The 66,241-nt window shown below is 31.2% G+C and overlaps 1 protein-coding gene across 1 annotated transcript; it reads left to right on the forward strand.

Annotated features, from left to right (window-relative positions):
* Window positions 1-48,025: 48,025 nt before the first annotated feature.
* On the forward strand, window positions 48,026-60,277 carry LOC132715265 (pyrokinin-1 receptor-like). The gene is made up of 4 exons (XM_060698254.1): window positions 48,026-48,684; window positions 55,892-56,461; window positions 57,228-57,353; window positions 57,922-60,277. Exons 1-4 carry the CDS (start codon window positions 48,396-48,398, stop codon window positions 58,695-58,697), a joined length of 1,761 nt encoding a protein of 586 aa, XP_060554237.1. The 5' UTR covers window positions 48,026-48,395; the 3' UTR covers window positions 58,698-60,277.
* The last annotated feature ends 5,964 nt before the right edge of the window (window positions 60,278-66,241 follow it).

Raw genomic sequence — 66,241 nt, forward strand, 5'->3', positions numbered from 1 at the left:
ACAAAGCAGTACAGACGTTACAGATCTTACACTGTTATATATAAATTATAACTTGATACCAAAGGCGTAACTCTCTGGAATTAACGTTTGACATTCATTTATGCACACATCTCGATTTGAGAAATAATTTCAAAATAAATTCATAGTTATCTTTTACAAAATAAATACAACTCATTTATAACTCAATAATGGAAATATTTGTAATTAAAATTGTACAATACAAAAATGACACTTGATATATCACGTGTTGTGTAATCTATTTATCGTCTATCCAGTTTAAAGTCTTATAGTCCATGTTCCCATCACTGTATTTTAAGATAATTGAAATGTATATTGTTTAATCTTTAATGACTTATTTATCTTTCAATTATCTTAAGGAATATATAAAGCTAAATGGAGAATATCGTCGTGCGCTCAATCTGTCATTTATTCAAAATATAAACTTCACTTCTTTTCATCCGAGTTATTGATAAAACAATCATTTATGCGTACGAAAATAGCCCTGCGACAAGTCTTAAGGTTCAATGACCGATACCCAAAGAAAATAATCAGCTACGCTAATTGGCGTATTCATTGCTTAAAGCAATTTTGATATTTCTTGCCATATTGTAAGGAAGCAGCCGCTGTGGGTCGCTATTCGTTTGGAAACAGTATTACCCTTTATAGTTGAATTTCTCGAAACATGGTAAGAAGCATTCGGTTGGACATAATAATACATATTACAATGATAATGTAAGGACTTGTTTTTTATTGTTATGTCAAGGCATGAATCAAGGAGACATACAAATGTACTTCATGAAGTCGTACGAGCTATGTTTATGATACTACCTTGATCTGTTTAACTAATATTTTTAAAAATCCACTTTTTATATACATGTACCAGATATATCAAACGAAATATCCAGTTATCTCAATTATTTTAGTAAAATATGCATACGTTAGAAACATGTTGTGTGTTTAAAATATAAAGTTATTGCTTTTTGTCCACTTATTGCTTTTTATGCCAATGACGCCATTGCAACGAATCTATTAAAGTCAACTACTAAAAATGTTTATATAAATATAACTTGTTCAAGAGAAAGTTAAAAGATGCGGCTAATTTGACGCTGTTTTACTCGAACGAGACTTGCTAGACTGATACTGCGGTGTCATATACAAGTACCCATTTATAGTAGCACAATCATGCTAATAATTCATTAACACATTTGATAAACACACGTGTTATGAATAAAATAGCTTCAAGCTAACTTACCAAACAACTTAAATAATAAATGCTCGCTGATTGTCAACATTCCCGCGGTCCAATATACCAAAACAAAATTATATCCAGCAAACATTACATAAAATATAGTTTAGTAGTTGCTAAACATCTAAATGTCACAACTGACATTGACATGGTTTTTTATCATTATTGTAAAATATAACAGAAATATAATAAACACATAATTTAAACAGGTGTTTAATTGGATATTCAATAATTTACAAACCTCAAAAGTTTTAATAATAGCCTTTCTCGATAAGCATCGAATTGGCATTCACATATATTTTTTATTGAGGTTTAGTAATTTAAGTTGTGATCATTTCAAGTATATGTGTATAGACACACTGTTGACCAGTTAAATCAATGAACTGTTTAGCAACTACTACGCGGATAATTTTTCATACCTTAGGTTGTTCGGTCTACCGACATTAAATAAATCTTTCATCTTATTTCAGGTTTCCAGACAATTACTAGTGCTGATATGTGGTTAAATCTGAATGATTTACGAAGTAAGATTTTAAAACGTAATCAACACAAAAGATGTAGAATGGTTCACCAGTTTATGTCTCTAATTTCGTGTCAGAGTGAGAATTAAATTGTCCGCCTATTACATGTATTTCAACGTTCTGTTTGACGAGCGCTCGGTTAATGTGATGTCCCTCAGTGTCGTGATCACATTTTTTGTTTTGACTTTGAGTACATTGTCTTTCAGTCTTTAGTCTATTTGATATTGTGTTCACATTTAATGTAAGTTCACACCAAAATATACACAAATATATCTTTCAAATGACCGGATTTTGAACCAAAACTAAAAGATCTATTCGTCATTACCATTACCAAGAAAACTCTTTCTTGCATATCGGACTGGCGTTTCCGTGAGTTTTACCCATGCCGGAAATTTCATCTGGCATGGGGTGCCAGACGAGTCGCGTGCCAAACAACAACGTCATTTTAGCGCACTTTTTGAATGAACCGCGTTAAAATGACGTCGTTTTAGAAGGGAAATATGTGCTTATGATGACGTCATTTCACTGTTGTTATTTAAGTTGTAAGTTCATACGCTATTGTAAGAAAATAGTTAGGGATAAAATGACCTTAATTTCCATGAACATATATCATATTGAGGTAAACCATTTTAAATATGAAATAATATGGCAGAATATGCAAGACAAATTATCTAACATATGTTTGCGGTTCGGATCGGAATATCCGTTCCTCGGGAACGCGCCTATGGGCGGGTCCCCTCAGGACGGATATTCCGGTCCGCACCGCAACATATGACAGATATTATTAATCTTACACCCCCCCCCCCAATGTAAGACAAGTCGCGTGCATTAAACGACGTCATCGCGGCGCGCCTTTTATGAATGAATTGCGTTTTTAGGATGACATCATTTCACAGTTATGAATGAAGTTGTAAGTTCATACGCTACTGTAAGAAAAAAGTACGTAATAAGAATATCAGTTCTCGTAATTTCTGTTGTAAAAGTAATTGATATGAAATATGCAAGAAAAAGAATCAAACACTGGCTGTCGGTACAGACAGAAATATCTAGCTCTCGGGTAACTGTTTAGCGGTAACTCAGCAGAGCCTCGTTACCGCCGTAAAAGGTCTGTACCGACTGCCAGTGTAAGATTCTTAGAGTCTAAATGCATGTCCAATGATATGGAAAAGCAAGTACAACACTCGATGCAACATTAATGTGTTTTTTATGATGCATACACCTCTGTTTAAAAATAATTAACAACAAGTTTATTGAGTTCAATGACCACAGAACGATCATCATAAAAGTATTTCCAAATGAAAGCAATTATGTGGAAAACATCAATTTTCATCGAGTCATTAGCTTAGCTAATGGGCTTAGGAATCGCTTAAGGCTTATCAATAGATATTGTCTAATTTGTATCTCAAGTAAGCAGACGTTGTTGCCATTCCTTTAGAATCTAAATAGTTGTTAAATATTAAATATAGCTTAAGACAAGAAACATGGCACCTTGCGTTTAATGGAAACAATACAAAGGCATGTTAGATCGAGTATGCAAGATCAATCCTTTTTCAATATAAGATTCTACATTACACATATGTGTACTTGCTTTTTAACCTTTTATGTCGAGTTGGTGTTTCAGTGAAGTTTGCCCTCCATGGTTAGTCTATTCACTTTTTTTTTAATTTCCCTTTTTTAGAACATATAATTAGAGATTTTAGCTGATTAGCATTTAATTTTCCACTTTTACAGTGCACATAACGCAGGTGTTTTAAGGCTCATTATATCACCCAAAACATGCTTTTATTTTTACTCCCGAAAACGAATTTTTTGTTTGTTTTTGTTGTCCATTTATAGTTTCCAAAAGGTAACTCATTGGCCTATTACCTGAATAATAGTTTCGTCTGTTGATTTTTCAGTTCAGTGATACTGATGTAGTATCATAATGGAAGACAAAACTTTGTTGATGAATGTTACCTCTATGAGAACTAATTTCATATTCAGTGCTACTTTCTCCCGTCATAGGCATTTATCATGCTATAAAACATGTTAAAATCCAGTTTTGCCATAAGGCTTTCTTAATCAGTAAAACATATTCGTTTCTGACACATAATGTGCGTTTAAAAAGTGAATAAATTATGTTTATGTTGAAACATATTGATGATATTTTAATTGATTTATTTAATGAGCAGAATAGCAATTTAAAAAAACCTCTTGTAATAAACAACAATACAAAACAGATTACCACACCTAATGTCGTTCTTCAAGCTGCAAGCTGTCTTGTATCTAACAACATGTTCCAGGACGATTACTACAGCTGGTACGTGTTTAATAACCGTGGGTTAAGCAAAAAAATTTCAACAAATAATCAACCAAGATAATCAACAAGTGTTAAACACTGTTCCTCAAGTATAAATGTAGGTCGCATTTATCTCAAGAGAATCTGACGTTTAAACACATGATTTATCTTTTTCCTTGTTTGAAACTGATTTTCCTTGTTTGTATTTCTGAATTGTATTCTTACTTGTAATATTTAGTAAAAAATACTGCCCTGTCACCAAGACGTGATTTTGCATGTCTAAATTTGATAAAACTTAACAGAAAATCATTCTATCTTTGTACATTCTATTCCCAATGTTTTTGTTTTCTATCAAGATTTATAACCACTCCCTTTGGATTAAGATTGGATCTTAGAACGGAAAGCGTTCAAGTAGCCTTGTTGCCCTTTAACTGAATGTATTGACTTGTACGTTGCGCGATTTAAAATCGTCTGAAAAATCTTAACTTTTTCTTGACTCATTTACTTCTATGTACTTAAGTGGATACAACTCAAGAATGTGTTATTGTTGACCAATAAAAAATTAACACTGACAAGAGAACTAGACTTGTAATTGTTACGGTAAAGCAAACCAAAAGTACATAGAAGTAAATGCCCTTTTAAACGTCACACGTCTGGGAGAATAAATCGTACTATGCAAGTACAATTTCAACCGGAGTAGTACATTAACCCAGATAGGTGTGTCGTATTTGAAAGTTTATATTGCTCTGGTTATTACGTCACGTAATATGAATAAATACACAATAGCATTCATATTTTCAAGCATTTTACATAATATATATATTAATGAGAGTGCTGTTTTTAAGACGGGGGTATATAACTCTGAATTATTGATACCTTGAAAATACTTTTTACCCTAGCAAAATAGAATCGTGAGACAAATATGCCCAACAGAAAGTCAAAATATGTTGCATGTCTCACAAAACCTAGGTGAAAAGTTGGAGCTAAATTCAGCAACATGTGCGAGCATTTATGTTTATGCAATAGATAAATCCTAACAATTAAATAAAAATGAAAATGAAAGAAAATAAAGCCGTTGAGTGGTAATCGTAGGATTGTTTACACATAACATCAGATTGCCTGTAACTGTTCCGTAAATTTTAATTTTTCTAAAGTTAACAAACAACACAATATTTTTGTTAAATGAAATGAAGTTTTAAATTTCACAATCATTTTTTTTATTTCATGAACAAGTTTTGTTAATTTGTTTCTTGAGGTGACTTATTCGAAAGTACTTTACATGAAATATTTTGGGTTTAGCATTACATTGTATAAAACTCGAATCTCTATAAATATTGAAATAGATGTATTAAATATTGTTACTCAGATTGTATCATTGATAAAACTGGTTCTTACTACTGAACATATGCACTGCACCAACAACTAAACTACCTAAGATGGTTTGCTTGGAAGTGCAATAACACATTTGTATTTACATTACACAAGGTTCCGCTTTGTGGTATCCTCTGACACATTATGATAAATATCTTTTATTGCTTATCCTATAATATTAATATATACGTATGGCAAATAAATAAAAATATTTTCTATTCTTATCTGAAGAATTCTATTATACATAACTCTGTATGATCATTAATCAACATCTTATATTATATACGCCACGGGCTTGGTTTGATTGACATTTAATTAACCTGAACCAAACGAAGATCATGGAAAGGCGCGTCCTATTGAAAGCAAAGCTGTGGAGAATAACAATATTATTTATGCCAACTCATCACGCAATAAAAGGTGATTTAACACTATACAGGGCTTGTGAATGAAGCTATGCCTTACATATTCAGAGGCAGGCCGTATGATCAACACGGTGTATTTAATGAATAATATTTGATGAATAATATTTTACTTTTCATAGCATGCAAATGTACTAGTGAGTATATTTTAATATATATATACAGTCGAACTTCGTTCGCTCGAACTCGGAGGGCCTGTGCAAATTTGTTCGAGAGATCGGTAGTTCGAGCCAACCGTGGTTGAACTATTATTACGTTGATCATATGCCTAAAGGTTTTCCTAGCTTACATCGGCCGAATGATAAATGCGTCAATATAATTGTTTGTAAGTATATCTGTTCGTCGAATATTTCATATGTAGAATTATTCTCCCAGTGTTTAAATTAAGTATTTACGGTACGCTGTGTTAATATATATAAAATTCATGCATATTGTTATTGGATGAGTTCGATTGGGCAATTACACCAATCTTGTTGAACAATGTATGAAATATATTTATATGTTTATAATGGGATGAATTTAATTTTAAAAAATAAATTAATAAAATATTTATTAAAAACATTTACAGCAGCATCTATTTGTAGTCATTTACTAAAATAAACACACATACAAGTATCATTCTATGGAAAGGCGCGTTCTATTGAAAGCAAAGCTGTGGAGAATAAAAATATTATTTATGCCAACTCATCGCTTTAACACTATACAGGGCTTGTGGATGAAGTTATGCCTTACATATTCAGAGGCCGTATGATCAACACGGTCAATTTAATGAATAATATTTGATTAAGAATATTTTGCTTTTTCATAGCATGCAAATGTACTAGTGAGTATATTTTAATATATATATATACAACATAAGACGAGGAGTTTGTGAAGTCCTGTCTTATTTGATGAAAGGTACCTGAAGTCCGTTTTAGCGCAAATGCGGCCGTAAATTATCTGTTCAGTGGAGAAAATTGAAACAGTAGATGAGTCGTATTAAGATATCAACAACGTGTCACGGAAATCTTAGTTATCTATTCATGTTGTTACTCATAATAACTTTATATGTTTTTGCTCAAAGAAAATATCAAACATAAATTGAATTTATTCATAATTGAATAGGAAATTCATTAAACAGATCACTTAATGTTTACAATGTTAGAGAGAAAGCAAAAAAAGAAAATTGTAGTTAAAGCAGTGTACCTCCAGATTGATGCTTATTTTCACAAAGATTTGAAATGTATTTATAAGTAACATATTATCAAGATAGACAAGTAATTTACACCTTGCATACGGCACTAACAATCAAAGTAATTACTTATAAGATGTCAAAATATGAAAAAATGCCCTTACGTTAGTCATGCAGTAGGAATATAATTATAAATACTGCAAAATTAGTCACAAATCGCACATAACATGCAAGTTTTTAATATTTAGAATATTTTACCTTTCCTTTTAGTATAGTTTGCAAAAGTTTGATTTTCTTGAAATATTTGGCTCATCTGGAGGCATGGCTCCAGCTTTAAAATATATTTAAAGTGGGGTGGGGATGGGTCTTCGAAGCATTAAGCTATTAATATCTACAACTGATGCTAATACGAGTAACTTCATTACATTCACTGTTGTTCACTACAACAAGATTGTTATTTTTATGTGCTATAGTACGTTACACGCAATAGCGTCATAAGGACAGGTTTCTTTCAAGATTGTAACTAGTGTATGTGTTACAGTACATAGCTTGCAATTACGTTTGTAGGACGTGTTTTCGTTCATAAAATGATTTATGAAGCAGCAATTTCTCGGGATTAAACATATCAATCATGTAGAAGGTGAAACGTTCAATGTCACTGTGACATTTTAAGACATTTTCATGAATAAATATTGTATTCAATTACATTTGCTTTGGTATTATTTTTGCCTTACGGAAAATTGTCGGCATCGAAGATGGGCATTTAAGAATAAAGCATGTTGTGCTGTTGATTTTGTAAATAACAATAGAAACTTATAAAAAAAAAATGAAACCTGTGTAGTATTGCTATGTAAAAAGTGTGGACATTACAATCGTTAAATGTGAGCTTTGAATGTTTGAATTGAAGTGAAAGTGCATTTTGAAATGTTACGATCTTTTGAACAGTATCATCTCGCAATTCTAATAACATCCTCTTGATGCTAGACATCTAAAGAGATTTGTAGCAGCAAAGGAAATCAATCATAAAGCATATAATGTTGTACATGGTAACAGATTTTACAATCTTATAAATCATAATTTGACATCAAAGGCGTAAATCTCTGACATTCATTTATGCACCCATCTCGGTTTGAGAAATAATTTCATTGTTATCTTTTACTAAATAAATACAACTCATTTATAACTCAATATTGAAAATATTTGTAATATAAGTTGTATAACACGAACATGACACTAGTAATGTCTTGTTATCTATTCATGGTTCATCCACTTTCAGCTGAATTCTTAAACACGACCCATAACTGTAGCTAACAAAAATTGAAATATATACTATTTTATCTTTAATGACTTTTATTTGTATTTCCCATTTTACATTTTTTTTATAATTGATTTGCATTATCAAAGTAAATTTGTGCTGGATCTGTGTGTTTTATTTTTAGATAAAAAGTAAATGTGGTTTATCGAATTTTCAACGGTACTTATTATAATGTAGAAAAAATAGTTCAATAAGAACATGTATTTTGACCCTTTTTAAAACCTTGGCTATAAACGACTCTGTTAAATAAGATAAATCTGTTTTAGATGTAATTTATTGTTTATGACCGTTATTTATAGTTCAGCTATTTAATTTTTGGAAATATGGTCCCGTTAAATGAATCAATTCTATAAAATAAATTAATACATCGACAAAACACGGTTAATGCCCATGGCAACTCGTAGGCTGTCTGGTGGCGGACGACGTTCGGTTCCTTAATATAAACAAATACTTCGCTTAATAATTAATTACAAAATCTGGTTAATATTTAACGCAGCCTTTTTAAAATCTATAACATGGTAAAGATTTGTTTGTTCGTTAAATTCCTGATTTTGTACAAAGATTATGTTAAACGAAGGAAAAGTAAATGTTTTTAAGCCAAGGCTTCACAATATATGTATAGTCATTACAGCTTCAAAACTTGGTGTTTGGCGTAAGGTCTTTATTTATTGTTCACTTCGCCTGTTTTAAGAAATCACTCATTTCCTTGACTTTATCTAACATAATGACACTTAAGTTCATGCATACCTTAGTTGAAACAATCTCTTGATGGACAAACGTTTACAAACACCAACTCGTTATATGTAAAGTTTAATTAAAAATCGACAAAATGTCCTAGGATATGTGACTGTTCTGAACTTTTAGATCCGCCAGAAGACAAACGCATTTAGAGAAAGCAATAAATCTAACGTGTAATTGCATGTTTCCGGAACAATTATAGGCGGTGACAAGCCGTAAGGAGCTGTGATTTATCAAAACGTGTTTTCAAACAATGATAAACATGATGTTGTTTCTATGTCCTTGTATTTGATGTTAGATCTTACTGATAAAAGAATGGAAACCAAGTAAACATCGAATATAGGGATATAATTGTTTATGGAAAGCGAATTTCCACGACAAAGGCCAGATATAACATGTTTATGAAAATCATAATAAAATCAAACTTGTTTTGCATATGACATGCCTGTTGTTGGAAAACATTGGGATGTCCCTGCGATTACGAAGATGATAACTCATGCCATGTAACGACTTCATGAGTTTGTATGGTGTAACGTTGTTAGAAAGAATAAAATTACATTTTTATACGTTTTCAGTGTCCTATTTAATATTTTAAAGATTTCAAAAGATATCCGTGATTTTTCTCTTTTTAAACTGATTTTTTAACAGTGAAAGGTATTAAACAGTAAAAGATATTATACAGTAAAAACGTATGTATCTGTATGCTCAGAATCAACTAAACTAAGTTTTTCCTAAGTTTAAACTGAATTAAATGGTAGTCATCTTTCTAACATTTAAGTGTTCTGTCTCTGAAAGTTCACTACTTATTTAGGAAAGGTAAGAAATGTATACCGGTAATTGATTTCATTTTAGATTTCTTCAGTCAACTGACATATATTAAGTATATTACAGCATAACTTCATGTGAATGCTTTATGGTGCGTCAGCAAAAGTTTAATGTCCTTATTATCACGATCTATGTGTTTGATCAATTCTAATTAAATCCCGATTCATCAAAATTAACGTTTCAACAGACACTCATGCATATGTTGCATGATAGAGTTTGATGTATACAAATTGTGTACCAATTGTGTCTATATTTCTGTTTCAGCCATTTCAAATTAGCTACATCTTTCCATTTTAGACAACAAATGTGAAACTAGGATAGGTTTCTCGACGCGCTTTAATTAAACGGATGCATCCTTCTCAATTATATTACACTACAGTAATTATTCAACGTAACACGAAACTGTAAATAGACAGGGATGTTCTCCCTCTCGAAATAGTTTTATACTCACTTACCCTGATGAGTCTAGTTCATCCATTTCCTGCATTAAATAAATAGTGTTTGTTTGATACAAGTAGTTAATATATAAAGAAATGAAAAAAGTATATGCTTGGCTAAAGAATTATGAAATACACAACCAATATTCCTATTGTTACAATTAGTTTTCCGAAGGATTTCAGTATTTTATTTTGTTTGGCATGTATGTTATGTAAAATAAATCGGGTCAATGTTTGTTTCGGCAGAACAACTTTTGAAATATCATGTCATGCAAGTATATAATATCAAAACACAGGTCAAATTTGATTTTTCTCGGCAATCAGATGATTACATACTTGATTATAGCAATGTTACTGAACAGTATCTTTTTTCAACTTGACCAATTGAAATGTCAAACCAACAACTCAGTGAACATAATCAGTTAAATGAGCGCATGTGTTGCACTTATTATGATAAATCATTTAACTGAACTAATTATAAAGCATGTAAAGCAGTACTACTGAAGTAATACGTATGAATGAAAGTTCAGTGTGACATTAAACAACATTCAGAACAAAAAGCATAGGTACGAAACGTAATGAGATAAAATAAAACAATAGGTAGACATTCAATTACCTAAATTGCTCGGCCTTAACTTTCTTCTTAAACTTTATGATATCATTGAGTTACTTGGCACACGTAAACAGAAAAATATAGAAAATAGAATCCTTTAAGAACGACAAAAAATAGATACTTAGTATTCAAGGGCTTGTTTATTTGAGTCCGTAGTAATAAGTGAAACGTAAGTTCATGACACTTTTAACCAGTTAAAATAGCAACATTTACATGAAAACACTGATATTTATGTTTTATTTATTTAAAGATTCATTTTTCTTCTGAACCTCAATGTCGAAAACACTCAAATAAGTGCATTAACATTGATTTAAATTAATACGAAAATGTTTTGTTTCTGGTAACTCCAACAAAAATATTTAGTTTACCGAAAGTCTTGCACGTTCTACGGTAAAAATACTTAAAGAACATACTAGTTTAATTATTTATACAAACTGATGCAAAACGGAAAGGAAGAGTTTAATGGAATCCCTAAAGGACGGCCAAAGCGTCAACACTTAAGATTCTGCTCGTTTGATTAAGCAATAAAATCTCTACTGTCCATAGCACTGGCTTAAGCGGACTTTTCATTTCTGCAATTTCTTTTTGTTTCATCAATGATATCGATGCTTTTTAGTGATTCCAAATGAAGTTATTGACGATCATTAAAAAAGAATTTTTTTGAAATCTATAAATATTCAAACCTTAAGGATCATTTCTAATTGTATTCAAGCCGATTTCTATTAAGGTTTCAACTCGATAGATCCGCTTTGAGATTTTTGAAACAACAATAAAAACAACAACTTGCTACTGGGTATATAAGGCATGAGTTGAGCTTATCACTATATTTTGGACAGAGGAAGTCCAAAACTATGACGTGATTATAAGGATGTTGACCATTACAAAACAAATTCTAAAACATTGCATACGATAACTTACATTTACTCAAAGTGTGTACAAGAAGTTGACATAGTCTGATTGACGTTCCATTAACTTGGGCTCATCGGAGATCAAACAATCTATAGATAAGATACTTTCATTCATAGTGAATGGAAAACTCTTAACGTGGATATTTTTGCGCATCAAAACGTTTGCGAAATTACATTTTTAGAATCTTTAAAATTCGTGTTTAAATGTTCACAAGTCCTGATTCGCAAGAAGTAATAATAGATGAAAAACTTCATTTTAATATGCGTTCCCAAACTAACTGTATGAACAGTTGTTTGGAATTGCTAGTATGATGAAGTGATTAACATGTAATAATAAAACATCTAACATCGATTGTCAAAGAAATTAAGTATTTTATTCTTCAATCGCAAAACATATAAGACTGGGTTTGGAGGGATAATTTAATATCTCTGCCACGTTCCGACGAGAAAGTTAACGAAAATAGAGCTCAAACAAAAATAAAATATAATTATAATGAAACACTCCGTTATTTAGGCAAAGCCTGTAATGTGAAAACAAGTCATATATCGTGATATAAAGATAGCAACCCATGATATAAATTGCGATCATCGAAAGCGTTTCCTTAAATAGTCTGAAGTACATAACCATAAATTTTCATGATACAAACCAAATTAGAAAACGTTTTCCCCATTTATAACGCTAACATAAATAGTTTTTGTTATACCACTATTTATTTCATATTTTTGTATCCAAATTTCTTAATAAATATCAAGAAAAGTACGGTTTCTGCATGATTTATATGTATGCGTTTATTGAGTTTTAATGTTTCTGCGTGACAAATAAAGGTAAATTAAGGCATATGTTGCGTTTGCCTATCAGCTAAGAAAATTAATGATGTGGATAAGTTGCTCTGTAAAATTAAATGTACGGCAACAGACCTTTTAACAAAAAAGCAGTCAGAAATAAGAACAGACGGTTCCCAGAAATAGTGCAGCCATTTTGTCCAAATATGAAACAACAGGAAAACGGACAGGGCTTATAAATCGAACATGTAGGGTAAAAAAAAATGTAAGATCAATAAGGCAATGCGACATTCATAGAACTGAGTACCAACCCCAACACATGCCAGCTACACTAGCAGGGTACTCAGAAAGTACCAAACCAAAAAAGGGAGAGGGCACAAGGGCGTTGTCAGTAAATATTTTAAGTATCCCGCATATCTTGCTATGTTTAGTAATCATTAAAATAAACCATATATTCTGCTCTGCACGTCAAACTTTTACATAGAGCAAATTCAGCGGGAGCCGATAACAATGTCAACAAGAACCTTGTTTTTATTTATTTTAGGAGCTCGAGTTTAAGAAACCTAAAAAAAACGTAGACACGTAATGAATTTCAACAATACAGCCGTGTTCCTTAATTTCATTCAGACAATTGAAATGAAATTAGTCTTGTATTTCAATGAAATTTCAACTTAATGACTTTTATGCATTTTAAACAATAAAAAATCATTTGCTGGATCAAAAGCGTAAACTTGTTTATGTGTGTATTTGATAATCATTTCTCTAGCCTAAAATGACATTTTTCTTTACTTACATGGCATTAGAAACCATAGTCTGTGTAATTCTTAATTCTATTAACTGTCGTATAATTTATGCTTGTTGAATCAAATTATCCCGAATCCAATTTTCAAGTCCGTTATTTAAACATTAATCATGTTCAATGACGGAACAATAATCGTCAAAAGCAACACAGAATCTATACATCGTATAGTTTCAAAACGCGACTTATCTCAGTTCTATTCATATACTGTCGATTAGTTAATGTTATGCAGTATACCTCAACTCGTAACAAATAGGGCAATCCCGTGAATAACGTGCGTGACATTCCAAAACTATTTACATTTTTTAACGGTTTCAATGTTCTATATCTGAACTGCACTATAGACAATTGTGTATATGTATCTGTATGTTTATATTTATATTGATGACCTACTAAATAAACTATCATTGCTTTTTAACATTAAAGTTTTGTAACAAAAGTAAAAAAAAATGTCATTTAAACACATCATTGTCATATTAAAATATACATGAAGCCTGTTAGTAAAATTGCTTTTATCGTATGAAAGAAATTGCAGTTGTTATTGTTAAGAGTTAGTATATCATATTAAGGTTTTTACTCGATTTGTCAGGTTCTTACTTTTTACCACGTTTCTTCGCTGTACTTTTTTCTCTCATTTAAAATAAGACTGAAAATAAATTGCGATGAGATATACCATCTTAAATTCTATAACAGATTCGTAATGTTTGAGATTATATTTATCTTCTTGGAAATAAGATCGAATTTAAGTAAATGAGCAATTTATAACCCATTAGAAATACTTATAAATGATTTTCACGAGTAAGGTAAAGATAAACTCATATATGTATGTATATATTTGTATTTGTACATGTGTGTACGCATATGCAAATGTGTGCTAACATGTACGCTGCATGTATGTGTGCATATGCGTGCGTGCTTGGGTTCATGCGTGCGTGTGTGCGTGCGTGTGTGTGTATGTGTGTGCGTGCGTGCCTGTATGCACATAATTTTGTATGATTTTGTGCATTGTTTAAGTATTCCTGCTGGTAAAAAATAAATGTAAATTGAAATATAATTGAGATAACGCCAACAATACAATAAAAAAAAAAGTTTAGATAACTCAATCAATATACAACCCATATATTTGAGAATAGCTTATATGTTATTATAAATATATGTTTATGTCTGGTAATTTTCCTTTGATATGTCAATATTTTTGTGACTTTATTCAAGAAATAATTTCGTTGAAATAATTTTAATAACAAATAAGTACATTTTGAAATTGTCCCTATTTACTGTTCCTCTTGTGTTAGGGATGATATTTAACAAGAATGTAAACATGTTTTTATCTTTTATTATATATTTGTAACAAAGCATTGAAGTACAATATTTGTCCAATAATTGTAAGTAACTTTTTAATAAGGTAATGTAACTGTTTAGTTGTTTTTTTTTAAAAATAATATTTAAAGTACAATATTATATATTATTGAAGTTATCATTAATTAAAATGATATTTTTTATAAATAACGAGCTACGCATATAGTACGCACATTCTTCAACTAAGCTTATGATTTAAATGCTCCTTTTGGTCCTTTTATATTGTTTACTTATCTTTAAATTGTCATTATTCAGCCATGTTTTCTTTATTTTCTGTTTTCTTCTCACACTTTTTCTCCCTTTATGTTCACTTTAATTTTTCTCCTAGGAAATCTATTCGGAATATTGTAAATGGAATGCATTGGATTTCAATAATTAATATCTTCGGCATGATAGTGATAGCGCGTTTTTTGTTGTTTATAACGTCAATCACATAATGAATAAATTTTCAGGCACCACTATCATGCACTCTTACTCTTGTACATGGAAATTTTCCCTTTTACTGAATATGCTGGCTCTTGTACACATTGCTCCAAACATTATACAAACATTCTCGCTGTCTCTCCACTTATGGAATCAAGTTAAAAACAACATTAAATATCCATTCAGACGAATCAATCCATGTTATGAGTGCTACATTCAAAACGTATTTTTCACTCATGTACTCATCGCTATTCTCACCAAAATGGTGTGCATTCAATGGCTGCATATTATTCTTAATTTATCTGGAGATATTCATCCGAATCCTGGTCCATCATCAACAAATTCATCAACTGCATCATTGTCCACTACGTCGTCTATGTCTTTGGATCTAGAAAGTCTAATGTCGTCAACTTCATGTTTATCTGTACTACAATATAATGTCCAAAGCCTGCTTGGCAAAATAGAAATTCTAACCACTGAATTTAGTATGTTCGATGTTCTTGCGTTTTCAGAAACGTGGCTTAATCCCAGTGTTTCCAATTCTGATATATCTATACCATGTTTTCATTCTCCAGAAAGAAATGACAGGATTGATGACAGTCATGGTGGGGTTTCTGTATACATTAAGAATTCACTAATTTACAAACGGCGGTGGGATCTCGAACCTAGAAATATAGAATGTGTATGGGTTGAAATTTTATTATCTCAATCTAAACGTATTCTGTTTGGTACTTTTTATCGACCTCCCAATGCAGATGCACATTATACAACTCTTATCGAACACTCTCTTAACTTGGCAGAAGAAACAAATATAACAGATATAATTGTAACTGGAGACTTTAACTTTAATCCATCTAATCCGACATTATCACGCAAACTTCTTTCAATTTGTGAACAATTTCACCTTGAACAACTCATAAACGAACCTACACATTTTACCGAGTCGTCAGCATCTGTTTTAGATCTCTTTCTTGTTTCTTGCAGTCACCGAGTAATAACATCAGGTGTTGGGGAATCAGTTTTGGACCAAAACATTCGCTTCCACTGCCCTATTTTTGCTCTTTTTTCCTTCTCTAAACCTAAATCAGGATCTTTCAAGCGTTTTATATGGTTATATGATCGCGGCAACTACCACGCTCTGAAACAAAGTATTATGCAAACTGACTGGGATCAATATACAAACACCGACATAGATGAACACGCAACTTTAGTAAGCAACAAAATTCTCGAACTTTCAAAGCAGTGCATACCTACAAGAACAATAATAGTAAAACCGACTGATGCAGTATGGATAACGACACAAATCAAACAGCTTATTCGTAAACGCAAAAAAACTTTATCACAGAGCCAAACAAACCCAAAATCCTTTGCACTGGCACTCATTCAAAAAATTACGTAATAAAGTCATCTCACTTATTCACACGGCCAAACGTAACCACATCCAGAAACTATCAGACTCTCTTACATCAGACAACACATCGCAGAGAGACTGGTGGAGGCTCATTAAATCATTCATATCACCGACTGAAAAGCAAACAATTCCGGCACTCTCTCACCCAGTTACTCAAACACTTTCATATGATAACAGATCAAAATCTGACTTATTAAACAACTATTTTAGCAACCAGTCCTCTCTTGAAAACTGTAATAAAGAAGTTCCTGGCGATTTTTTCGAACAGTCTGTGAACACTCTCACTTCAATTAGTATTACAACTCAAGATGTTGAAGATGCTATCAAAACTTTAAATACCAATAAAGCTTCTGGGCCCGATGAAATAAGTAATCGTATCTTGTTCGAAACCTCGTCCGTAATCAAATATCCACTCTGCTCTCTTTTTAATCATTCACTCCTAACTTGTAAGATTCCCCAAACTTGGAAAGATGCCAACATTTGCCCAATTTTTAAGAAAGGAGATCCATCGTTACCCAGCAATTATCGTCCTATATCACTATTGTGTTGTATGGAAAAAGTTTTTGAACGCATTTTGTTTAAGTATATCTTTAACTTTCTTCATGACTTTATATCGCCCCTTCAATCTGGTTTCAAACCTGGCGACTCAACTGTGAATCAACTAACCTTTCTTTACAACTCTTTCTGTAAGGCTCTTTAAGAAGGTCTTGAGATCCGGATTGTCTTTTTCGACATCAGCAAGGCCTTTGATAAAGTGTGGCACAAGGGTCTCCTGCTTAAACTAAAATGTGCCGGTATTCAGGGACCCCTCCTCGACTGTTTTTCGGATTATCTTTCAAATAGACGCCAATCTGTTGTCCTTCCTGGAGTCAAATCTGATTGGTCTGTAATAAACGCAGGAGTTCCTCAAGGCTCGATTCTGGGTCCGCTCCTTTTTTTAGTTTATATCAATGATATTGTTGTTGACTTAAGGTCCTCTGTAAATCTTTTTGCCGACGATACCAGTTTGTATTTGATCGTTGATCATCCAGTTACTACGGCTGACATTCTTCAATCTGACATAAACAAGATTTCTTCATGGGCTGACAAATGGCTAGTCAAGTTTAATCCTTCCAAATCTGAAACCATGTTAATCACACGTAAAACATCACAACAGTTCCATCCACCCCTCCTAATGCAAAACCAGACCATATCTTCAGTGACATCTCACAAACACTTAGGCTTACACTTTTCTGACGATGGTTCCTGGCATATTCACATTAATCATGTTAAGGAGAGGGCGTGGAAACGTATACATATAATGCGCAAATTAAAATTTCAACTTGATCGAAAATCTTTAGAAATAATCTACTTATCCTACATCAGGCCAATTCTAGAATATGCCGATGTTGTTTACATCAATTGTACTCAATATGAAAAAGCTGAACTAGATAAAATCCAACATGAAGCTTCTAGAATTGTATCTGGTGCTACTAAACTTGTGTCTCTTCATGAGCTTCAACGAGAGGTCCCGTGGGAACCTCTGGACAGCAGAAGAAGGAAACATAAATTGATTCTTCTTTATAAGATGAAAAATGGACTCTCACCTGTATATCTATCAACTATTGTCCCTCCGTCTGTAGGTGAAACCACACGTTATAATTTAAGAAATTCGAACGATATACAAGGCATTCACACAAGAACATCTTTATACTATAACGCTTTTCTTCCTTCAGCTCTCAGAGAATGGAATGAACTACCAATTGATGTACAAAATGCACCTACATTATCTGCTTTTAAGTGTCTTTTGAATAGAAACATAATAAAATGTCCAAAATATTTCTATACAGGTGTTCGAAAATGGCAAATATATCATGCACGCCTACGAACAGAGTGCAGTTCTTTAAACTACCATTTATACAGAAAAATATTGTTAACTCACCTTTATGTCAATGTGGATTGGTAGAAACTAACCATCATTTTTTCTTTGAATGCAAACAATACAGTACTATCAGACACAGCCTTTTCCAAACTCTTTCAGCCTACTGTAATGTCACTCTTCACACACTACTTAACGGCGATACAAACTTAAGTGACGATATCAATATCAGCATATTTCAGGCAGTTCAAATGTTTATCCGAGACAGCAAACGATTTTCATAGTCTATGATACATTGCTCCTCCAATTTACTCACCGAATAGATCCTCCTCTTTTCTTCTACTTATTAAATTAAGTTTCTTTGTGTATCTTAAATTATGAAATTCTAAACTTTATACATTTATAAACAGACAATTATTGCGTCTAATCTATTAAGTTCCTATTCATACATCTTTCAGATAGAAACTTCTACTCAACGCCCCTTTTTGTTTCTAGGTCGCTAATTTGACTTAGTGACGACAGTAACGAATCTTCTTCATTTTTGTAATCAATTACTTTTTACCTAAACTTCAATATTTCAAACATTTTCAAAACCCGTCATATTTATTGTAACTAATCTTATGTCAGGAAAAGGCCTTTATAAGCATTTTATGCTTTCGGATCTGATCCTTTTTCAGCATTGTATAGTATTATTTCACCATTGTATGTAAATCTTGTATGTGTAAAATGTTCGAAATAAAATATGTTTAAACTTAACATTAATCATGCATCTATTAAAGTTTTCTCGCATCACTGTCACTTCATTGACAAATGATGAACTACAGCACTAAGTAAATTCTGCTTGTGGAATCAAATTTTCCCGAATCCAATCTTCAAGTCCGTTTTTTAAACATTTATCATGCATCTATTAAAGTTTTCTCTCATCACTGTCATTTCATTGACAAATGATGAACTACAGCACTAAGTAAACTCTATTAAGATCTAGTCTCGTGTACAATACAATTTGAATGGCATTTCATTAATTTGAACGAAAATATATATGTAATCAGGTGTTTCATTGATAACTACAAACTAGAAAAACAGTTACGTGCAACGCAAAATAACATTTGTAGCTTCAACATGAATGAATGAGCTAGGGTATTCTAGATATGTTTATAAATGTATGTAATATTATCACACCATGAATAAAAAATGCCATTCAAGAATAAATGTAAGTAATATGGAATTAATGAGCTACGACATTACATAAATGTATGCTATGCTTCGACGATGTCTTTTAACTACATTTAATCAGTGGTTATATCTAATTTAACAGGACTAATTAGTAGTGTTTGTTAGCATTATTCATTGTTGTGTCCAAAATTTTAAAAGTTTAAAGCAATAGAAACATTTATTCAATATTAACATCAGGCTGAAAAGCTTAATGGTGTATTGCATTCCATCGCGCAGTGATTGAAATTTAGTGCGTATTAGATCAGACTTTTTTTGTAATTTATTATAAAGTGAAATTCAAATGAGCATTTAAGAAAAGTATATTTACTAATCCAACCCCCACCACAAAAATAACACACACACACGCACGCACGCATACGCACGCACGCACACACAAAACAACTTTTCCCCCTTTACATACACACCGAATATGTTGAAAGTTATATTCTTCTCGGATGTTGTGTTTACATTTAGTGTAACAAATACATTAAGCTGATGATAACATATGATTATGCATTATGTTACGAGATTAATAGAACAGTTTCCACAATTACATCAATAATGTATTGTTTCCTATGGAAAGTCAATGGTTGTTCGCTGATCTGTATCGTCAATCATTGATGTACTCTTTTTTCTTTTTTGCATTGTGTTTCTCGATCTAGATCGTTTGCAGAGAAAATTGCATGGTTATTGCAACACTGTTGGTTCGAAAGGACTTGCTTGTGTTTGTTTTTTGCTCTCTTTTTGTTATGTGGTTACTCCTTACCAATATGAAAAACAAGATCAACAAGGAAAGGCGGCGTTCAATGAACGCAACCCCCATATGACCCAGCAACAAGAACCAATGGCAAGGAGCCCAGGCGGACCCCAAACATAAAAAGGACAGGGCAACAAGCCTTCTTCAATATCTTGCTCACCGATTTAAATGCATCATTTGCACTTTTGAACTAGTCATTATGTTTCTCACTTAGTGAGATTCATTAGTTTGTCTGTTCAAATGAACTTTGTGAGAGCAGCTCATATAATTAACAAGGAGCATACTGTGATGGACAATATATTAACTGAAAGCAAACACTGATAATGGAGAAATTTCCTGGGAAGAAGCTGTGCAGGATCTGATTTAAAGACATGGTAAAGACTCAATCGTAAGATAAAAACAGATTTCTTTTTGTTGTTGCTGTATTATAAACGACACATTCTTGACATTGCCTAAAAACGCTTCGATACCATTGTATGTTACTTTAACTGATTTTAACCGCACAGATAAGTTTTTTTTTTGCCAATTTGTATTGTACAATGTAACTTATACAAGTCTTTGCTAAATATTAACTGCTATGTGTACTTCTTTGTTGGTTTTCTTATATGTGCAATAAAGAGTATGCCTCTTAAAAATTTATCATGCAACTGCTATGGTAAACGCCCGAAAACACTTGCCTAATAGGTATTTTTTGATATCAGGTCAGTAAAATTATCAAAAAGTAAGCCCCACCTATTTTAACGGACTTTTTTAAATTGCTTATATTCTCGTTTTTATGTGAATTTTATCTAATACCCTTACAGAATAGAGAAAAACAGATCTAAAATCCCTAAAGAAAGTCCAACACAGAATTGAAAATGTTGCAGGCTAGGTTTGATTGAGCCTGTTCATTGACGGTACTGGAAAGTGCAAGTTACCGTCCACGCCCCCTAGCACCGGCTTAAGCGGAATTCAACATTTAACACGATAATGGTAAAATTTTGAATTTAGAAACATCCGCAAATGTGTTCATACGGCAGTTATCATGGAACCCTTATTGTGACACAGAATTGCCATTCCATGAAAAGCGGCGTCTTGTTTTTGTTTGGGGTCCGTCTGGGCTCCTTGCCACTGGTTCTTGTTGCTTGGTCGTATGGGGGTTGCGTTCATTGAACGCCGCCTTCCCTTGTTGATCTTGTTTATTATATTGTATGGTCCCCAAGTAAAATAATGTGAGTGCCGTAAACGAGAAAACAATTGGCGGAACTAAATAAAATTGATTTTTGTAAGGTATCTTAAGTTATGAAATAGATAAATACAGAATCTTCAAAGAAAGCCCAACACGGCAAAATTGAAAATGTTGCAGACTCGGTTTGATTGAGCCTGTTCATGGACGGTACTGGAAAGTGCAAGTTACCGTCCACGGCCCCTGCATGAAGCCTGCATATCACAGATCAGACGTCAAAAGACAAATTTAAAAAGCAGGCAACATATCCTAATGGTGATTATACAGTATTCAAGTAGGAATACAAGTCTTGAATCAAGATGCGATATTTATTTATTTATTATTTCGAATTCAATTACGAATAAATTAGATATCGATTTGTAAAGCAAAAACTAAATTAAGTGACGTCATAATTTATATTGCAAATGACATCATAGATGTTTACGTCATATTATACATTTAAACATAACAAACCGGCTAATTAAATTATTATTTGATTAGTGAACTTTCAAAATTTTAATTGTATAATGTTTCGTTCAAAAAATAAGACACATGTTTGTGTAGCTTATGTTTGATTGCCGATTTGACTTTTCTTTGATTGAAATTGTCGTGAACTTTTAAGTTTAGCAGTTCAAGGAAAAAAGTGCAGTAAAGTTAATGTGATTCTAAGGTACTTTTTTGGATCGATGGTTAAATGTAAGAATCAATTTCTGTTACATTTTGTTGTATCTATTGTCACAGGAAATAATCTCGAGTCGAAAGAAAAAATGGCCGACACTTACAAATTCAGTGGCGGAGGATTTTGTTTTCAAGAATTATTTCTTGAACAAAAATGCCCCTCTCTACGAAATTCGCTACTTAAAAGTATTTTTTGTTGTTATTTATGTGTAACATTATAAATAGAAAAACATGCTTCTGTCTTTTAATATCAATTGTATCAGGCTCGGCTGATATGGGCAGAAAGGGCTCGGCAAGTCTCACCCCTTTTTAACCCATATCAGCCTCGCCTGATAAAATTGATATCATCAAAAGACAGTAGCATGTTAAGAAACAGACTTTGTCATTTGATTCAAATATTTTAGTTACACAAATGCAGTTGGACTTATTATTATTATTACTTTTAAGAGTTTTATATTAATGAAGGTGGACATTGAATTATTCTATTTATGATTGTTTATAGTCATATTTTTGAATTTCCTTTCACAGTGTTCAATCTTTTATATTTGGAACAAGAATTATCTATCGATAAACCCTATTGTATGCTCTTAAAAGATGTACCTCTGTAAAATCCAATACTGATGCCAAAGAAAAAAGTTTTCATTTGAACCTGGAATTGATTTGAAACGATCGGAAAGTAATATGTTCTATGTCATTTAATTAAGAAACTGATTTAATTTCTAAATTCAATATTTAGTTTTTACAATGTCTTTTTCATTAAATGAATACTTTTGCGTGAGTCGTTAAGTAAGATAAAATCAAGCATGTACTATAAGCCAATGGTGTCAACAAACGTATGAGTCAAATTAATTTTATAATCTATCAATTTGTTACTATTATCAACCTTTAACATGTAACGTAAATGAGTCGTTCGCGAGATCATAAATAGAGACCTTCACATTTATCGTGACCAATATAAAACTTTATAGACTTTTAGTTCAAATCGAAATGGTTTAATTATTTGAATCATTTTCGTTTCCATGTGATAAATATTTGCGGGATAGGAGTGATCATGATATTGACATGACGTTCAAATGTTCTATGGTTGTTGCTTGCCTGCAAAACTATGAATATCATAATTAGATAAAGTTTCATGGAAGAGGCCCATACCATTGAATTTCCAGACAAAAAATTGTTTGTAACATAAATTTGAACCACTTTTTTGCATTTTTAAGTGGCAATTTCAGAACCATTTGTCATACCTTATAACCAATTATACAATCTGTCTAGACAAATCAAACGTTGTGTCTTTTATTTCACTTTGATTATTAATTTTACGATGCCATGAATGTTTTAAGGTAACCAATTTATCTATATTATATTTAAGCAAATTGCATTATTTACATTGTTGTATGGATTTAAATGGAAGTAATAAAACTTGATGGTTTCAGTTTGCAACCGGTTTTTTGTTTGTTTGCTTTTTAGAAATTTCCTTTTTTCAAATTTCAGAAATCAGAGCAAATGACGTCATACTTTTAATTAAATATAATCATGTGACACACAATAATAAAAGAACGCCAGTTTAATGTTTAAAAACTTTAGTTTTAAAAAAGAGATATCTGTTCACAAATTGTAGTAAACGAAAGTCTTATAACATTAATTAGGATATTTGATATCAAAATATGTGCATGTTTAAAAATTCTAATTTAAACTCCTTTGATTACAGAATACATATTGTTTATGCGAGTGAAGAAGAACACATATAATCGTTTTTGTTTACAATTCTGCTCTGTATTATGAAATAGCAGACGAATTTTAACTTCACACTAGAAGTGCCTTTTTCATGCCCGATAGACAACTTAAAACTTGTTTTATACAGTTCTGAATTTTATACAAGCCAGTCATCAATAATGTCTTAAATTGTGCCTTTATCAAAATGTACCTATATACATGTATTTCATCTTTACAAGGCATGGACATTTATCTGTAGATACAATTCTATATTTAGTTTAGTTTATGTAGTAGTCCTTTCTTAAGAATAATATCTGCTGGTCTTGTTAAATAAATGTTTACATGTATTTGAAGAAATAGACATCCAACTGCCAGCATTGTAGATACAGAAAACTCGATTGTTAAATAGAAGATAACGTTTAGTAGTCTTACTGTGGACAAATTGTGCGTGGTATAATAAAAGCGGCATTATTTTACAAATAAAAAGCTTATTCTAGAAATAAGAATATTTCACGGAATAAGTATAGAGTTTCAATACATTTTACAATCAGTATCGTAGATGTTTTTAAGAATAAAGGTATTCAGGAGAATGAACCTAAATTAATGATATGGTTGCTTCAGGCGATTGGCAAATAGATTGATTGTGATTATGGCGGGAAAATGTTGTGGTTGCTCAATTTATATTAAAGTAATTGTGTTGTTTGTTATGTGATCTTAATTTCAATAATAAAGATAAGTTTTGGTTTTTATATGAATTGATCAAATAAGAAATTGAAAGATTAATTATCAAGGAGTAATTACACAACGCCTTAATTTACAGGGAACATCCACTCTTTTTTTAAACTGATATGTTATTCGATTACTATTCAAAAATATCTATAGAACAGTGAACACTATCTACAGAACAGTATATTAAAAGTTAAAAGTCGGTTTTACATGAAAGTTCATGCGTTTGTCAATTGAGTTATTTTATATTCAATTCACTTGAGAATAAAAACCGTTTTTGGTACCGTTATAATACTTAAAATTTGTAGACACAAAGTAAAACTACCAAATAGTTTTGTTCAGTGTATATCAAAGATTCATACCAGTAACCGTTTAAACACATCATAGTTCAGACATATATGCATGAATCCCTCTAGAGACTTTTTATTTGTTTATTTAAGAAGGCTGTCAAGTAACTGTTTAATACGCTTATGGTTTAACTTAAGTACCAGTTTGTGCCTGAATTTAATGGACGGGCACCACAAGTAATGAAATTGACAGTCAGTTCTTTTTTTTAAATATTCCTCCTCAGTTGGGCAAAGATGTAAAACGCTTTCGATCAGGCAGTTTAATATCTTGAAAAGCCATGCCAAAAACCAATGTTAACAAGTTTATATGATGAGACATTATTAACGGCGCGTCAAATCAATTTACGTAGCTTCAAATCTAACGGAATAAACTCGTATTTTGCTCTCTTTAATTGCGCTTTTTGGTATTTTCTAAATAAGATAATAACAGAAATTACAGTTCGAAAAACTAATATCAGTCTAGACAGTGTGCTATCATAAAATGCCAATAACAGTATGTTCCGTCAAACTGAACAGTTGTTTCTGTCCAGGAAAATAGTTTATCTATCACTCAGAATTGTAGAGAAAAAGTAAGACATAAACATTGTGTGATTTCTTTGAGTGTTTTAGGTTCTTGGATGTGCGAAAGAAGTTTTCATAATCATTAAAGCAATAGCATTGTTTAAAAGTTTGCGGTCGACAATCTTTTTCAGACATGTCAAAATACGATTTTTTTTTCGAAATGTCGGTTAATTGTTGAGTGTTGAAGAAAATGATATATCGCTATACCAGTTTTTGCCTATTGGCATGTTCCTATTCCATCTCAATGATAGATATATTTGATCTTTATTACAATTAAAGATATTACAGTTATAAGTTATAAGTTATAAATGTTCCTGTAATGACAGTTCTTGTTAATTTTTTACAACATATTCTATGTTTACTGATGGGAAAGGCAGTCAGACATTTTTAGTATATTTTATAAAAGTAATGTTGTCGTCCTTTTTTTGCAAATATGACATATACTGTGAGTTTTTTGCGATTAAATGATTTCAAACCCTGATACATCAATTTTTTACAATTTGAACCGCTATCTTTATTTCATTTAAATTATTATTGACCAACATTTTTGATTGTATGCATTTAAAAATTACAGATTGCTTTTATGTCATAACATTAATTGATAAAAGACAACAATTGAAATAATAATATTAGTAAGTGACAGTGATTTTGATCCGGGGTAAAACATTGATCTAAAGCTAGCTATATTATGTGATTGACTACAATTCTAATTCCTTCCTCTAGTTGTCAGTTGTAAAGTAATGCTATGAATTTAACCTTGACCCTTGAAGGCCAAAAGGCAAACCAAAGTGACTCCTTTTCATATTATTGCCTCATACTAAGCTAATGTTTTTCATTCCAAACTCTAATTATTGCCCGGAAACCATTTTTCTATTTTAAGCTTTAAGCAACAGTAACATTGACCCTTTAGAGCAGTAAAAATGATTTCAAGGTCAATCTCATCATATGCGTACTATATACCATTTATTTTACTACGTTTTTTTAAAGTGACGTTGAATATATGTGATTGATGACGCTTGATTTATACCAAGTAAGATTAAAATGGCTCATTCTTATCGACAGGAGACCACCTGTTTGATTTCATAACCAGGATTTGATTTTATTCAAAGTTAAATTTTATCCGTTTTAGTAGAAAATTAAAGAAGTGTGTACAATGATCATCGGTCTTTAAATGTTTATATTTCCAATCTAGATACGTCTAACAACTTACAATATATAAAATATAAATACACAATACGAATAGACGCGATCGTACCTAGATGCTGAAGTTGTCAAAAAGCATAGGCGAAGAATGATATGTAATTAAATGTTATTTTCATTACAAAAACAAGTGCTTATAAGCATACATAGAGGACGCTTTTCTTTGTTTTGAGGAAGGAGCATACTCTTTGTACATTGTTACCCTAATATTTACTTTCGCAGGTGTACTGCATAATGCGTATTGCTCAAAGTTTTGTCTATTTCCTGACTCATATCGAAGTAAGGAAAATGTTATGAATGGAACGAATATGCAAAATGTGCAAATATTTAAAGACCTATTAGATGTAGGGATCATAATGAATTACATTGATATTTTGCTGTCATATCTTAAAAATAGTATTAACACTGTAACTGTTGTAAACATAAAAAATAATGAGAGAAAAAACGTGTTCTTGGCATGATATTAGGCATGTAATAAACAAAGTATATTGTATACATTATATAATTTTCATATTACACAGAAGACAGTGTTCTGTTGACAGTTCTGAACATATCCATTGTCCTCGTGTAGATATGTATTTTAATTTATGAGAAGCTAAAACGCAAGAAAAATGTTGGACTTTCTTTGAAGTTTCGGTTTTTATTGTGACCATTGACAATCCATCACTTTCTAAAAGATATGCTTACTCGCAAATTTAGTTTATGTAATTAGTATACTAAAAACTTGCTTAAGTTTTTTGAGAAAGCGTAACTACAAATTTATGACCGCAGGACAAACCGGTTAAACTTTTATAATTGTCATTCTTGAAATATTCTTGTTTTTTGCATGCTAGGAGTTTATAGACTAGTGGAATTAATTAAGTACATGTTTATGTATTTGAATGTGTCATTTATGTATATACTCCAAAGTATATGGCTATTAAAACGGCAATTTTGACGTTCTCTACGTTCCTAAAGAATCGGTTTTACTCTACTTTACCGCTTGTCATACAAGCCAAATGTAAATTTTACAATCGAATATTTTACACACATATTTTGATTCATGCAAATTACGGATTAACTAGGTTTCTTTGGTATTTTTTGTTTACTACCATTTTACAATATCTAAAATTACATTGTTATTACAATCTTATTTTACTTCATCCTTATTAGATGGTTATATCAAGTATAAAGTGCGTATTATTACGTACAAATTTACCATGCCGGTGTCATGTTTGTAGCTGACATTATGTATGTAACATTATGTATGACTAAACTAGAAATTTAATGTCATGTTACATAACGTTAAATAATATTTTTTTCTTTTTTTATGACTTGTTTTGTGAATTTTATAAAATTTACATCCTGTAAGAAATTAAGAAACGGGATGAAAAATAATTATAAAAAACTCGCTATACAAATGGTTTTCCAGTATATTTACAAATGTAAAGCCACATTTATTGTTTGAACATTAGAACTAAAGATCCTGTAAATCAAATCTGTTAAAGATCTACAACATTTGCCTGTATTATTAAGCATTGTAATTTTTAAAGTAAAAACAAGATTAGTGCTCCTCAAAAAATAGTTTAATGGATACGTCCTTGAAGTTACTCGTTTTCACTTCCTATGTCAGGGAATATTAGATACTCTGATTGACATTTCATTAACTCGAGGCAAAACATTAATCTTATAAGACCGATTGAAAGGAAAAACAGAACACGCTTAACATCAAATATGGCTCTCATTCTGCTACATTACAATCAATGGTACAAATTAGTTTGTAGATTTCACGAAAGCTTTCAGTTTTTTTCTATATGCTGCTCCAGATTACATACAATCTCGGCAATGAAATGGTATTTATTCTAAAGCGCGTTTTGTGATAGTCCAGTCTACATGAATTGGTTATTCAAACACGGTTCTATAAAACGTTTTTTATAGTATGTTTTGTATCTTGTATATACTGTGTATTAAATGCAACGTGACTTCAAAGTGATTAAAGCATCTGCTAAGTAAAAAGTAAAATTTTTGACCATTGTGACTAAATAGAGTGAAATAAGAAATATATAAATTACAAATATATTTGAAAATATATAAATAAAAATATATAAATTACAAATATATTTGATTTTCAACAGTGTTTTATGTCTATGCAGATTTAACATGATAAACAATTGATGGAAGTCTTTAAAGAGCGTGATATGAGATGCATACAAGTTATATTCAAGCAATGAAGACTCGTTTACGCAATATCGCATAAAATTAGTTGTTCGATATTCACAGTATTGGCATAAAAATTGGCATGTGAAATGACCCACTATGAATAATTGTCACCTTATAAAGTACAGGCCACAATAGGATCCAGGATTTGTTTGGTTTATCTATTTAATAAAGCGAAGGGCCGTTTACAGTTGGTCATGCTTCCTGTTAAATATTTTATAAAGGATTCATTTTATTGTAAAATTTCTTCACGTTGATTAACATACTTAATCGTTATAAATACTGCAAAAACCTGTTTATAATTATATAGAAAATTAAAACGTCATAGCTGTATAATGAAATCAACATTTTACACTGGAAGCATTTTCATCAGTGTTGTTATATTTTTTCTGGTCCCTCGGGTTATTGATTCAAGCACATTAAGTGTTGAGATCGAGTATCGCTTGATTGAATACCGCATGTGTAAGAGATTTTGCACTTTTTCATTATTCTTCGTGTAAAGACTCAAACCGAGTCCACAATTCATGTAATATTGCTGATTTTAATGCTTCACCTTTAAGGGATCACTCTTTATATGCCCGAAACAATTTCGGGCATATTATTTTATACCCCCTGGCGTCCGTCTGTCTATCCGTCCGGACGTCTGTCCGTCCGTCTGTTAGCAATTTGGTTTCCGGAGCATAACTTAAAGATATACTATGCTCAAATTTGATATCAGAAAATATTGATAATTGCTACACAGTCTCTTTGTAAATATGAAATAAACATGTTTTGACTTTACACAAAGTTGATATGTCATGTTTAAAACTCTACACACTACAGGTCATCACAGTATGAATATATAGTGTCGTTAAAAAAACTGGCAGTTTTTTTAAGGAAAGACCACTTTTACCTGTCCTATAATAGAGAACGTGACTTCCAATGCATAGTTTATTCATTTTTTATTCAAATTAGACATATTCAGTAAGAATTACATAGGTTGTAATTAATTTGTTCGATTAAAATATTTTACTCAAAGATGAGCATAGTATATCTTTAAGTTCCGTTTGGCCCAAAATATTCAAACTTCATAGGATGATTGTTCATATTGGGTAGAAAACCTCATTATTACTTTAAACCAGAGCATAACTTAGGATGATTGTCCATATTGGGTAGAATACCCCTATCGACTTTGGGGTCACAAGGTCAAAGGTCAAGGGCACTATTACTTTAAAACTGAAAACAGTTTCCAGATTATAACTTAATTTCTATTTGACCCATAGTGTTCAAACTTCATAGGATGATTGTCCATATTGGGTAGAACACCCATATTGATTTTGGGGTCACAAGGTCAAAGTTCAAGGTCGCTATTACCTCAAAACTGAAAACAGTTTCCAGAGCATAACTTAAGTTCCATTTGGCCCACAATATTTAAACTTTATAGGAGGATTGCTATTTGAAGGAGGTAATACTTTATTTAATTTATGTAATATCTTACAAATACTTCATTCTTACTAAAAAAACACACACACTTTCGGGCATATAATGCTCCGCCTAGCGGTGCTCTTGTTCCCAGATATTTTGAACTAATGCATGGTAAAACATTCTTTTCACTTGCATCGGCATTATGTGTGTTCACAAATAAACGTGCACAGCTTGGTTGATGATATCATGCATGCATCTACGACTGTGTACTTATCACCTCATTCGAACTTTATAAACAAGAGTAGATTTAATGTAAGAGACATCAACCCTCAATCAACTAGATGAGTATGACAGTGAAGATGAATCAATTATACATGAAATAAATGTGAGATAAAAATATAATGATAGAAATGTTTATGGGTTGTCTGCATCTTCGTATTAACTATACTAAAATGGATTTTATTGCCGGTGATAATATATTTTACAAGACATTTATGACATGGATAATTACTTACGTCGTTTGTTGAGAAACGAGGTATCTTTCTTGAGATCAATAACTTTCTTGTGTAATGTTCTTACGTTATCCTGAATTAAAGAACATTTCTTGACAAATTAATGCAATCCAACAGCAAACTATTCTTTAGTTGAAATACAGAGGGACAGATCAAGAAGAGATATTGCCACATTCACTAAATGCAGCTCCCAAAACAGTGTTTAACCACACAGGACCACCAGCAAAGCGCCCAACTGGACAACGACCTAAAAGAAGATAGGACAAGGGGGCAACCAAGATAAAGGCGTTAAAGCTGACGAAGGTAGTGGTACAAACGAAATAGCTAGTGCTATAACTTGTATTTTGTACGAAATCAAAGGAAACATCCAGATATTAAATCTTATTTGTAAAGCCTTATTCCTGCATCTCACAAAAAAGAAGTTCTGCAATAACATGTACACTTAAACGGTTATGACAGATAATGATATACAATTAATTTGAAAACATTAGGCGGTTGACATGTCCTCTTCAATCTCACGCGATTGTAATATTCCACGAAAAGCTATGGATGGTCCCTACACAAATGCATGCGTGTGCACGAGAAGATAATGGGCATAATTCATTAAATAAACAGGTTGAAAAAGGATCCAGTTAAGTCTACATATCACAAACAAACGGCACAAGAAGCATTTAAAATGCATTATTTGAGTTGACATGCTGAAACAATCAAAATTAGACTAAAATACAATTATCACCACAATAATGTTGTCCAGACAACCAAAATGCGTTTTATAAGCCATAAATCTACAACTTTACTGTGGCGAAATCGGAAGTACAATTTCTATTTGCATGAGAAACTTCGCCTTTGGGTCATCCAATCAAGAAACATAAGTAGAAGTCCGAATTTAACATAATATTATTGATGTTTTCATACAAATTCAACTTTTTTATGAGATGATTACTTTTTTGTAAACGACAGTGATAATGCACCGTGAAACTAAAACGGTAAATTTGTTTTGCACAATAATATCTCCTATTTGCTCTGATCCACGTGGTTACAATTGATTTTACTATTGTGACGTAGTGCATACACGAGCTTATTATACAAATCTATATTTGCATGTTAAAATTCGTATACGAACTTCTTGGTTTGTAAGCCGATGAAAAAATATGTTTACATATTTGATTTAATGTAGCTTTAAATATTAAAGGATATTTATCCAACTGTCTTTATCAAGTAAAAAATATTAATGTATTATAAAGGATATTTATAAAAAAGGTATTGGAAAACATGGGAAACTGAGTATAATATATATTTGAAAACAATTATGGCAAAAGGTTTGTTTCTTTGGGTTTAAAGGCGACACGTCATACCGCGTCGAAAACTATAATATGTAGACATAAAATGAATTGGTATAAGTGAGTTAGGCAAATCTTAGATCAAAACTTCGATCAGACTAAAATGTTAATTGCAGACTATACAAAATTTCAACTTTCACCTCTACATTTACACGGAAATGGATATAATATGACTGAAAACATCTTTTCTAAAAACGTTTCATAAACACAATAAAATGTAATGAACTTTTGTACTGCCGATATTTCGTCTGGCAAGGATAGACCAAGAAGCAAAAAATCACAAGATTTTCTCCACAAAGTTTTAATTTACTTGGGAGACAAACCCATTTACTATGTTTCTACTTAAAAGGCATAAATGCATATTTGAGCACTTTATGATATTCCCAAATTAGATAATAGACACAATTACTGATAAATAATTAATGTGAGTCTAGACATTCCATAATAAATACTCCCAGTTTTTGTATGTTTCATTAAACTTTATACTTAACTTTATGCAACATAGAAGTGTTTTCTTTTTTTTAAAAAACCGTTGTTATATTTTTCAGGTCCTTTTGGATCATTGATTTTAACACTTTTAAATGTTGAAAAATGAGTACCACTCAAACCGGTGCTATGGTGGGTGTGTGTGTGTGTGGAGCGGGGGGGGGGGCGTTCTTGCGGGATATTGCACTTTACATTATCCATCATGTATAGACTCAATTAAACCGAGTCTGCACTTTTCATGTACTTTTGATGTGAGTAATGCTTCCGAGGGATGACACTTTATCCAGATTTTGAGAAAACATTGTCAAAAGACATTAAATTTAGTATTAAACTGCACACAAAATTTTTATTGTTATTAATGCATCATCTTAAACGAATCTTCTTGAAATGATCGTATCTAAAAGTAACCTCTACAAGTACGCTAATTGTTACAAAGCAATATAAATGGTTTCAGATATTACAGACTCGGAATTTATTAAGGCTGTTCATGGACGACATTGGTAAATGCACGCTTTGTCCACGCATCTTAAAAAGAGAAAACAATAGATGAAAAACATCAAGAACAACAAAACGACAAAATTGAAAATTTTGCAAGCTCGGTTTACTTGAGCCTGTACATGGACAGTACTGGCAAATGCAAGTTACCACTCGCGCCCCCTTGCACCGGCTTAAGCAGAATTCAACATTTGTATATGAAAAAGATTAAATTTTAACCTTTAAACATCCGCATATATTTTTATCTTTAACAGTTTCCGTCTTATCTTACATTTTTTAATTCAAATCATTTAGAGACAGATTACATGAGCAAAATAAGGTTGGGATAAACTTACGGTAAAAATGATATCAAGAAAGTACAAAACGATCAAATTACGTTGTCGGTGTATATGGTTTTTCCAAAAAAGCTATTTCCCATTAGTTTTAAGTAGAATTATGACTTTACGAGACTGTACTGCACATTAATGCACAATATAAAATGTCAATGCGTTCCTGCACTGCTCTTTACATCCTGACGTGTTAAATCGTTTTAGAAGAAAATAGCTGTCTGTGAATGATGTGACTTCACAACCAAATGCTCGTTTACTAATAAACGCATCGCTTTAGACCAATAAGAATCGAAGCAGTTGTCCTTGTCCGCATTTGTGGCCTCTTCTATATTTCTTTCTTTTCGGTGGTCATGTGTTTCTTGAAATTGCGTTCATCAAACGTCATTTTTAATAATCTTTGTTCGTATTGTTTTATTACGAATACACATTTGCATTTTTCTGAGAAAACATTATAAAAAACAACATTGGTGAATGCAATTAATGAATATTTTTAGCATTATGATTATTACAAACAATTTTTCCCTTCATTCACATATAACATCAAATTATAATATAATGGAGGAAACGGACTCAGTAAAGAACGCTCAAAATGACAAGATTGAAAATGTTGCAGGCTCGGTTTGATTGGGCCTGTTCATGGACGGTACTGGAAAGTGCAAGATACCGTCCACATTCCCCTAGCACCGATTTAAGCACAATTCAACATTTTAACGTGAAAATGGTAAAATTATGAATTCAGAAATATCTGCTAACTAATTTCAGTTGTTTAAAAAAGGTCATATTATTGTCTTTGTTGTGATAAAATTGTCTTGTCTCAGATCACTACTCCTGGTAGTATTCTAATTAAAATACTGTCCGAAGGAAATAAGTTACTTGATCCTCGCGGCGAGACAAAGATTATATATTTATACTGTTATTTGTTATCATTCTGATCAATTCGCTTGAGCGTATACTAGGTGATATCCTTCGAGTGCAATTGCAACAAGGCATAAAAATGGTAATGGTAAGCTTGTTTTACAGGGCAACATATCTCAAGTCCCTATTACATAAATATAATTCTGAGACGGATATCGCATTTGCTTCGAATATTGGTCTGGAAAATCTGGAGATATAAAACATTAATTAGATGTTATCATTCAATATGTTTTAATGTTCTGTTTGGGATAAAAAGTACATATGTCTTACAATTGAAAGATTCAATCATAAGGTTTTTACCAAACTGTATTAATTTTCAATAATTTTTATAACTTGAACAAGACCGCTATTTTCACATATATAGCATAAATGATGCAATCTGAACCCATAAACATAATATTTTGCTTTTAAAGTTTTCTTATTTTGCTGATTTTCATTTAAAATATTTATTTCTTTGGGTTTTTTTTGTTTTGTTTGTTTGTTTGCTTTTATGTTGTGTTTTTGTTTGTTTGTCTTTTCATCTGTTTTTTTACAAAGCAGGTACTTCTCAGAACTTTTACTTTTTTGTCTTGTTTTTTGTGGTTTATGGTTTTGTTTTTTCTGTTGTCTGTGTGTGTGTGTGTGTGTGTGTGTGTGTGTGTGTGTGTGTGTGTGTGTGTGTGTGTTTTGTTTCTTTTTTACAATATTACAGGTATCTCTCAAGTAATATAAAACTTGACTTGTGACTTTCTTTAAATGATATATCTGAAAGAGACAAATACAATTTGTCCGCAAATATCTGCATCTAGTTTGATATATTATATTCAGACAGCGGCAAACTCTTGCAGTAATTGAATCTGATTCACTCTGACGTTGACATTTAGAATGTACAGAAGGTGAGGTCGTAAAGTTAAAAGGTCACAAATAACATTTTCGTAGTAAATGAGTGCATGCTTGAGTTCGTTTCTTGCACTACTTTATATAATATAGTAGTTTTACTTAAGCTTTGGTTGGTAATTTTACTGCTGCCATCAAGTTTTCATAATAAAGTTTATGTAGAATACATCGTGCTAAATAAATCTTTTAAATATGAGAGTAACCATCGACAAGGTCTCCACACCGTAACGGCACCCAGATGGTCAGCGTAGAGAGATGAATTGAAAAAGGTCAACCATGGAGCAGTTTAATCTATTATAAACATTTGGAAACATTTTCAAATTAGGCCTTGCATGCTTTCTTTCTCATTCAACGGTAATTTAGAAGTCAGTTGAGCTATAGTTTACTTTTTGTATTAAATGTTTTGTTTTCGTCCGGACATGTCTGTATCAAAGAATTAACCATGTTGCTATTGTATATCACATTGTAATTCTCATGTCAGAACACGACACGCAATGTTTAAACGCCTGTCTTTAACATTATATTTCATGTTAACCTAAAGATTTATATCCTGTTCAAAGATCAGAGATCAATGAATTGTATATAATTTTGCATTACACGATTGTTACAGCGACATTATTTGTCTTATTTAAACATCACTGAAAACACTTTCAAAGTGATAAAAAATTATGTTCATTGTAGTTATAAAACGTCAACACAGCCTAGATAAACGAATGGGATTTTTTGTTAGTATCTTGTTAAGTATTATATAGGAAAAAAACATCATATTCCGAGAACAATATTTGAAAAGTGAATTTGACTATGTTATTCATATGTTTCTTGTTGCAAGGTAAAATGCCAATTTCAAGGTCAAAACGCTTTTATTTAGGTTAACACGTAAATGTTAAAAGAATTAATGAGTTTTTTTAGTCTGCAGCTTTGTCTATTAATTGACTTAATTTATACCCAAACTGCTTGTTTCTGTTGCTTTTCTTTTGCTTTACTAGGTAATTGTCTGGTTGACATAATGTTTTATAATATTTTTATTGGCTGATAGTGTGGTACTGTCGGAACTGAGCACAATCATTTTAAACATATACTAGTATATGGCCATGATTTAAATCCTTAAAGAAACATTTGATACATCTTCGGCAGTTACTTTCCAAGACTCTACATTTATCTTATTGAGATTTTAATCAGAGTACCAGACGGACAACTGACATATGACCTACTTTACTGCTTACTTCCCTTACCTATACCTCCGACGTACTTTACGCTGACGAGTTGATTCGCCGACGACGACATGTAAATATTGTTTATATCGCACAATCCCGCTGTTGATGTGAATGACCTAAGAATGAAATAAATGTAAATAATCACATGTCATATACAGTACAGCACTGTTAGCATTCCATATATCAGACATTGTCATCGTCTGAAATCTCTATTGCTTGTTAATATCAGAAATAAACATAACAAACGCAAATTAACAATTACAAATTCTGATAAAACTTTATTTTGTTTATAAGAATAACAAATGTTCATGCTAAAGGCCAGTCAAACAATTTAACCGTAAAAACTTCGGACAAATACATGAACAATAAAATGTTCTTGATGTGCCACAAGAACTTACTTATTAAGTGTTGTGAGTTCTTTTAATATTTTAATAAGATGCATATAAATTGACAAAAAATATTTGAAAAGAAAAACAACGAACAATGAAATACCTATCACATTTGCTTGAAAATATTTGACATTTATTTTTCAAAACAATTGTAAGGCTTTAAGTACTTTAAGAATATATTATAATGTTTGATATATTTTCAATATCTTTCGTATTGTTAAAAACACATACCATAGATTTGATATGATATTTGAAAACTAATGCACGTACTTCATATACGTTCAATATACGTGTATCCCAGATATCAAAATTATAATTTCGTATTACAATACGTGTACCTCACTCAAGGAAGCAACAGTGTTTAAATATACACGTATCGTACGGAAACAACAATGAATCTCACTCAAGAACAGTTAAAATAAGGACGATCCTCACTCACCAAAATAACATTAGTTTATCATTTTATACGTTCCACATTCACTAAAATCAAAATGTCATTTTACACGTAATTCACTCATCAAAATGACAGTTTCATAATACACGTACATCACTAATTAACATAAGAATGTTCATTATACACGTATCTCACTCTTAAAAATAATTTTATATAGACGTACATCACAAATTAAAATAACAATTGTATTATACACGCTTGCAGCTCATCAAATAGCAAGTCTATTATTTTTAAAACCTCTCTTATAAAACCTCTTCCTTATCAAACAATAGAAATATTAACACGTTAAAAGTGTTAAACACGAATCAATCAATACTTTTAAGGCTAAAGAAGTAATAAAAATTATATTACAACTTATGTATTCGTGAAGTAATTAATTTACATACTAATACCAAATACAGTTTAACGACAGCTAAATGTCACAATAATTTTCTTTCCGTTAATTGATTTGATCTTAAGCTCGAAATTTAAGGTATATGTAATAATTATTTGTTTCTTTATATCACATTTGAAGATCATTTTAACCATTTTCAAACACCCTCACAATATCTACAGATATACTTCTAATATATCTTTGATCTATGAGTCATGCTTAGATTGAAGTCTGCAGACAATAATTCGACATAATAACACTCGAAATAGCTGCATTAAGGATTATATTAGAGAAACTTAGGCCAATATTCTAGGAAACATTCTATTCACACATGAAAAAAGTTGTTTTTAGACCAATTAAACAAACTGGAAGTGATATACGTAGGAATGGATTTGTTTAATATTTGGTGCAGATCATATGACGATTGTGATAAATGAAGGCGTAAAAAGTTAATAGTGTCTAGACAATACTTTCCTAATGTTTGTTTTTTACATTTTTTTATTTAATTTGATTTTTATTTTCTACTTCACTCTGTGATTTAGACAAGTTAAGATGTATTTGTTCTTTCTTTTTTCTTTCTGTCTTTCTTTTTTCTTTCTTTCTTTCTTTCTTTGCATACTATTCATTCATTCATTTTTTCATTCATTCATTTTTTCATTCATTCATTATTTCGTTCATTCATTCATTCATTTATTCATGCATACATTAGTTCGCAAGTCAAATCCATATTATATAAGTCATATGGAAATGGTTCAGATTTACATGTGGGGAAATTCATCGGACATTCATCGATGCATTATTTTATAACTAACGGGCTCCTAAAAGGAAAATTCAAAGCTCTTGTAAGATGAAAACAAAGAGTAAAGCAAAGGTTTCTGTAAACATTTTATAAATAAGGGAACATATCATAAAATGTGTAGTGAGTTTATGATTTATTATTTAACATCATTTGAGATTTTTTTCACATTTTTAAAAAGACCTTACGCCGGATGCCGGTACAGACTGTAAAAACTAGCTCGATGTTTACGGTGGTAACAAGGCTGTGTAGAGTTTCTGCTGAAATGTTACCCGAGAGCTAAATATGTCGGCCTGTACCTGCAGCCGGTGAAATATGTGGTGTTGAATAGTAGAAAACTCCTGTCTGAAGAAAAAATGTTCATTTTAAATTTTGAAATTATGAATGAATTTATGCCATTTAAAAATGAAGTTTATCTTATAGTATAGTATAAAAAGTAAAAGAATATCTTTACATGAAATATAGCGATTTTCTCCACAAAATTAAATTTTACTTGGGAGACAAACCCATTTACTTTGCTTCTATTTTAATGGCATAAATGCATATTTGAGCACTTTATGATATTCCCAAATAAGATAATAGACGCAATTACTGATAAATAATTAGTGTGATTCTAGACATTCCATAATAAATACTCTCAGTTATTGTATGTTTCATTAAAGTTTACATATATTTTTTTGCAACATAAAAGTGTTACCTTTTCATAAAAACCGTTGTTATATTTTTCAAGTCCTTTTGAATCATTGATTTTTAACACTTTTAAGTGTTGACAATTGAGTACCACTCACGCAGGTACTGTGCTTGGTGTGAAGGGGGGCTTGCGGGATGTTGCACTTTACAATATCCATCATGTAAAGACTCAATTTAACCGAGTCTGCACCTTTCATGTACTTTTGATGTGAGTAATGCTTCCGAGGGATGACACTTTATCCAGATTTTGAGTAAATATTGTCAAAAGTTATTAAATTTAGTGTTACTGCACACAATATTTTTATTGTTATAAATGCATCATCGTTTTGAAATGATCATATCTAAAAGTAAACTCTACAAGAACGCTAATTGTTACAAAACAGTATCAATATTTTTATATTAAAGACTCGAAATTTATTAAGGCTGTTCATGGACGACATTGGTAAATGCACGCTTTGTCCACACCTCTTAAAAAGAGAGAAAAATAATAGAAGAAAAAAAAACACCAAGAACGACCAAAACGACTAAATTAAAAAAAATTGCAAGCTCGGTTTACATGAGCCTGTACATGGACGCTACTGGCAAATGCAAGTTACTATCCGCGTCCCCTTGCACCGGCTTAAGCAGAATTCAACATTTGTATATGAAAAGGATTAAATGTAAACCTTTAAACATCCGCAGATATTTAAATCTTCAACAGTTTTCGTCTTATCCTACATTTTTTAATTCTTATCATTTAGTGACAGATTACATGAACAAAATAAGGTTCGGATAAACTTACTGTAAAATTGGTATCGAGAAAGTACAAAACGATCATATTACGTTGTCAGTGTATATGGAATTTCCGAAAAAGCTATTTTCCATTAGTTTTAAGCAGAAGTATGACTTTACCAGACTGTACTTGACATAAATGTACAGTATAAAATGTCAATGCGTTCCTGTACTGCTCTTTACATCTTGACATTTACGCACATGTTAAATCGTTTTAAAAGAAAATAGCTTTCTGTGAATGATGTGACTTCACAACCAAACGCTCGTTTACTAATAAACGCATCGCTTTAGACCAATAAGAATCGAAGCAGTTGTCCTTGTCCGCCTTTGTGGCCTCTTCTATATTTCTTTCTTTTCGGTGGTCATGTGTTTCATCAAACGTCATCTTTCTTGTTTATTAATCTTTATTCGTATTGTTGTATAATGAATGCACATTTGCACTTTTCTGAGAAAACATTATAAAAAAACACCATTGGTGCATGCAATTAATGAATTAATTTAGCATAGTGATTATTACAAGCAATCTTAACCTTCATTCACATAAAACATCAAAGTATAATAAAATAAAGGAAACGGACTCAATAAAGAACGCTCAAAATGACAACATTGAAAATGTTGAAGGTTCGGTTTGATTGGGTCTGTTCATGGACGGTACTCTGGAAAGTGCAAAATACCGTCCACGTTCCCGTAGCACCGATTTAAGCACAATTCAACATTTTAACGTGAAAATGGTAAAATTATGAATTCAGAAATATCTGCTACTTAATTTCAGTTGTTTATAAAAGGTCATATTATTGTCTTTGTTGTGATAAAATTGTCTTGTCTCAGATCATTACTCCTGATAGTATTCTAATTAACATACTGTCCGAAGGAAATAAGTTACTTGATCCTCGCGGCGAGACAAAGATAATATATTTATACTGTTATTTGTAATCATTCTGATTAATTTGCTTGAGCGTATTAACAAAAGCTGAAATAGGTGATGTCCTTCGAGTGCAATTGCAACAAGTATAACAATGGTTATGGTAAGCTTGTTTTACAGGGCAACATATCTCAAGTCCCTATTACATAAATATAATTCTGAGACGGATAACGCATTTGCTTCGAATATTGGTCTGGAAAATCTGGAGATATAAAACATTAATTAGATGTTATCATTCAATATGTTTTAATGTTCTGTTTGGGATAAAAAGTACATATGTGTTACAATTGAAAGATTCAATCATAAGGTTTTTACCAAACTGTATTTCAATAATTTTCATAACAAGACCGCTATTTTCAAATTAACATTTCACATAGCATAAATGATCTGAACCCATAACATAATATTTTGCTTTTAAAGTTTTCTTATTGGCTGATTTACATTTAATACATTTATTTATTTGTTTTTGTTTTGTGCTGTTTGTTGGTTTGCTTTAATGTTGTGTTTTTGTTTGTTTTTTTCATCTGTTTTTTACAAAGCAGGTACTCCTCAGAACTTTTACTTCTTTGTCTTTTTTGTGGTTTATGGTTTTGTATTTTATGTTGTCTTTGTGTGTGTGTTTGCTTTTTTACAATATTGCAGGTATCTCTCAAGTAATATAAAACTTGATTTGTGACTAAACTTTCTACAGTTTCTTTAAATGATATATCTGGAAGAGACAAATACAATTTGTCCGAAATATCTGCATCTGGTTTGATATATTATAATCAGACAGCGGAAAACGCTTGCAGTAATTGAATCTGATTCACTCTGACGTTGACATTTAGAATGTACAGAAGGTGAGGTCGTAAAGTTAAAGGTGATAAATTACATTTTCGTAGTAAATGAGTGCATGCTTGAGTTCGTTACTTGCACTACTTTATATAATATAGCAGTTTTACTTTAGCTTTGCTTGGTAATTTTACTGCTGCCATCAAGTTTTCATAATAAAGCTTATGTAGAAAACATCGTTCTAAATAAATCTTTTAAATATGAAAGTGACCATCGACAAGGTCTCAACAAAATTTAGCCATACCGTAACGGCATCCAGATGGTCAGCGTGGAGAGATGAGTTGAATAAGGTCAACAATGGAGCAGTTTAATCTATTATAAACATTTGAAAATATTTTCAAATAAGGCCTTGCATTCAACGTCAGTTTAGCTATAGTTTACTTTTTGTATTTCATGTTTTTTTTTTCTCGTCCCGACATGTGTGTATCAAAGAATTAACCATGTTGACATTGTATATCATATTGCAATTCTCATGTCAGAACACGACACGCAATGTTTAAACGCCTGTCTTTAACATTATATTTCATGTACACCTTAAGATTTATATCCTGTTTAAAGATCAGAGGTCGATTGAACATAACACATAAATAAAATGTACTCACGAAGGAAACATTTATTAATTTGAGTTTAAACGTCTGCGTTTATAAACTTTAACAGAACAGGTACAATATCCAATTATTCATTTTGTTTGAAGTAAATTTCAATCATTAACATTTCCTTTTTCCTGGAGCATAATAAAAAGTGTCGGAAAACCTTGAAACTTTATAAATAGACAGATCAAATTGAAGCGAAATACAATGCTCAAGAATTGTAAATTATTTTTTTATAGTTTTGCATTAATTGTTTTTTGTATGAGTTCACGAGATATCAACATAAAATATACAGGTATATTAATCCTATTCAGTATAAAAGCACTAGGTTCCTAGAGCCATAAGTCTCTTAGCGAATTTCTAGAGTAATTTCTATTTGTCATTTTTTTATGCATAAGTGTTTATTTGTTCATATTTGTCATGTCAATGTTTGTGTTTTAATCTATTGTGATTCAAATAAAAGGTCATAGCATAGTAAGGATCTATTGATAGGGTATTATGAAGACAATAATATATTCTTCTGCCAAAGCTTCATGCGGTGTTGGGACTTTTATTCTTCAAACAAAATATTTTCATTCTACTATAAGATAACTAAAATCACACATGATTAACACTTCCCATTGTCACGCACATTGTATGTATTTGATTTTTCATTTCATTAACCGAGGGGGAAAAAAAAATCTTTAAAAAGGGGGTGTATTTAAAAAAAAACGCTTTTATCAAATAAGGTTAATAGGGTTTTGATTTCTTTTTGGTAGTTTTCAAAAAATTTAATTTTTCCCATGTTTTTTTTGTTTATAAAAAACCGAAAAGAATTGTATTAATTTTTTCATTACCGTTGTTCAGCGCTTATTTTCTTTTTTAAAAAATCCCCGAAAAAAACTTTTAAATGATAAAAAAAATTTTGTTCAAAATCAACGCAGCCTTTGATAAATTGAATTGATTTTTGTTTGTATTTGTTGTATTTATAGGAAAAAAATTTATATTTTCCGGGCAATTTGAAAAAATAAAAATTTGTACTTTTTATATATTTTTTTTGTTTCAAAGGTAAAATGCCAATTTTTAAAGGTTTAAAAAGCTATTATTTAGGTTTGAACGCAATGTTTAAAGAATTAAAAGAATTTTGTCGCCTCTAGAAGTGGCGAAAAATTAGGGGTAAAATTCTCCCTCGCTTCTGACGCTGTCCCTTGTCGTCCGTCCATCACAAAAATTGTCCGGATTCCTCAAAAACTCAGGGACAATTTATCCAAAAATTACGGAATGTCAGTCCCCAAATCTGTTGTGCATATTGGCGCATTTTCCCCTTTTAATATTTTTTTCAGAGTTATGGCCTTTAAAAATTTTTATTTTTAAAAATTTGTCCGGACTAATTTTTTTTACCCCTAATGCAATTTTAATGAAATTTACAAAAATTGATCTGTTTTGTCGTTTGCGATATTGCCGGGGTTTTTTTTGGTTTTTAATGATTTTTTTGGCCCGGTTATGGGGCCTTGATAAAAAAGGGGTTTTTTTTGTGTGTTTCCAAAAACACAAAAAACTTTCCGGTATTTTTTCATAAAAAGCTGGTCAATTTTTTTCCACCTTTCAGAAAGATCAGTACAAAATCTAGTTGTGCATTCCGTCTGTCTGTCCGGTTTTTTCAAAATTTCCCCAAAATGAAATTGGCCTTATGAGGCGAAAAATTGTCACTGACGTCTTGTTTAGTCTGCGCTTTGTCTATTTAAAATGGGCTTAATTTTACCCCAAAAAAACTTTTTTTGTGCTTTCCCTTTTCTTTTAGGTTTGTCTTTACTTAATGTTTTATAAATTTTTTTTGAGATGTGGGTCTGTCGGAAACTGGACAAAACATTTTAAAATATACTATTATGGTTTGATTTAAAAACCTTATAGAAAATTTGATAATCTTTGGCAGTACTTTCCAAGCTCTTCATTTTTTTTTCCCTTTTTTGAGATTTTAATCAGAGTAAAACCCGACGGAAAAAGACATATGACCTACTTTATGTTACTTTCCCTATCTATACCTCCCAGTACTTTTCGTGACGAGTTTTCGCCGACGCGAGATGTAAAAATTGTTTATATCGCACAATCACGCTGTTAATGTGAATGACCTAAGAATGAAATGAAATGTAAATAATCGCAAGTCATATACAGTGCATCACTGTTAGCATTCCATATATCAGAAATCGTCATCGTCTGAAATCTGTATTGCTTGTTAATATCAGAAATGAACATGTCATGTATCCTACTGACGTACATAACAAACGCAAATAAACAATTCCACATTCTGATAATATACTCAGATAAAACGGTACTTTGTTTATAAAAATAAGAATAAGATGTTTCCATACTAAAGACTAACGTCTAGTGTAACACTATTACCTTCAATTCATCGGACAAATAGATGTACAAGAAATGGTTCTTGAAGTGTCACGAGAACTTACTTATTAAGTGCTGTGTGTTCTTGTTATAAGAAACGTGCATATAAACTAACACAGATTATGTGAACAGAGGAAATACCAACAATGAAATATCTATCACACTTGCTTGAAAACAATTGACATTTACATGTATTTTTCAATTTAAGCACTTTAAGAATATTAATATGTTTGATATTTTTCAATATTTTTCGTATTGTTAAAAACACACAGGCAAAATATGTTTAATATGACATTTTAAAACTTATGCACGTACTTTATGCGTCAAAATAACAAGTTCAATAATATAAACGTATCCTAGACATCAAAATAATAATTCCATTATACACGTGCACGTACCTCACTCATGAAATCAACAGTTTAATTATACACGTATTTTACGAAAAAAATAATTATCTTACTCACGAAAAAACAGTTAAAATAAAGACGTATTGTTTGGTTTTATCAACCTGTCAATTACATACTGATTACATTGTCGATGCACACAGTATATTAATCTGTAAGTTCCGTGAGATGTACGCTGTACGATGGAATTTGATTTAATTTGTATCGATAAACTAAGCGCACTCAGCGTTATAGCGCAATAGGGTAAAGCATGAGTTTATAATCTAACTGCCACACGTGTTTTAAGTTCGAGACCGCGTTGGTCCATGTTTTTTTTTTCTATTAATTCTTTCAACATTATTGAAGCTATATATGATTATTTTATATTGTTCGTTTTGTTTTATTATATTTTACTTAATTTTGTTATGTCTATACTCATTTAAATAACATGTTTTAAGAATTCGTGTTAAAAAATTTAAACGGTAAAATCAATAAATGTCTTTTCAATGCCGTAAAACACAGTACAAATCTGTTCCATTAAAATATACTGCAAAAATAAAGAAAGAGTACTAGTGGCAACAGTAAGGATCGAACCACAGACCTCTCAATTATCAGGCATTCTCTTAACCGACTGTGCTATTGTGAATTAACGAAAACCTTCACATTAAGCTGGTGTGACTTTCAATCCATGACTAATATACTCCACATTAATTTTCGTAAACTACACGGACCAAACCGAAGTGGGATCGAATATTTAAATGAGTCCTGTAATGTATTCATAATTGACAGGTCAATAAAATCAGAATATACCTCACTCATCAAAATAACATTAACTTATCATTTTACACGTTCCTTATTCAAGAAATGAGCCACGCCATGACAAAAACAACAATGTGCGTTTGCGACCAGCATGGATCCAGACTAGCCTGCGCATTAGCGCAGTCTGATCAGGATCCATAACCCTATTACAAGTAGAGAAAGTAATAGCGAAGAGCATGGATCCTGATCAGACTGCGCGAATGCGCATGCTGGTCTGGATCGATACTGGTCGCAAACCCAATATGTTGGTTTTGTCATAGCGCGGCTCAAATCAAAATGTCATTTACACGTAACTTACTCATCAAAATGACAGTTTCATAAAACACGTACATCACAGATTAAAAATAAAAATGTTCACTATACAAGTATCTCACTCTTCAAATTACTTATTGTATAAACACGTACATATTCATTTTTAATCAAAATAACAATTGTATTATATACGCACGTAACTCATCAAATAGCAAGTCCGTTATTTTTAAAACCTCTCTTATAAAACCTCTTACTTATCAAACAATTGAAATATTAACACGTTAAAAGTGTAAAACACTGATCTAAAGAAGTAACAACAATAATATATAAACTTCGTGAAATTATCAATTTACATACTAATATCAAATAGTTAATTGATTTAGGTTCAAAGCACGAAATTAAAAATGTATCAAATTATTGATTGTTTCTTTATATCAAATTTAAAGATCATTTTAATTATTTTCAAACATGCTCAGCATATTTACAGATATGCTTCTAAATAAACCTTTGCTCTATGAGTCATGGTTTGATTGAAGTCTGCAGACAATAATTGGGCATAATAACCCTCAAAATAGCTGCATTAAGGAAAATAATTAAGAAACTTAGGCCAATATTCTAGGAAACATTCTATTCAGACATGAAAAAAGTTGTTTTTAATCCAATTAAACAAACTGGAAGTGATATACGTAGGAATGTATTTGTTTAATATTTAGTGCAGATCATATGACGATTGTGATAAATGAAGGCGTTAAAGCTACTTAAGTTTTTATTGTCTAGACAATGCTTTCCTAATGTTTGTTTATTAAAATACTTTTCATTTGAGTTGATTTTTTTATCATTCCTTGAATCTGTGATTAAGACAAGTTTAGATTAATTCGTTCGTTCGTTCTTTCGTTCGTTTTTGCTTTCTTTCTTTCTTGTTTCTTTCTTTCTTTCTTTCTGTCTTTTTTTTAATTCCATATTATTCATTCATTCATTCATTCATTCACTTTTTCACTCATTCATTCATCAATCCATTTATTCATCCATTCATTAGTTCGCAAGTCAAATGCATATTCTATCGGTCATACAGAAATGGTCCAGATGCACATGGGACATTCCTCCATGCATAGCTCCTTTAAAGACAATTTAAAGCTTTTGCAGAATGGAAACAAAATGTAAAGAAGGGAAATTATCACACAAAGGTTTCTGTTAACATCTTATACATAAAAGAAAATGTCATAAAATATAAATGTAATGAAAAAATAATAATCTATTATTTAACATCATTTGATTTTTTTTCACATTTTTAGAATAATCTTACACCGGAAGCCAGTACAGACTAGAAAAACTAACTGGATGTTTACGGCGGTAACAAGGCTGTGCCGAGTTTCTGCTTAACAGTTACCCGAGAGCTATATATTTCGGTCTGTACCGGCAGCCGGTGTAAGATGGGGTGTTCTAGCATTTGGTTGAATAGTAGAAAACTCCTGTCTCATATGCAAGAAAATGTTCATTTTAAGTTACTGTAATGAAATTATGCCATTTAAAAATGTCATTTATCTAATAATAAAATTAAAGTAAACGAATATTCTTACAAGTTAAATAAGTATTAAGGTATCAGTAGCTGTAAACAATTGATTTTATGTTTATACGTGTATGGATTTTCTTATATCAATATATTCCTATTTCACATGTATCTAATCCTCAAGTAAAGTAACTATAGCATAAGATATATTGTATTGTTGTAATGTAGTGATTCGCTCTGTAGCGTGTAAGCGGACCTGCCTGTCGACATTAATTTATTGGTCGTAACATCGCTTGTTAGTGGAGTAAGCGGTGGCGTGCTTAGCGCTCTTATTTGATGGGTTGTTGTCTTTTGATATTAGACGCGGTGTAAACTATTTCATATTGTAATCCTATAATCAAGCGTTCTTCCTTAATTGATTTGAGTGTGAAATTAATAGTGATGGGCGATCTGTATTCACGGAGAAGTCTCAGTTTTTATTACGGGAATTGGAATGAAGAAGAATAGTATTTGAATTGGCAATCCCCGAGTGCTTGTTTCAACATTTTACTTATTAAATATCAATAAATCTTTTGTGTAAGATATTTTAATTAAAGTATTCTAGTGATATGGAAATAGTATTCTGCTCGAAAAATGTAACATCCGTGTATTCGACGGAAGTATTGTGCCGGAACTTTTCAAGTTCGGATGAAATTCTGTTTGCGAAGATTGGACCTAAAAGAAGGTCTATGCCTATAATTGTGATTTTATTTTTGATATATTCATTGATATTTATATCAGGTGTAATAGGAAATGTGTTTACGTGTATAGTTATAATACGAACAAGTTATATGAGGACATCTACAAATTATTATTTATTTAGCTTGGCAATATCAGACGTGATTCTACTGATAATAGGTATGTTGTTTTTTACGTTATAAAGTTTAATAAGGGGATTAAAGCAGGAGATGCAGGAGTAATTTTATTTCCACATATCCACAATATACACAGCAATGGTCTCATTTCGGCTAGTTACACCATCTATGACTTCAACACTTCAATACAATAACCGATATTATATATATAATGTATGGTAAAAATTGTATTGATATTTGAAAATATTTGATTTAGTCTGATAACGATTACAATAATAATAATAAATTATTTACGTCGATGTATACATAAAAGGAAATTTTTACGACATTTTTAACATAAGCATAATTATATTTGTTCGAATGGTTTCAAATGCAGTCCATATAACTACGTATTTTCTAAGGTTCAAAACAATTTACAAAATCGGAGAAAGCAAAACAATAGAAATTTTAGTAATACGAAGTTTCTATCTTCGCATTCCTTATATTTTCATATATTATCTGTACTTCCATTTTCTCAGTTCAATCAGATAACAAATAAAAGTAATACAAGCATTATTTGATACGCTATTTTAATTTTAATTAAGATTTAAGGATAGAGCATAATTTTGAATAACAAACATATTGTTAATTCAAAAATATCAACTTTTTTCTTTTGCATAACTTTCAAAACAAAAGTAGATTTATATATAATTTCTATGTATACTGATTTTAAATCATTTTTATCATTATGTAGTATTGAACAAGGACTAAAACTGTCACACAATTTAAAACAAATGTAATCATATATATTTTTGATGATAAAAGTTAGCAATGGTGATTGCGTCTCCCTATTATAACATCAAAGGAACTTGCTAAGAAACATTTGCGCTCTTTTTCCGTCTCAAATTACCTTCTGCCGTAAACATCTGAAACGATTAAACATGGGGGGAAACTAATAAGAATTGATTTGTTTCCATATATTTAATCAAATGTTGGTGAAAATGTAAGTATCGTACCAAATGATTTCTAGTATAAAATAAAAAGAATAATCCCGCCAGCGATGCATATGTGATCATGTCGTGATAAGGTGACTCAAGGTTAATTAAAAGATCAGCAGAACAGAACAGAGGAGGAAATTTAATTAGATGTTTTGCAATAAACATAGTTTACAATACAAATAATGATTTTTAGATATGTACATGTTTTTCACAGTGATATATGCTGTATTGTATAATGAATAAATGTAATTAGATATGTTAGCATACATAATTATTGGAACATAAAAATCATTGACTGTCTTAATCATACTGAATAGTTAGAAACATTACATTTACACATATATTGCAATGTCTCAAATAATTGTTTAGAAGCAGATAAAGTCATATTAGTTTTGCCTTGTATCAGAAGTATCCCACGAATCACAGAATTTACCTACTATTATAATATATCAACATCTGACATGGTGTCATAATAAACATACGTCATATACCTGAGATATGTGCCATAATCTGGAGCAGGGAACATACTTGTATCATAAACCAATGCTACTGCCACGTATAAGAATGAGGGATAAGGTGAATGAACACGCAATCTAATTACTGTGTAAACTTTGTATATTGTTCATTTTATATAATCCATTACAAAGTTGTCATAATATATTTCAGCTTTAAAAAGTCACTGTTTTAAGACAATACGGCCAGTCTACTATCCTTAAACACATATCATGACCATGTGTATATTCTGAACAATTTGATATTATAGATACTCCGGAATTCGGCAAATGTGGGGTTTTCCAAGCTTATTCCGGGATACAAGCAACCTTTATAGTTACAGCTTGGTAAATGAATCGTTAATAATTTAAGCGCAACCCGTCACTATATTGTGATTGGTAGTGTACCGTGAAGCTACAATGCCTAACTTTGAACGTTTTCTTGTAGCCCGGGATAAAGATGTGGAAAACCTCCACTTTTGCCGTGTTCCGAATAACAACTTTTTGTCACTTATATGGGCATGTAGTTACTTATTAAAATGATGAAAATATATTTAACACAGTCATGATAATTTACAGTACTTCGTCAGTTAATAAAGATATTTATTTCAATTATCGTCTGTTGACATACAAAAATCAATATTTGATAGCATTGTTTTCATTCAGCTCTTTTACGTTTGTTCTTTCAAGGCCCATTATGCTTCACAAATGCTTTCATTTTTATTACTTTAAAGCTTTCTATTTTTGGTGTACTTTTACAGTATCAAAAAGCTACTCATTGACTTATTAGCGGAACCATGTTTTTTGGCTTGCCATCTGTTTTGGAAAAGTTGTTCCGGTAAGGTGGTTCCTGCTAACATTTGTTAGTGCATGATTGAACGGGAAACCAGCTGCAATCATGCCAATCGCAACTTTTCGGCCCTTTCCGTCACTTTTCGGATTAATGATAATAGCCGATGTAGTTCCGATTGCAATCGTGACAATTCGGGCGATTCCGTCATACTGCGGAATCAGACGAAGTAATATTACGGAAATCTAAGCTATTTTAGTTACTTCGGTTATATAAATAGGATTTCTATTTTTACTTGATTTATCGGTTTAAACCGTAATAAATTATAAACGAAATTGTTCCGTTTCAATTCTTTTTCAAGACGCAAAAGTTAGTTTCTTTTATAATTGTTTTTTGTATACAATAGAGAATGGTTACTGTAGTAGTATTCCGCCTCCAAAGGGTGGTCCTGCTTACAAAAATCATACAGAATATTAGTGCATGATCGAGTTATATTTAGATCTACTGAACGCGGTGAGGTAATCTAAAAATAGCCCATGCATATCATTAACCTTACCACGTGCTGATCTACAGATATCGCATCGTATCTGTGATCGTGTAACATAGTTGATACATGCTTATTAATTGGTACCACGTAACGAAGTATTTTATTGCATTTACTTGTCTATAAAGCTGCTATATTAATGAAATTAGCAACTGCCAAAACGAATGATTTCTCTGCGAAAAAAGTGGAAATTAAATGTGCACACTTGTTTCCCGTCAGTATGATAGTTAGTATTTTTACGATTGATTATTTTCTTTTATTAGTTTATACAATAGAGAATAGATTTCAAATCGTTTTGACAAAAATATTGGTTTTTACAAAATAAAAACTAAATAAACCCTTTATGATATACAAATACCGTAATTCAAAAAAAATTGTGATAATAAATTGAAACAAAAAAAAAACTATTTTAAAGGGTTGGGATGAAGGCACAACTGAGCAAGCCTTTCCTTTTAAAAGGAAACTTTATCATCTATTCCTGTTTGGCAATTAGTACAATTATAGTTACTTTGTATTTTTGTATGAAAGTCAAAATATTACTTTCTTTACAATTTTCCACATTTATGACAAATTGTTTCACATTCATTCTTACTTTTTTCAGGTAACAACTGTCTAATATTTCTGTAATACTACTATTTAAACATTATAAAATTCGTGTTTGCCCTTTCTAAACAAGTAAAAAAGATAATTACTTTTTGGGACATAATGTGCCTTTAAAAACAAGAATATTCCATATTCTAAAATTTGTAAACCTTAAAATAATGCATAAATCTTTACCGTTCCTTGCTGTATTTTTACACGAAATGTCGCAAACCTAGTTTTTTACAAATTTTATATTTGTCAGACAAAATTTTTTACCCAAAATGTAAAGCACAAAATAACAAATAAATAAATAAATAAAACATACGTAAGTTGTTGTTTCATTTTTTCCAATAAATACTTCAGTTAAATGAAATTATTGCCACGTCTTTTTGAAATGCATAGGTTTTTATGTCACAATTGTTATGTTACACAATTGTTATCGACAGTAGTGCTACGACATTGAAAGGTGAGAGGAAACCGTGAGGCATTTAGTTTTGTTCCGACATGTAGTGGCAAGTGTAACATAAAACGACATTGTCAATATAATGGTGCCACAGTGTTTTTAATTAGGAATTGTCTTGCAGTTCCATTAATATGCAGTCTTTGGTCTCTCATTCTTAAAATAAAGTATCTTTATCAGCGAAAGGGAAAACTGCATCCCGGAATTGTTTCAGCAAATTTTCACATTTAAAGACTGGATCATATTTCTTGATAAAAAAAACAAATAACACACATTACTTTCTGTACATGTTCGATGTGCTACTGAGTTAAAACAATATTGAATCTAATTCAATAAGTACATTTTATATTCGTGAATTAAATATACATTATTTTATCAACATCTCTGATAATGTGTTTTATAGTTGTAGTGTAGGCGGAATTTGCAAATAGGTGCGACATTAAAGAGCATTAGAAATATTAGGAGATTAAATGTCAACAATTTTATAAAGTTGACAACATGTTTCAGAAAAGTTCTGATATAATCAGCACGATGAAGGTTAAACCAAATTGTATATTTTCAATGCGACATTAGCAGGGTACTTTCATGAACTCCACTGAAGGATTAAAAGCTTAAAAACATGAAACATTGAATTTCTTAAAGAGATCAGCAAGTGCATTTACAATAAAAAGTAACATAACATAATATTTATTCATCATTAAATGTTACAACATTTATAGCCATTTCAATATATAATACAAACATATTAGGGCAAGTACATGGTTAACAGAGAATTATATACAAATGATTTGTACAAATTAATCTTAAATTATTGTTTTTTAACAGAGTGAGCATAATTGATTTATAAAGTCTTTCCTTAACAATATTTCTCATCATTATTATCATTTATCTGTTGTGTTATTTCTATAGTAAAACATATTACAAAGAATATTTTTCTCTTGTTACGAGCAACATTTGTGTTAATTGAATACATTTTTGTAAAACAATTCAAATATGGAGATCCATTTCATTGTGTTTACATTAACTTAAAATACTTACAAAAGATAAAAAGAAAACAAAGCAGTGAACATCAGGTTATGATAATGAAATTCGTTTTGGAATAAAGAAGAATTATTGCATATGGAAAGCTTTGTATATAAATTTGCTGACATTCAAAATACTTTTAACAGAGTCTACATTCATAAGTGAGATAAATTTTTGCTTAGTAGGCCAATGGCAAAAATATGGATTGAAGTAGGTTTTTCTTAAGTAAGTATATGTTTGGCATATATAAAGAAAGTGGTACTCGTTTTCTATAACATTCATATTGCAATTTGAACATATTCTTTCATTTCTGGAAATATTTAAATGTCTTTCTTTTTCAATCATTAAATCATGGGATGATAGTCGGAATCTTGTCAGTGCTATTTCAAATTTACTATTTGGTATTACATCTTAATATCGTTCTACTTTTAATTCTTTCTTATACCAGCTATATGACTGTAATCTATTTGAAGTTCTAATTTCAGCATCCCATGATTGTTTATATATATCAATTATTCTTTGTTTAATAGTTTGTATAGATACGATGTCAGCATTTTGGGATAGCCAAATGTTTGACATACCTATTTCATCGAAAATTTGTTGAACATGTCCGACCCAATTAAGACCATTATAGTTATTACCATCATTAAAATCATCTTTAAGCATATTGTATGTCATTTTAAGTAATGTATTATCATCTGATTTTACTATTCGTATCCAAAATCTTATTAAATTTATTTTACGCTGTATCATCATAGGATACCTTCCTAGTTCACCATATAATGCAACAAGATTTGTACTTTTACGAACGTGTAATATTTTTCGCATGAAATTATTATGAATCACTTCTATATCATTTGCATTATGGTATCCAAATATTTCTGAGCCATAACTCAAAATTGATCCTACAAGACTACCGAAAAAGTTACATTTTTCTTTTGTATTGAGATTTAATTGGTTATAAATGATAAATAAATTATGAAGTGCATATAGAGAGTGTTTTGCTATGTGTTTTTGTGTTCTATTCCAGTTGCCGTTTTTAAATAGGGTTATTCCTAAGTATTTGAACGAATCCACGATTTCTAACACTACGTTATTAAAAATGAAAGAATGCGTTGTTTTTCGTCTTTTTTCGAAAATCATTATTTTTGTTTTAGATGTATTTACTCTTAAATCCCACAGACCGCAGTATAATTGTAAGTCATTAAGTATTGACTGTAATGCATGTGGTGTTTCTGCAAAAATGACAGCATCATCGGCAAAAAACAATAAATATAATTTGACGTCGTCTATAGAACAGATTTAAAATAAAACAGTATGACGATATAAAGACATGTACTAAAATGAATTAAAAATCATGTTTTGTGCAATTTCTTACCTGATTTGTATTAAAACGTTTAGCGCTTTTATAGTTTATTTTTCTATTATCTTTCGCAACTTAAATAATAGGAGTGAGCAATGTAAGAATCCAAAAAAAATGTTGTTTTAATTGCTGGGATATTTCATATTAAACAAACGTCACTATGTCATTCGACGTCTTGCTTTTGTAATTTGGAAATGTATATATACAAATATTGAAGCTATTGAAGCTTTTTACTTCATATAATTAAAATAAAATTAGGTATTTAAATTGACCTTTATTTTATTACGTCTTTTATGTGATTTATTTTCGAAATATCACATATAACTTCTTCGTTTGTTGCGGACACAAAATAAAACTGCACCTATTAGCATTAAATCTAATATAATAACATAGTTGTATTGTTTTTAAAATGCGATAAAACAAAATATTAATTAGATATACCTTTATACTCTCTAAAGAAACTAGTCTCAGGTTGTTTGACATGACTGATGGTGATTGTTTTTATCTATGTATCATTTTATAAACGGACCAATAACGCGTGTGCAAAATTAAAAAGCATTTGTGTTCTTTTCCTATGTAAAAATATTGTGTTTTTATAAAAACAAAATTATAACAGATCACTATTTTGATACATCCTATTTGAACATATATTTCACTACAAATAGAGGGGTAGTAAAATAATCAATTCATTAACGAATACGTGTAAATAAGTTATCTATGATAAGGCCTACAAATAAAAATGGCAATAATAGAAACAAAAATTCCTTTCAAGATTAGTTACCTACTTTGCTTTATCTTGAAACAATCTTGATTTAATATGATTCGCCTCATAAGTCTTGTTTTCTTGTTGTATGTGTTTGAATACAAAGACAATGTTTCGTAAGACCATAATGAGGTTTTAGTCTTCTTTATTTTTTATTTGTATGTGTTTCTATACAGTGGCAAGATTTCGTAACGAGGATTCTGCACAATACAATATATATATTAATTGATATGAATATATTTCATTTCTACTTTCAGGGTTACCACCAGAAGCATATTCAATATGGGAATCATATCCCTGGAGATTTGGAAAGGCATTTTGTATCATAAAAGCTTTGTTTGCTGAAATGACCTCATACGCATCTGTCTTGACTATCACGGCATTTACAATAGAACGTTATATTGCTATTTGCATGCCCCTGAAATCACATAAAATTGTTGCATTCTCACGATGTATAAAGATAATAATTGGAATATGGATAATTTCCCTGTGCTGTGCATTACCATATCCAATTCATACAGATTTATTTTATTACGTTCACGATGATACTGGAAAACCCATTCAGGATTCCCTACAGTGTAATATACCTCCGAAATATGACGAGCGGATGGCACACTTCTTTCAACTGTCTACATTTGTTTTCTTTGTATTTCCATTAACTGTTATCGTTGTGTTGTACAGCCTGATTGGATGTACGCTGCGTAAGGCGGACCTCAGTAGGGAACCATCACATAAACGTCGTTCAGCTAGTTGTCGACATAATAGCCAAGGTCAACATGAAAGAAGTCCAACCTTCATAGCAAGGAGAAGTGTACTCAAGGTTCTTGGTAAGATAATATGCTGTTTGTATGCCCTTATTATGCTAACATTTCTTCTAACCTCCAATTTAAAATCTACAATTATTTCATTAGACGTTATGTTGAACAATCGGTTTTTAAAAAAGTAATCGTTTTGTTATTATTGATATTAAGAAGATTAATTTGCTGTTTATTTATCAGTTTAATTTGTTACTATTATACGATTACATGCAATTAATCATGGCTTTAAACACTCATACAAATTGATATGCAGCATACAATTACGAAATCACTTAATATCAGCAATAACGAGAATTATCTAAATATAATTTGTTTAATTTTATTATCCCTGAAAATCATGAAAATATCAAAATGACAAACCTGTTAATGAAACGTTGGTAAATAATTATTTTTTTGGAATCTTGAAATGTCTTCTTTAGACAGAAATAGTAATGATAAAATACAGGAGATCATTTGGAAAGTCCGCAAAGTATTTTACATTTCGTTTTATTCGTTTAGAAATCTTTATTGTGAATTAAATGAATTAAATTTTATTGCATTTTACTTTACACGTCACAAGAAATTCAATACTGACGTGAAGGAAACTTGAAATACATGAAACATTCAATAAATTATGACATTAAATTTATTTATAAACCACAAGTATTCCCATGCTGTCAATAGTTATAAAATCTTTTTATTTGTATTGTTATTTACCATCTGTCTTTTTACAGGAATATATCACACACATTTATTAATTAAAAAAAATTACCATGTCTAAATCAATTCATTCTAGTTGCTGTCGTGGTGGCGTTTTTTGTCTGCTGGGCGCCATTTCACGCTCAAAGATTGCTTACAATTTATAACAGACACTGGACACCATTGCTGTTTGACGTCCAAAGCTCACTATTCTATGTATCAGGTAATTAGATATTTGCTGTTCAATATTATATAGCCATCATATTACCCGCGTCCGCTAATCTCAGAGGAAGAACATCAGATAAGTAAACCAAGAGTTTGCCCTCGGGCCAGGGGTTACTTCTCTGTGTCAATTGATCAGCGAGGCTAATGGGCATTTTTCTCTCATCGCTGATTCTGAGGACAAGATAAAATCATTGTATATTGAATTAAGAAAATAGAAATCATTTGAACAATTGTAAACTTAAACAAAGATACATGAAGAGCAGACAAAGTTATCAAAGTTATTAAACTTATATAAGAATAGGATCGTGTATGTTTAATTTAAATAAAAGAACTTTAAATACATGATTAATCTAATTACTATATATGAATGTTTAATTTTATTCCAGATGAACTGTTTTAATGAAAGTGGCGGTCATGTTATAACTGAAAGTAACAAATTTTCTGTTCGATTAGCAAGAAGTATAACAGTATTTATTTTTGGTATTTATGTTAAACATTCAATGTAAATATTTAGCAGTAATAAAACATTAATTTATACATTATGTTGACCAATTATATATTTGCAGGTGTATTATATTTTGTCGGCTCAACAGTAAACCCTATCTTATATAATGTGATGTCAAAGCGTTACCGACTTGCGTTTCTGGAAACCATATGCCATAGTAAAAACCGACATTCTTATAGCTCACACAGACACACAAATGGTGGAACATCTTTAAAACGGAAACATAGTAGTCTAAAAGGATCTTTACGGCGGAGCAATAAATATATAAACAAAATAGAAGAACAACAGATACAACATGACAATAAAGAAGCTTTTATTTATCAGAAGTGCCAACATTATGGGATTAATGTAAATTTAGCTAAAGGAGACAAGTGTGAAGTAAGAAATGACTGTATCCCATTGGACGGCATAGCTCGTGTTCGTTCATATAAAGGGGGATTTAATCCACATGAATTAATACAAGCTGAGAAGAAACATGCGTCTAAGTGTGCTAAAACTACAAATGAAGAAGGTTATATTCACTTGCAATGCACAAATTTAGCTGACATTCCACCTCTTTGCTTAGTAGATGAGTTTTGTTCTCGTTGTAAAGGAAAGACGCCGTGTCCCGAAAATAGTATTTGTAACGGGGAACGGTCTTGCAATGGAAAAACACCAAGTGAAACTTTTGAAATTGTTGCAAACGGTTCAGCTTTTGGCCAATGTAATGAAAGTTTAAAAACAAAATATGTGGTCAGATCTAAGAATTCATATGTAGATAACAGTTTAAATGGTGGAGTTGCTTTAAAACGTAACAAATTATCTCTGAACTCAGATGCAATCGGCGAATTTGTGTAACATTGAGTGAAATTTTACATTTTGAAATATTATCTCAATTTTATAGTAGTCTATTTATATTATTTATGTAATTGTCATTTCTTGTAAAATATTCTTAAAGTGTTAGTATTGAAATGTTTTTATTTAGCAGATCTACATTAGATCCGTTCTTGATGAATCAATACAAAATACCATTCGAAATGTTTCTTGCTGAATTCAGGGTTTGCCCAATGCTTAAAGGAAGGCAATTTATTCTGAAAAAGATAGAACTTTGAAAACGTCCTATATCTTGTTTATCAAATACACATGATGTGCAAATTTTATAAAGACGTTATGAACAATAACACACCACATACAAGGACATAAGCAAACTTATATTTCATCAAATATGATAAAACTTGAATTAGCATTTTCCTTTAAATAATATTGATAATATTAATAACAGAAACGAATGGTCTGTGCTTAATCTTCATTCAGATAATGAAAGAACTATCTATTAGTTTCTAAAGTATCTTCTGCTGCTCTACGCAGTTCTTACAAGTTGGTTTTTAGCAATGTTTCATATTGACATTTGGACTTTGTTTTAGGTTTAAAGGCGATATCGTCAATATCAAATGGCGACTTTCTAGCTTAAGCAGTCCTCGGGTGCCAATCCGTAAATTATTTCTGGAATAATTGCGGACAGAATCACCGACTTTACATATTTTGCTTACTGCAAGGCTTCCGCACAATTAAAAAGTCCCAGACGAAATTCAAATTAAAAACACGAGTACAATTAGCCAGTATTAGAACAGTTATTAAATGTTAGCTATAATTTAATTTATATATTTCAAAATACCGTCTCAGATTATATTGTGTTTCCCTTAACCAAATAACTTGTTAAGGTATAAATAAAATCATATTTTAATAATTCATGAAAACAGTACAATCCGAAATAAACTAACAATTGTTTATCTTCTTTATAAATCTACAAAAAAGAAAACCATTTGACAGTTGATTAATCTGAATGAATGGTAATTTGCTGGGAGCAATAACTTATACAGAAATAGTTTCCTCATTCAATATGATGTTTTGATGTCAATGTGTGAATTGTATTTGTAGAAGAGATTGTGTTGCTTGCAGTAATTACTACTCATTTTGTAGATTTTATTCTAAGATACAAATAGATTTTGTGAACGGTTAAGTAAGAGCATCCGCATAAATGTTTGATACAGTTTAGTAAAAATAAATGTCATTCAACACAAGCAAGATATGCTCAAAGCATGTTCCTTATCTAGCATGCGTCCTATGTCTTAAAATGATTTCTAAATAAACTATGATGTACAGTCGAATTCAATGAATTAATTATTCCATTCAGGAAGAGGGGAGCAACGAAAACAGAAATAATTAAGTAAACAAAATCGGTGTGAGTGAGGCCTTTTAGTCAGGTAAACGTTAAGTACAACAACCGAATTAGACCTTTAAACATTACTATTATTAGAATCAATCCCGGAGACCAAGGAAAATTGCCGAATCCTGAAAATTTTGTTTAAAGCAGCCAATTATACAAAAATGAACACATTGTGGAATATAAATAGGATGGCAAGCTCGTTAAAAGGGGAAATCAAATCGTATGCATTAGGAGGTCAACTGGTGGTGGGGGTATCACATTAAAACCTTAATTTCTAATCATATACGTTCAACCGAAAGAAAAGTCTTATTTGTAGAAAACTACATTTGGCTTTTCTATGAGAAAAAAATATGTTTTTATGAAGAGAAACAGATAGTTAACTTTCATCTTGCATTGACTCAATAAAGAACATATTATGTGAGCTGTATTTTTATACAAAGAAGATTTACGGAAATGAAGGTCGTTAAGTGATATAATTTGTTCCTTGTCTTTATCTGATTCCACTTAACATACACAACATAACTATAAATGTCTGACAATGCTAAAAATAAGAAATAAACATCTCATTCAGGACATTATCTTGAATAATTGCATATTATCTACATATTTGTTATTTCTATGAAAGTTACGATCTATATACTAAGTAACCTATAAAATACACACACATTCGTTAAAAGGTTGTATTAGTCAGTGTAAAATATTTTATTATTTTTTACAAGGTAATTGTTACAACACGTAGCCATTATTGTTTTTATTACACTTAATCATCTTTTCTTTTCAGTTGTACTATGCTAAGTTTTGAAACAATATTAAATTTTCAAAGATGAATAATATATACTCTGGCATATAGGAACGAGAAAATTTAAAACAACCTTTAAGATATTATACCTCAGCCAAACTACGTGTGAGATAAAAGTCTTAACCAATGATATCTCAACAAGTAGAATATCAATTGGTATTATTCCGTGAAATGAAACAACACTTGCGTGGAATATAACTCAATATGGACTGCATATAAACTATTATCAAACCGTTCAATTGTAAACCCATTTTTTCAGAAGGATTTTTTTACAATTTATGTAAAATCATCATCTTAAAGTGGCTATGTTGCCATATCCTTTTGGAAGGTTCTACGAGAAAAGCCTAAGTATGCGAGATCCATGCATATTATATATTTTGATTTAATATTTCTATAATTAATTTTGTTAGTTTATACATAATTTATTTAGGTTCTATTGTGTTGTGAACTATACGCTTATAAAATCCCTCTTGAATCCGTTCTAGGAACCATTTCTCGACAACTGCTAATCCCCTTCATAACATGGTTTGAACACACGCGGATAACAATTTTAAGATTGCTAGTCCGATGTGTTAAAGACTTGATCACGCTGGCACTAATTTTGATAAATATACGCCTTACAAGCATGGAGATAACTTTAGTACTCTTATAAGGAATTTGTCTTTAGAACTAAATCAAAATGATATATCCCTATATACGGTATATACGTCGTTTTTTACACGATATTTAAATTATAGATTCCAATCGCAATATGATCGACATTAAGTGAAACATTACACTTATATTTTAACAGTATCTTGTTAAAGCAAACATACACATCTTGAAAAAAAAACAGAACAGGCCAACATGCTTATCCAATTGGATAAAATCTATTACGAGTTTTCCTTTTTCACTCACTGCAGTGTTGTTCTATTTCATATGTTATATTTTCATAGCAATTTGTATTAAGAGCGGCTGCTGTGATAACTTGTCCCTTTATATCAGACTAATTTCTTCGTGCTTCCAAATCATTGATTTTTATATATTTATTCTTAAGATTGAATGCAGCATTGCCTAGAAAAAGGTGATGATCTGTCGATTTTCATAATTAGATACATTCCACATGTTTGATATTGTGCAATAAACGAACTCTGCCAGGCAAATAAAAGGAATCGATTTATTGTCATAGACTTAATAAGAAAAAGTTCTTTTCAAAACTATTCATCTTAGATACAAATGATTTCCAATAAGATTTCATCGCCAGTCTTATAGATGTGATCGTGTCAGGTGCCAATCATTGATTTTTAAATCAACCCGTATAGTTATTTGCGTTCATAACATTCTTGATTAACTTTACTCTTTCCACATGCAAAGTAAACATATACGCGACAAATTGTTCTTTTAAAGAAGATTAATAAATAAAGGAAACATGGCATGAAGTATACAGATTCCCCCCATGAACATTTAATAACACATATACAAGCATTTACCGATTCAAGGGGAAATGTTAACAAAGATCAACAATTCAAAGCAACGTTCACAGCACGCCATCCTCGAAACAACTCAGCCACACAAGCATCACACCCCAGAGGTTCTGAACTCAAAACGAGAGATGACACAAGGGCGGCGGGAGGAGGGGAGGGACGTGTTATAAGCGAAACAAAATTGTAAGTACCAGTACCGTGTAACAAATATTCCAGATGAAAGAAAACAAATAAAGGTTTATAATATCAAACGTTTCTCTGCTTTAAATCATATGAGCTATTAGTTTGTTGATGTTGATTTTTAATCATGACACAATTAGTTATCATATTATATCAAATAATAATTAAGCCATAGCAATTTAATAAATTGTAGAATAACATTGATTTGGTTTCAATAATCGCACACGTTTTCTTTTGAATGGTGGGGAAAAGTTCACTTAGTTCTCTAATTTAAATTTATAATATTTTAATATCACCTGTTAAAAATCATTATTACAAGAAGGAAATGGTTAGCAGTGAAATTTTTTTTTAAATGCGTTTATTTAAGGTCACCACAGGAAAGCCCATATGAGCAACCGTACACTCAAGTCGGCAATCCTAGAGCGTCCCGCCGAGATTTTTTCGTCGATTTTTTCCAGCTTTATTGGTGGAGGAAGACCCGAGGTGCCCCTCCGGGCATTATTTCATGCACGAGTGGTAACCTGGCTAGAATTACCCACCTTCCATAAGCCAGCTGGATGGCTTCCTCACATGAAAGATTTCGACCCGAGTGAGGATCGAACCTCGGCGAGGGACCTGTGATCTCAAGTCAGCGACCTTAACCACTCGGCCACGGAGGTCCCCTAGCAGTGAAATAATCATTGCAAGCTATACAAATAGAGTTTTGGCTCTTGCTTAAAAAACAAATGAGAATGTACAACTTTAGCATGTCGTCTTCGACAGCTAAATAGAGACAGAGATGTATTTTTTTAATGATTAAGTCATACCAGATTATATGATGAGTAATTGTTCTAGAATGGCCAAAAGTATCTTTGCCAGGAATCAGGTGAGACAAATGCTGTAAAAATTTAATTTACTCATAGTGTCGTTGTTACAGGCGGCAATGAGGCTCCGGATAAACAGAAACATTTGTAACGTGTTAAAATAAAGCCACAAGCTCTATACCTTTTAGCCAAATTATATTAGGTTCAATGAAATGTAGTGTTACCTTACAAATTAGTCAATTTGTACATTACTGGGTTTTTTGATTTGTCGGTAAGTAACGACACCAAGTCGACATAAGAAATAACATCTGTCCGTGCATACGTCTAGTGCTAGACCTTCCGTGGCTAACTGCAGGCAGGATATCACGCTATGCCGGGAAATTTCCAGACAAATTGCAGGAAACGTGTGGTCATCGGCCTCTCTTTGACCTGTCTCGACAATCACTATTTACTTATTGTCATTTAATCACCCCATTTAATCACCTTTATGCCCTGATATAAGATGTAACAACGGGGAGCTGCTCAAAAAGCTGTCGGTATAGTTAAAAAAAGTTGAAATTTTCACTCTGTTAAGATCACTATAAAAATGATCTCTGTAATGGTGCCGATACTTTTAAATGGCGGAAACAAAGCAGATGCGTTTCACACTTTAAGAGTCGTTATCAGTGAAGAAAAAAATAAAACAAACGTATAAAAATCAAGAACACTTACACCGATTTGCAAAAGCAGTTTCATAGAAATTATATTTTTAATCACTGTACGTGCTTTCTGCCTTTAATCAGTTTAGAAATTATGATATTTTTCACTTAAAAATTCCATAATTGAAAAAGTTCACATTACGGCGTGAATTGTTCAAAATTATTTTTTCATATATGTTTTAATTAAAATAGAGAAATACAGAATCCCTAAAGAAAGCCCAACACGACAAAATTGAAAATGTTGCAGGCTCGGTTTGAATGAGCCTGTTCATGGACGGTACTGGAAAGTGCAAGTTACCGTCCACCCCCCCCCCCCTTAAATACATTTAAATACGAAAAATGGTAAAATTTTGAATTAAGAGACATCCGCAGATGTGACACAGTAGTGGTATTCCATGAAAAGCGACGTATGATCCCCAAGTAAAAGAATGCGTATGGTCCCCAAGTAAATCATTCAATTTTACGATGACCGTCACTATTATTCAAAGCAATGATTTATTTTTGCAGGCTACTTTCTCGTTAAAAAGTCATTATTTATTTATGCTTTAGAAGTGATTTATTACTTTCTGTCTTTTGGTTTCACAAGCAAAATGATATTTACCATTAAAATCTGTGTTTTATCAAATTGGCATCGGAATATAACAACTATTATAATGATAATTAGTGAATTTTATGACAATTTGCATTTTATTTTTCATAAAACATTTATTTATTGAATTTATATAAACATTATTTAAGAAAGAATGGAATGACAATAATTATGATAATTGAATGTTATATATAACATGAAATATAAAAAGATGTTCTACCAAACAATTTTCCTAATCTTGCTTCAATTGCTTCTAATGATATTCATTTATCTGTAACAGTTGCCGATTCAACAATTTTCATTGTAGTCATTACCCTGTATATATGTAATATTGGCTGTATATATGTAATATTGGGTTATTAATGTATAGCTTAAAACAATTCTTGCGTGGCTGAGTGGATTTCATTTTTTCTACACACTTTAATTCATGTTTTTACACTGAAATTCAAATAACTTGATATATTAGGAGTTATAAAATTTTGAAAAACATGTTTTTCATTACGTCAATTAAATCTACTGTTAAAGTAAATAATAAATAAACTTGACTTTTTAAATCGAAGAATGCTCATATCGACGTTTAATATAATTATTTCAATAGTAATAACTTTTAGCAACCATTGTTTATCATTTGTATAATATGTCTGGTAGAATTTGTTAAATAGTGCGTGAAGACATTATCAATTGTTTTTTTACATAGAAGGGCAAACGAGCAATATCAACAAAGACTTTGCAAATCTTAAATAACTGTCATTGAGGTTAAGAAAGAATTTAAAATACAACTTTATTGTTCCCCAACTTTAGGGGAAGGGGGGGGGGGCATTTAGATTTACCCTTGTCCGTCTGGGCGTCCGTCCGTCCATTCTAATTTTGTGTCGCACGTAGCTCAAAAATTATTTAACCTAGAGTCAGAAAACTTTACATGAATGTTAATCAGCATGTATAGTTGTGCACCTGGGTATTTGCGTGTGGATTTGTTTAAGTATTTTTAGAATAAGTGCCCTAAACTTAGTAAAATTTACAATTTTCAACTTGTGTGGCACGTAACTCAAAAAATATTTGATCTAGCGTCACGAAACTTTACATGAATGTTAATCAGCATGTGTAGTTGTGGATCTGCGTATTTTTGTGTGTCAAAAAGTATTTGATCTAGAGTTATAAAACCTAACAGGAATAATGTTCAACATGTGAAGTTGTGCACATAGGGTTTTGCTTGTCGATTTATTCTGTTTTGGTTGGTAAGAGTTAATGTACTTGACTTAATAAAGATTTGCAATTTTCAACTTGTATCGCATTTAGCTCAAAAAGTATTTAACCTAGAGTTATGAACCTTACAGGAATGTTGTTCAACATGTGAAGTTGTGCACATGGGGTTTTATTTGTCGTTTTATTCTGTTTTGGTTGGTACGAGTTAATGTACCTGACTTTATAAAAATTTTCAATTTTCAACTTGTGTCGCATTTAGCTCAAAAAGCATTTGACCTAGAGTCATGAAACTTTACAGGAATGTTGTTCAACACGTGTTGTTGTGCATCCGGGCATTTTAGTGTAGATTTAGTCTATTTTGTACAGTTATTGTCCTTGACTTAGTCAAAATTTGCATTTTTCAACTTGTGTCGCACGTAGCTCAAAAAGTATATGGCTAG

The sequence above is a fragment of the Ruditapes philippinarum genome, unplaced genomic scaffold, assembly GCF_026571515.1.
Source record: "Ruditapes philippinarum isolate M1 unplaced genomic scaffold, ASM2657151v2 ctg405_1_1_1_1, whole genome shotgun sequence".
Lineage (NCBI taxonomy): Eukaryota > Metazoa > Mollusca > Bivalvia > Venerida > Veneridae > Ruditapes > Ruditapes philippinarum.

Bases quoted from the DNA above. Each gene is read 5' to 3' on its own strand.
- LOC132715265 (XM_060698254.1), top strand. From the start codon at position 48,396: ATGGAAATAGTATTCTGCTCGAAAAATGTAACATCCGTGTATTCGACG. The intron at 48,685-55,891 runs GTATGTTGTTTT...TTCTACTTTCAG, and splicing joins CGTGATTCTACTGATAATAG to GGTTACCACCAGAAGCATAT. The intron at 56,462-57,227 runs GTAAGATAATAT...AATTCATTCTAG, and splicing joins AAGTGTACTCAAGGTTCTTG to TTGCTGTCGTGGTGGCGTTT.